Genomic DNA, 72,089 nt, shown 5'->3' with positions numbered 1-72,089 from the left:
AAGAGGCAAACTAATGCTGCAAAAGCACAAGATATCATATCATTTGTATCAGAAGCATGAATAATAGAAGTAGGAAAAGGTGTCAAGGGTCTGTGTGCGTGTTGGTGAAGGGGGGAATCAATGCTACAAAATACAGACCATATCCTCTGACCTTGGACCTCACCAAGATAACAACAGTGCATAACTCTGCTTCAGAAAAGTGCTGCAGGGCAACTTTATTGTACTAAAGTTTATTACCAAATTATGATAACATGAATGGCATGATTATCTGACTAGATGGGTTACTAATGGAGTTTTCAGACTGAGATGTATTGTTTTATAATGGATGTTTGTCTTATCATTTGGAGTTATACCATTAACTCTGTGCTGGGGGAAAAACAATCATGAATGCTAGTCTTTCTTTTTAAGGGTTATTCTGTATTCCTAATAGATCTTTGGATAAATCCATACAGTTGAATCATACTTTAGTGACTGATGCACTGTTTGCCACTAGTATATGGGACATGCGCAACCCAGTTAGCCTCTCTTATGCCTGCCAGTTGGAGGCCAGACACTAGAGGGGGCTTTCCCATTTAGCAGAATACCCCATCCTGTGACTGCACTTTTTCTCTGCGTGCGTATGATTCCTGCACATTGTCCCAGTCGAGTGAACATTGGTGTTGCATAGACCACAGCTCTCTCAGCTGAGCCAACTGGGAGTTACCCTGTGGGAAAGCCTGTACGCTGAGAGCTAGGATAATCTCAGCTGGAAGTCATACTGCATATTTTAGAGCATCCACTTCAAAGACAGTTTTGCAACAAGTCTCATACTGAGTGGGTTCCGGTATATTTGTACCATCTTGGGATTGGGGATATACCCCAAGGGACCAAAGGTAGCTGTATAGTGTCTTTGCCAGCCCCTAGGATTATCAGGATGGATAATTCATGCTCATCTGATTATGGCTCCAAGGGGCCATTTGACAGCTAAAAATAGTTAAACCTACAACCCTTTCTCTTGGCTAGTCTCTCTATGTTGGGGAAAATAACCAGGTCGTGCTGCGCTGCTGTGATGGCTCAACTCCTTAATCAAGGGGAAATCTCAGCTGGCTGGATCTATCAGGTTCCTGGTTGCTGTGCTCAACTACAAATTGGGGACATGAGAAGACTTTTCAAACCACTCCATAGCCACGTGGCTGATCTGGGTAACACATTTTAGAATCAGGGCTAGCATGTCCAGATTTTGCATAAAATCATCTCCGTATTGTACCAAGTAGCTATGGGGTAGGCTGGTCCATTTATTCTCCTATATACTGTCATAAAGCTTCTTGTACTCAAAGACAAGATGTGTTCTAGGAGGTTGCACTGTTTCCATCCGCTTTTTAAATGGCATAAAGAAACTCTTATCTCTGTTGGCAGTTCTTATGGACAGCAATAAGAGTTCTACCAAAGTCTTTGAGAAATATATAGCACATATTCTGTGTGTATGTGTGTGTTTATATATATATCTCCAAATATTTGTGAGTGATAGGAACTGGATGGAATATAAATCAGTGTAGGATTTTGTTCATTATGTTTTTAATAATAGGGTGAGCCTGCTACCATAAAACTAAAGGAGAGTTTTACCACTCTGTCAATTAATTAAACCCTCTTCTCACAAATATTTAGCTGAATTCACTTTCAGGCTGTCTACAGTTCCACTACTGCAGCTCCACTGGTGGTAGCACTGGTAAAAGTGGTGGTGTAGACCAGCTGCTTGGGTTTTGATCACCATGCTGGCTAAGCCTGCTCGGAGCAGGTCTAGCCAACACCAAAGAGTCAGGGATTGCTGTCTTTCACAAACGTTTCCAGTTCTACCTGTGTATTTTATGTCATTAGATGAATCTCTTCCAAACAATATATTTCAATAGCTTCTGCTCTGCTAATTACCCTATCGTTTACACACTTCTTCCATGTAAATAGACCGGAGAATGGTCAGGCTTATGGGGAGGTTTGGAGGACAATCAAGATCATAACTGATTATATTCCCTCAGCAACAGCCACAAAAATTAATTACAGGAACTGGAATTACAGTATCAGTTGCTTCTGGTCACAGCTCCCTCCAATGAGCTCCCTCCCATCCATTGTCCCCCACTTCTCTGTAGTACTGATTTCAAGTTACATTGAAGTACTAAGAGTCACCCCCTACTAAAGTACTAATTACAACATCTGGGCCTTATCCTCCTCTCACACTGGTGTAAAGCAGGTGTAATTCCACTGAAGTCTTAAGTCTCTCATCACAGAGTAGGAATGGCCAGCTAGTTACAGTACTCGGGTGCAAAACCAGCGTAAGGCAAAGTAATAGAGTTTCTCCAAATTTGCACAGATATACTCGAAACCAGAGCCCAGTTTGAAAGCTAATTCTTTTGGCAAGGCGCTTGAGCAAAAGCTAACGTATTTTATATGTTTTCCTGACATTCTTATTGAAAGTGGGAAGTTGCATTCATGAGATTTATTTCATGCTCACAATTTCTCCTTCTCTCCTTAGCTGCCAAATCTGGCCATGCTTCTAATGCTTTGGAGCAGATGTCTCTCACAGACTTATCCTAGAAAAGCTTGTTATTGTTTCCTTGACAGTGCTTCACCATCCTGCTTCTGCTGGCATCTTGCTTGGGGAGAGCAGATTGCGGCTTGCTTTCCCAGCAGACAATCAAACTGTAAGGCACAGGCTGAAGTCTCTAGCTGCAAATAGTTCTCCAACTGCTTTTATGCTGCTGCGTGTTTCAGCTGCTTTTGTTAGCCCTAGGTGATTGACATGAAATAGAAATGACTGTGTGCACCAGCTGAATGGGAAAGAGTTCCTGAGCGGAGGACATGTTGATTAAAAATATTATTACCACCTTGCCAAAGATGACTTTCCCTAAGAGAATTCAAAATGTTGTTTATTTAAGTCCCGGTGAGAGTTCAAAAGGTGGTTTATTCAAAACGTTTGCTCGACACGTTTATTTCAAATGACTAATTTGGAATCTGAGAGCTGACTTTGTTCTGGGCACCATGCCTCACTTTTACAATCTAAACACTTTAAAAAAGTTACTTGGGCAATGATAATCTAAATATAAATTATACATTCTGGGCTGCCTACGTTCTGCCAACTCCTGCTCTTAGATAGATGAGTGCTAAATTCTGGGCTAAATTCTGGGCTAAATTGGACTAAATTCTGCTTTCAGTTACATTGGTGGCAAATCTAGGATAGCTGCTTTGAAGTAAGTGGGTTCAATTCTTCCCTTATTGAATGGGGAGTTTGCCCAGTCATTCCATGCAGGCAGGATTGGGCCCGATCAGAGTAACCAAAAGAAAAGAATTTGACCTAGAGTTCACATTGGAGTAACTGAGAACAGTCAGTGGTTTGAAGAGAGAGAAATCTACTGCACCATGACATATTGAAGCATCTTTCTAAGTTTAAGTAAATTTGGTAACATTAACTGGTAAGGAACAAATGCTACAAGATATTCAATGCCTCGCCTTTTTGCTGAAGATCTGATCAACACCTAATACAACCTCTCTTGGAGGACATTCTTCTTTCGTTGCAGAGTAACAGAATCAATAGCAGAATAGGTTTTTTCAGCTATTCTCACCCTATGGTTCTTATGCAGGCATGTAACCTGTTTGTGTTTTGTGCAAAACGTTTAAAAAAATTTTACAATATACAAAACCGGATACATTAACGCCCCCTCAAATGCCATTGTTTCAAAACCATAATACATCCACTAATCTAATCTTCAGAGCTTCCTTTGGTTTTAGCTTATCAGTTGAGGTTTCATTCCAGCATTGGTCAATGCATGGCTTTTTTGCTTATACAGATAGTGACATTTTTCTTATAAAATTCTACTTTCAGTTACAACCCATGCAACCCCACCGAAGTCAGGGGAATTGTACGAATGTAACTGAGACAAAATTTTGACCCAATGAATTTGGATGATTCTTCATTACTTGAAACTGTTGTGGACCCAATTCTGTTCTCATTTGTTACTCCCCATGTAAATCCAGGGTAACCTTTGCTTAGCATTTTGGATTTACATCTGTGCAGTTGAGAGTACAATTTGACCCTGTTATTTGTTAAGCTAATAATTACTCTCACAGGCGATACTCTTCTTTAGATATTTATAGGATTAAGCAGATTCTACTATACTGAAATACTACAGATGGGATTTGTTCACGTAGCTACATATTTTATTGTGCCTAACATATTGGAAATTAGTATATCAGGAAATTATGAAAAACAACCCACACAGAAAGAGGTTGCAATACAGAGAGATGCAGTTCAATTGGTACATTGAAACATAGTGGAAAGCATACATGAACACTTACATGATCATTTTTTCCTTACAGTATGGATACTTTGGTTTGATTTCCAGCTTCTGAACAGCAGAGAATCTTATTTTAGGACCCTTTCTTGAGCATTTGCACTTTGATCCTATAAGAGAAAGTATTTACCCATTTGTGTACAAAGTTTACTGTGTACGAACTGCAGTGAAATTTTACCCGCCCTGTTAGCTTATGTAAATGTATGGGCTAGTCATGTTTTAAAAACCTATAGAAAAAGTTACACTTTTTAGAGTTGCTGAGCTGAAAAAGACAATATTTTCCTTCTGATTTCCTACGGAAAGGTGTAATAACTCCCTGAGAAATATATTTTAAAGTACTGGAAATACAGTGGTAAATATATTGCAGTGTGGTCAGTGCAGACTTTTTAAAGTGCACCTGCTGTGGTTAAACTAAGCTTTAACAAATGCAAAAGAAAAGACTCAAAAGTCTGTTGCAAAGTTGAATAAGCTTACACAGTGCTCTGTCTTTGTCTTCACTCTAATTTCACAAGTAGAATTTGGGGGGGGGGGACTCTAAGCTGTGCTTCTGAATTTCTTAACTTGCACAAATTCTAAAGTTACATTCCAAGCCTGACAAAAATCAGAATTTTGTAACCATCATTTTCATGGAAAACTAAAACACATCTCTGTCCAGATTTCACCCTCCCTTAAATCCGCACTACCACATCAAGCTAAATTCTGCACACTTTCCCCAGCACAAATCTGGAGTAACTCCATTATTTCAGAGCATTTACTCCAGATATATACCAGAATAAATGACAGCAGAATTTGGCCGACTGGGTGAAATGAAGTTGGAATGTAAAACTATAACTGAGAGCACAACGTTGTCCCTGGTATTTTACCACCAATTACACCTTAAAAAACCAACAGTTTGGGGCTACCTCACACTACTATCAGATTTGTCATATCGATTCTTCCCAATACAGACTGAGCACACCAATAAATCTCATGATTGTCTTTCAAGGAGCAAACACAGAGTACTGAGGGGGGAAAAAATCACTGGAAAGAAGTTTAAATAGGTGATAGGTACAAACTTACCTTCTGCAGTGGCTAAGCACATTGCAACGAGCAGCAGAAGTAAAACTGCTGTCAGGGGCTTCATGGTAAAACCTCAGGTATCGAAATCGATGTGTCAAAGATCTCGCTTATATAATCGGACTTCTCTTCTCGCGGATTCACTGAGAGTCTGGCTTGATCTTGCCAGGGAAGGAACTTTAGAGAACGCCTGGATTCCTTTCGCTTGCTGCTGCTGCCGCCCTGTCAGTTTCAGCTCCTGTCTGAGCTCTGCCTCTTTCCTCCTCTTGTCCTCTTTTAAAACAGCTCCTGCTGCCCTTGCTGCGAACTCATTAATATGCAGAGCGACTCAACTCCCCGCAATTTCTCAACACAAGGAAGGGAGGGGATGGAAGCCGATCCTGTCTAGGAGATCGGATGGGTTTATTATAGAGAAGAGAAAAGGAGAGGGAAAAATCACTAATTAACTCTAAGAGAGGGGGGGAGGAAGATGAGGAAATCTGGTTGCTTATACATTTGCAGGGTATTTTTGAGGGTTTCCTTTTTCAGGTGGCATGAGCAAACTTGTGCAGGGTTCTCCAGAATTGTGATGTTGGCTCCATTCTGTATGTGATGGATGCATTTGTCTGAATAGAGTTGGGTTGGTCTGAGCCATATTTTAAGATGGTTTATAAGCATTGAAGGAGCTATAGAAATGACAGCTTTCCTCTGAAATTCCCACTGGAAATGAAAATAAAGTTAAGAATAAAACGATTCTGGGAAATTTCACCTGATGAGAAACCTCTTTAGGTTGTTTTTTATTTAAAGTTCTTCAACTTTACCAGGTTTCCAAATTAAAGTGAACTTCTGTGAATTAAATGGACAAAATTATCCCTGAAGTGTAGCAGTTAGCACAGTTTGGGGGTTAGCACAGAGAATGTTCCTGGTGGTAAGGTTTATTTGAAGAGCAATTTATTGCTTTTAAGGTGTATTTGAGCAATTTGTTCTCTCTCTTTCTCTCTCTCCTCTATATTTCTATTTCAGGATCAGTTTCTGATCTCAGTTTCACCTCTCTAAATCTGGAATAATTCCTTAAAAATCAACAGGATAACTCCAGATTTATGCCTGTGTAAATAAAATGTAGACGATCAGAGTCAGGACCACATTCTCTCTATTAGTAATATATTTTAAATAAATAGTATTGGGAGTTGTAATGAATGCCTTTGTTAATCTTGGTCATTCATATCAGACTTCCTTTGACTACACACAAACCAAGCACACACCTTTCCCTCATTATTTTATATATGTTTATTCACCCGTTTATAGGGCGCCTCTCACAAGATCACTGAGTGCTGTACAATGAAAATGTTAATATTAATCATAGCCTTTAACCATAACCATTATTAGTAAAACCGAACCAAACCCGCTGAAATCCCTATTCATGGAGTCACTTGTGAGTAACAACTGTGATTTCAAACCCACATAGTCCTGAATCTGATGCTTTCTCATTCTGTATTAAGTTTTCTACAGAGTTGTTATTCTTGTGTCCTTTATTCTCAGCCTCCATTCTGCCCTGTGTTCCATGCTCGGGTATTGGCAGATTGAGAAGTACATGCATACCACACGTGCACAGTACGTTGAGCACAAGCTTACGATGCAGTTGTTTTGTTCTGCATGTTGCCTTTCATGTGAGATGTGCTGACATGCCAGGAACATTCTGAGTCTCCTGCAGGCTTGCTCATGCAAATGTGTGCTTATATTTCCTTTCTGAGACGTGCTGCTCGTGTACAATGGACAGCGTATGTGTGTGCTAGAGAAAGAAAGAGAGCTGAGGAACATGGCAATGGATTTGCAAGATGAAGCACGCAAGCTTTGGTGGGCTTGTTTGCTACAGCTCACACAACTATTCAATGCTTTGCTGCAGCTTTAATAATGAGGGCTTTGACAAGCCCCAAACAAGGAAGCTTTTGCAGGAGATGGATAGAATTTGAGGTAAACTCTTGAGCTCCCTCCAGATTAGGGGATCTCCTGATCTTGTATGACTTCTGGTGACATTGTTGTTGAGACAACTGTGGGTTCCCATCCTGGGGAGAAATTGGGCTCCTGTTGATTGCCACAAGCCAAGCAGTGCCTTACCAATCGGCATATGGCCAGCTTTGCTAATATCTATTTGAGGTAATTCTAAGGTGCCTCTTGCCTTGTGTAACAGAGTGGGCCGGCCATTTTTAACTGGCAAGGGAAGACCTAGGGCCAGAACCTCTCTATTCTGGAGGTTCGTGATACAGGCGTACTTGTAGGACGAAGAAGGAAGCCTCTGAGAAGGAAGATGTCTTGGGAAGGAAGTTTGGGAAGCAAACCTGATCTGTTGCCTCTCTTCAGAGCCTCAGATCAGAGTAGGCCGCCACAGAAAGGGGGCAAGGTGTATAACCAGCTTCCTTTTCTTATAACAGGAAGAGATTGGGAAGCAAATTGTTTCTCCAGGGGAAACGGAGAAGCTGGATTCCCCAAAGAGTCATCACAGATCTCTGGGGAGAATGTGTGATTGCAGAGAGCTTGTGAATTACAACTGGAGGAAGGGGAGAACCTTTTTATTCCTCTTTCAGTGGACTTTGACAGTGATTGTCTGGGGGAGGTCTGTGACTGCAGAGAGCCTGAGGGAAAGTGACTTGGGAAGGGCAACTTGTTCTTTATTGGGCTTTGCCAAAGGAAAAAAAAAGGGGGACCTGCGTCACCCCCTAGGGATTATTTTTGAAAAGATTCAATGTGTGTGGCATTGAGTGGATGGTGACCTGCCATGCTTTGCATCCTAACCAAGAGGAGAAGAGAGCTCCAGAAATATTCCTTTAAATTTGGTTGCTTTGTGCAAGCAAATCCCAAACTGATTACGAAAGCATGCTTGTTTTCTGTTTTACTGTATCTGCAGTATGTGTCTCTGAAAGAGCTGTTAAGACTCAGTGAATATATCCATTTTAATGCACAGTTGGTGACAAACACTTTGTTATATAGGTTATGATGATCCCTTTTAGAGATCCAGGGAGGAAGTCTGCCACCAGCCACTCCACAAGGAAAGGGCTCTGTCCTGTGGGAGCCAGAACCAGTCACTTGTTGATGCAGTGGTTCCTCGACCATGTATCAAGATGTGTTTCCTAGAACTTTTTGGTAGCTCTAATATAGAGAAGCAGGGAGAGCGGCTCTCCACAGGAGAGAAATCTGAATTGGGAGCACAAATAGTGAGTGTGCTTCCCATAACTCAAAACCTGCAGAGAATTCTCCTGCCGCCTTGCGTATCTTCTTCCCTGATGTCTGCTGTCCTGGAGGCTGAGGAAGGCTCAAAAGCATACCTTTCATCACTCAAGAGCATCACAAAATGGCCTGATCAAGGATAAAGGTTTTTTTTTGGCACCCTAAGCAGGGAACATCACATAACAACTGACATCATAATTAACAAGGGCTATCTGGTGCCTTCGATTCCACATATGTGGCTTCTGTTAACATCTGTGAGACATGTTAGACAGCACTACATGTCCCCAAGGGAGCACAGCAATATCTTTACTGGTAGCATATTACAGTCTCCGACTAGCTAATTAGAGGGACATTGTCATTGATGACAGGTCCGACATTTCATCTAATTAAATATTCTTTTCAGTTATTCTTTCCGGTGCCCTAGCCCAGCATAAAGCGGCCTGGCAAACTGCAGAGGGGCTGGCTCAGTGCCTGATGGTAAAATGGAGCCATTTAACAAGCCCACCACAGCTTGCCAATGGAGGCTTGGCGAATGACATCAGGCAGCTCCCAGCAGCAATTGCCCAGTAGGTTGGATCCGCAGACTGGCCGGAGGGCTGCTTTGCTCCCATTCCTGAAGCAGGTGCATTCATTGATGCACTGAGCAGGAATGCACAGAAGCAGCCTGGGAAGCAGCTAGCAGGCTAACGGTGCTTTCAGAGAAGAGAGCACCTAACAATTAATGCAATAAACCAGCTGGCACCAAAGAGGAGCTGTTTAAAGAAAATCCTTAGGAGAGAAAAAAGACCCAGCCCCCTATAAGGACTTGAGGGTTCCCCACTGCGAATAGCCTACGTCCCCTGCATGCTGGGCCAAATTTTGCTCAGAGCGATGAAGCTAAATTCATTTGAGTCCGTGTAGTTGGTTGAGTGAAGCAAGGCTCTACACTCACCTTGATGGCACGTCTCGGTTTGTCTGTCTATAGCGTGATAACTTCTGAAAACTGCATCCCATCCATCCATTCAGGGGATATTCTCGGCACCAGTGGGCAGAACTTTCTTGATCCTGACGAAAACCAGGGAAGCTGGATTGACACTCAACTCACTATTTGGTCACTGAGGGTCCATCTACACTGCAGTTAAAAACCCCTGGCTGACTCGGGCTTGCGGGGGTTGGGCTGTGAGGCTGTTTCACTGCTGTGTAGACTTCTGGACTCAGGCTGGAGCCTGGGCTCTGGGACCCTGTGAGGTGGGAGGGCTCCAGCCTGACCCTGGAAGCCTACCACAGCCTCGCAGCCTGATCTTCGAGAGTCAGCTGGCATGGGCCAGCTGCAGGTGTCTAATTGCAGTGTAGATGTACCCGCTGCATACAGGGTGAGGCAGTGACCTGGGGCAGGGGAGCTGAATCACTCTGGATACAGGGGTGAAGCAGTGATCTCTGGGTTTAGGGTTAGGATGAGGATTAGTGAACTCCTCACCCTTCTCTGGCCAGGGTTCTCACCCCCTCCTAGCTAGATCCCTTGCCTGCCAACTCTGGCCAGGTCCCCTCAGACGGGCAGCCTGGAGTGGGGGTGAGGGGGCCCAGCTGTGTGTACAGTTTGTCCTACGGAAGTGTGCAGCCTTCTAGTTACTCTAGGCTTACACCAGTAGAACTGAGAGCAGAATCTGGGCCAGTGGCTGAGAATATTTCCTTTCTCTGGAAATCTGACAATTGCTGTTTAGTGACATTGGTTTAAAGATACTAACACCAATACTGCGTGGGACGCTTTCTGCTTGCTAGTGTGGCTTTGCAGTCACACACACACGTGTGTGCATGCACACACTCACACACACGAGTCTACCTGTGATGTAGTCCATTTGCTTTACAACTGAGGCAAGGGTATATTTTTTACCCTCATGATTGCTACGCACCATAATTTAGCCAGAAGGATCTAACTGGGCAAAGCCCACCCCATTCTCCATCTCCAACTGTGACCTCCCCCTTTCCCTAACTACCCCCTGGGTAGACACTTGGTGAGGGGATAGCAGACATAATGTCTAGATATGTACTCTGGGACTGGCTAGGTAACACTAGCAGATCTGCTTGTAAATAGACAGACAACTTAAGTGCTTGGGGGGTACTTAATCGCTTTGCTAAGTGACTCAGGTTAGATGTAAGCCTGAGCAGGATTTGGCCCCATCTGCCCTGTGAAAATTTAGCCTATTTTTAACTGAGGCCTGTTCTTCAAAGCTTGTTAGGGTGAGTGGCCCTTATTTACACGATGAGTCCCATACACTGCATTGGGAGTAGTGAGCATAGTCTACGTGCGTGAGTTGTTTCAGGATCATTCGCTAAGCGCTTAAGGCTCAGTTCTTTCTCTGCAGAGGCAAATCTGTGCTGGGGAGAAGGGGAAGAGGGTCACACCTAGGACTTTGTAAGAGACTCAGCCTCTGAATAAATTTAACTAATATTCAAGAAGATCAGTCCAGAGTTTCTTTTGCTTTTGGCATGGCCCTTTAGAAGCTGCTGCAGAGCGGGAGGGGAGGGCCTCGTGGGCCCAGGATTTCTAAGGGACATTGGTGACATCAAGCAAACTAGAGTATTATTTATTATTATTAAATTTTTATTTTACAGTAGTGCCTAGAGGCTCCAACAGGAATCAGGGCACCTGGTACTAGGCACGCCACACACACACACATACACGAACTGAGAGACAGTCCCTGGCCCAAGAACTTACAGCTGAACCAGGCGAAGGGGTAGAAGGGAAAACAGAGGAGCAGAGAGAGGAAATGACATAACTAAGGTCACAAAGCAGGTCAGTGTCAGGAATAGAACCTAGGTCTCCTGACTCCGAGCCCAGAATACTATTCACTAGAGGAACAGCAGGAATATGTGGGCTTTTGGTGCTGCATGGACTCTGAGCTAGTAGGGCTTAAACATTTTCTTGTGTCTCAATGGTCAGAAAATATGCTATTGACGTAACACTGGGTTCATACATTTGCTTTATCTTGGTTTTTAGATTAAGACACTATTTGGGTTAAGGCTAACCACCCTTTTAGATTAATATGCAGTTAGCTGAGAGAAAGGTACAGTGCATGCAATGCGTATCAGGTGCCAGTCAACATGTGAGTAATAGTTATAAAAATGGCTCAAAACTGGAGCTTATTCGCTGCCATGGAAGCAAAATATTGGGAACAGCTAATCCTTGTTTAATGCTTACGTATGTCCAGATCATCATACTAAGAAGTAAATTAGTCATTGGAAGTTACTTGACTAAATTCCTGTGTATTGTGTCAGAAATTTTGGAGAGGAATCTGACTGAATCAAACAATAGGAAATTCAGAAGTACTCATGATTTATTTCTGGGTATTGCACTTTAAATTTCTGTGAGCTATCTGTCAGAGGCAGTGCCATTTTGTATTCGGCTTCAGATGCAATCGGTGACAAAGGAGTCATGTCGTGTACTCTCTCACAGAGACTTTACTTTTATTCTTTCATGTTTTGTCGTTTTCCCTTATAAAAGCCATTGGATTGAAAGTACGCACTCTGTGTGTCCGAGAAAATGAACTGTACGAAACACCATCCTGAACTCTGCGTGTTTAGGGAATTGCTTTAGATCAGCAGAGGACATTGCAAACAGAGACAGGTGTGCTGTGATAGCTAGTGACGGTAGGGTGTGTCAAGATTGTGTCACGCCCACCTTGTCAGCTTTAACTTTGAAAGGCCTTGTTTTTCCCATTCTGAATAGTTTCTGGTGTTTGACTATTATAGGTTGAAGGTCTGAGTTTTGGATTTCAACTCTCTGACTCTGGAAACTAGAAACATATTTCAACAAAAACGTCTGTGTCCCCCTCAGTAAATATTTCACAATGGATGGATTTTGCAATATGTATTTTTATTGTTTTTTTCAGCCACTGCTTTCTTCTGATTTTTTTTTGCCATTATGTATTTAAATTCTAGACACTGTTCTCTTCCCTTGCGTCAGTTAAAGACAACTCTCCTTATTGCCCTAAATTATTCAGCACCAGGATTTTCTGTTACACTTCAAATGAGTAGCTCCCAAATCAGAGAATTGCAAGGTATCTGTATCCTCTCTTTGAAGCTGTTCCTTATGAATGATTAAATAAGACTGGTAATAACATGGCAGAGCAGTGTGTTGACACTCTACAATTGATCTGAGAGACATCTCAGGATATACACATCAGGATTAAGAGTAAATTCTGCCAACTGCTGATGAACTGGAAAAAACACGTTTTCAGTTGTGCCTAACTTTCTGTTGACTCACTTCTTTGCGTTTTCTAATTTTGTCTTGAATTTTCACCCGGGTATGTAGTCGATAGTTTACAAGACATTCCTAGAAATAAATATTTAGTTTTGGGAATGGCCATAAGGTTTCATTTTGTATTTCATACCGAAAGAAGTTGGATTGGTATTGAAAGGTTAATCTAGGATGCTAAACCTTCTCTCTCTATTTCAAGTTCCCTTTAAAACACATTAAGTCCCCTGAAAGATGTTGGACTGTAAGTCTTCTTTTTATCCACAGCACATGCAACAGCTGTGAGGCTCCCCTGTCTAATTCTTCCAATGTATGTCACACCTGTTCTGGAGAGACCAGCTTAAAGGAAGAAAGTAGTTCAGTCTCCATGGCCCATTTAGTCCTTGGCTTCTCTGCTGATGTTGCCAATAAAGGTCCCAAATAGTGTCAGCTGTGTTGGTATTCTATGTGATTTGGACGCTGGCCTTGCAAAGGTGAATTGAAATCATGAGGGTATCTCAGCTACTGTAGCACAAACAACAGCTCCTTAATGAGGAAAGGAATGGACATGACATGCAGCTAATCCTTGCTCTGCCTAGTGTAGACCTGCATCCTCCTACAGGAGACAAGCTTACAAGGCCTTCTGCAGAAACAGAACCTCAATTTTGGGTGCTCCTCCAAACCAAACAGAGCCTCTGAGCCTTCTCAAACCTCACTCCTCACTGCACCGTAGAGTTTGATTCTGTGCAGCAGCCCCAGAAGGCATGGTCTGGGAGAAAAGGGCAAAAGCGTTCTGAAGCCACCATGTGGCCACATGGGTTCTGGCCCAGCTGGGAACTGCGGCGGCTCGTGGCATAAATTAGAGCAGTCAAGAGCGGCTCTAATTTAAAATAGCCTCTTGGGAGCTGTCTGTAGGCTGTGCCACTCTCTTGAATCTGCACTGCTGTACACTGCTTCTGCAATGGACATATAGATGGGGCAGGAAGCTTCGTAAATGCCTCCATGCACCAGAGTTTGAGGAAAGTAGCAAAGGGCCAATGTAACTGGTCGTACACTGCTCCTACACTGAGGGAATTCTTCCCCGGCCTAACGCCCCACCTCTACGTCTCCTGTAAACTGCTGGAGCCTGGGTAATGAGGAGACTCTTTCCTTCTTCTTCTTCCCCTACTTTCCTCTCTGAATCTTTTTAGATGATGCCCTTCCCATGCTTGGGATAATATCTCACGTTCCGTCAGCCATTTACCTTCCTCCCTTCAAATCCTCCTTGCAGCTCCATTTCTTCTATACGTTTATCTCCTTCCCCATGTCTTCTTTGCAACCTCCCTTTCCTGGATGTTTGATCTTCTCTCTGTTTGACTGTGAGTTCTCAGGGGCCAGGATACTGCCTTATTCCAGTCTTTAAAACAGTGCGTACATTCGCAACACTATATAAAGGCTAACTAATATAAGGGTGATAAATGGGAAACTTTTCCTATGATACCGGGGTTCAAAACAGGCTGTGTCTTAATGTTTTGCTGGTCAGTGTTTTGAGGATTGTGTAACCTTCCTGTGAACTTTTAAAATTAATTGTCTTTGGGACTTCGATCTAGAATGGAGCAGTCTTATGTCTAATAAACAATGGACAGCCTCTTCCGATACTGAATAATACAACTTCCCTCTTAAAAGGAAGTGGATCCTCAGCCGATCCATCTACATTCTAAAGCCCAAGAAATTTTAAAAGCAACCTATATTTTTGTAAGAAAATAACACCAAATGAGATCAGCATACAAGGTGTTTATAGTCCAATATCCAGGTGGGCTCACATGGCGATAGAGATCTGTAACAGCAGGACATGTGATGTGTCAGACACAATAAAATCAACTCCCAACATTTATTGTTTTACTAACTAAGCAGATCAGAGCAGAATTTAAAAAATGATATAGTGGAGGGAGAGTTCGTTAGTAGTAACAGAAGGGATTCAGCACTCGTATGTTCTGATCCTGACCCTGACTTCCTGTATAGCCATGAGCAAATCATGTGAAAATCTTGGATTACCTGATGGTGAAATGAGAATGACTTTGGAACACCTATAGAGAGCAGATCTGCTACATGTATCAATGTAGGAGGCTTTCATTGGGCTTGATAGATGTAAAGCACTCTGAGGTCTTACAAGTGCAAAATATTTTAAGTCTTTTGGTAATTCAAAGAACTGGACACAGGACAGAAGATGTTTCCTGGAGTTTGCAGTTGGTAAACACGATTTTGATTTGGGTTCAGGGAAAGAGGTTCCTGAATGTCGAATTTGATTAATGGGGGAGTTCCCGTTGGGTTGGATAATTCCACCCTTTCTCACAGTGACTAGTACCTTATTCCACTAGTAGGTCATTGAAACCAGTAGAATTATTTGTGGCATGAGACACCACTCAACATGAGTAACAATAGCAGAATAAGGCCTGGTCTACACTCAAAAATGTAGGCAGCTTAACTATGTCACTCGGGGACATGAAAAATCAACACCCCTGAGCTGTGTAGTTAAGCCAATTTAACACCCGGCTCAGCTGCCCAGGGTTTCTTGCCCTGCTCTCAGCCTGGAGCTGGGTCCAGTCGCTCAACTGGGCTATGACAGCCAATAGCTGATATAAGGAACGCAGTGTCTACACTGACACTGCGTCGCCTAACCACACCGACATAAGCCCTGCATCTCTCATTGAGGTGGTTTTATTATATTGACATAGCAGGTGAGTTACATCAGTGGGAGGAGCATTTCAATGTGTGCGCCTTCACTGTTTTGTCGACAAAAGCTGTACTGTAGACCAGGCCTCAGAGAGGTGGATTATCTGTGCCAACTGGAGAACTCCTCCATCAACATAGGTAATGTCTACACTGAAGCTCTACAGTGGTGCAGTTACTGTGGTGCTGCTGTAACATTTCAAGTGTAGACAAGCCCTAAGAACTTATGTGATCTGTTTGCATTTTGGGATTCTATGCTTGTGCATTAAAAAAATATTAGATAGTCAATGTCTAATCCTCTTCCATCTGTAACTGTAGCAGTAGCATTTATTTACCTTTTCTAGTCTCCTGTGATTCGTTGTGTTCTAAATGGTATTCCATGTTGCTTTCCCCACTCCTTTGTATCCATTATTTACTCTACAAATTTATTCCCGAATAGCAAATCAAAATTTGGAATAAAACTGTGAGGGGGCTTTTGTAGGCTTCCTTATAATCCATATTTGTCTCTTCCTGCTATTGATCAGCTCCAGGAGTCAGTTAAAATGATACATGATGCTGCATGAATTAGGGCCTAGAAAACATTTGTTGATGCATGTTCTCAGCTGGATAGTTAGCTGGTTGTTTACACATGCAGTTTCCATGACTATGCATGCAGTCACTGTACTTTCATGTGAATTTACCTGAAAAATCTGACTTCTTGCCTTCACTTTCTATAATATTCCTGGGTCCAGTTCTACTACCTGACCCACGTGGCATAGTACCTTACTCCAGGAATAGTCCCATTGATTTCAAGAAGAGAAAGGCACTATTCAACGTGAGAAAGAGTGGCAAAATTGGTCCCAGAGTGCATATATTTGATATTACACACTCTCACCAGTTGGTTCTGCTGTCTTGTTTTAGATCTACGGTCTCACATTACAAAAATATGATTTTTTGGTTCAAATGCAATGTACATCTGGGTCCCTCCTTTATAACCTTTGAGGGTTTTTTTTAAAGCATATTCTGTTTGAGAGATAATTGATAACTGTTTACACATGACTAGTTACCATGGCGACGAAACACCCACAGAAGAAAGTATTAAAGCAATTAGGAACAATTACTATAATTTAGAGTGGTTAAGTACAGAGATAAATCACTTCACTTCATCTCATGTGATGTTAGGCAGCTGAAAGGAGCAAAAGCATTCATGATAAATTTTTAGGTCGCGTGTGCTCAACATACGTGCGTGCACACACACACTCACACTCACACACACTGGATGAAATTCAGTGCTATGCAGACAGCTAGTACAAGGACCATTTAAGGCAAGCTTGCTCCAGCCCTCTGCACTGGCAGGAATTCCACACTTGGTGAATGATATGGGTAGAGCTTTAAAAGGATACAGATGGGATTTTCCATTATTTATAATACATGCTTTCCCTGCCCTTCTTTGATTATTTGTCACAAACCTTTGGAAGTTGGTTAATTAAATTCTCTTTCCCCTTGACTTCATAGATGTGCCACATACATGCCGTTCTATTATTGCCGTATTAGTTATTGATAAATGCTGCGTTTTGTGCACTAATTATCTTTCCTTAGAAAGAAAAGCATGTGTAAGCCTTTTAAAAAAATGCATTCTAATCAAAGATAGAGAGAGTGAATATGGATGAAAGAGAAGGAGGTGGTAATTTGAGACCAGCAATTGTGAAATGTGGTTATATCCTGAATAATGACATTGTTAAAAAATAGCAGTATTCATTGTGCCTGATTTCCATATCAAGTTGGCTCAGTATACAAGTAAAACACAACTACCAGCCCCGCTAATTCACTCTGGGCTTTGGCAATCTGAATGGGCTCTTTCCATCTTGCACATCTGTGACACTCCCCTACCCAGGGTTGGAAGGCACCTCCCCACCACCTGCCCTTGGTGTGAAGCAGCCTTGTTTCCGTCTGCTATGGATCAACTCCCTGAAACCGACACCATCTGGCAGCACAAGCACGATCTTCTACGCCTCCACAGGCCTCGCTCTCTCTGGACAGGTAGTGATAGGCACGCAGTAACCCCTGAGTTTTCAGAACATCCCCTGCAGTGTCTAGCCCCTTCTCCAGTGAACTCTCACAGAATTACCAGGTCTGCTTTTCCCGAAGGAACAGTGTACATACTAGCCTGCAAGATTCAGCTCAGGCCCAGCATTTTACTTAACACCACAGCACTGAGACATATTTATAGTGAAAACTAGAATATGTTATCAAAGATTAGGGGCCCATGTGATAGTGAGTAAGATTATTGGAAATAAATGGTTACCTATAAAACATAACACCCCTTCTAGAGACTAAACTTCATTAAGAAGTTACTCTCTTGTCTACAGAAGTTTATCTCACCCAAAGTTCTCTTCAGTGCTTTCAACCCAGCCTGGTTGAGACCTCTTTTTCAAGAAGCAAAAGCCCGGTCCTTTTATTCCTTCAGTGAAGGGTGCCAGAGCGTCTCCTTTGTGCCCAAATATAGTGGAACAAACCTTTGATGTATACCTGCAGATAGGATTCTTCCCTCTTGCCCCCTTGTCCGTGGCTCTTTTTCTCTTCCCGTTAGATTTTTTTTCTCTGAAGTCCTCACCATCCTTCATTTACATTCAGTTCAGACTGGTGATAGAAAACCCACTGTGAATGAGACAATTCTCACTTTAGATCATAGAATCTTAGAAGATTAGGGTTGGAAGAGGCCTCAGGAGGTCATCTAGTCCAACCACCTGCTCAAAGCAGGACCAACCCCAACAAAACCATCCCAGCCAGGGCTTTGTCAAGCAAAGATGTAAACAGATGGCTGAAGACACATATCTTGTCTGACAGAAAACATGTTTTTCACCTTTGCTGGTGACCAGCCGCCACACCCAGACTTTAAGAACGTATTTTTAGTATATAAATAACTCCTTAGAGAGTATCTGTGCATACATTTCACAGTGATATTGATGACCATTGTTACACCAGCTTTCGTTTGAGACCTCACATGACATTCTTTGGTGAACTAGAATGTACACACCAGAACTAGGAGATTCCTTTAATTCCCTTGCACTCTCTTGCCACTTTTCCTTAAGAGGTTCTTGGGTCACAATATCACCACCAGCGATAACAATTCTGCAGACCTTTATATGCCCTTGATTGAACCTGAGCACCCCATTAGCTTTCAATGGATTTGCACAAGTGTTACCGAGGGCATAATTTGATTGCAATTAGGTTACAGAGGAGAAACTAACGGGTTGTTTTATCATCTAAAATAAATGCACCAAACTGGACTGTAAATGTATTGGAGATGGGCAGATCACACTGAATGCTCTGTGGATACTAACCAGCTATAGAAAAAGGCTGCACAAATAAATATAATGCAAATAGACTAGTACTATAAAAGGCAGAAATACTATAATGTGCTGGGTCCTTTGTGTCAGCAGCAGGGACTGGGGTTTGCAAAGGTTGTGCTGAGAGTTCTGGCTGAATCTTCCATGCTCTGCAAGCTCCCTAGCTGGATCTCCCAAACTTCAGTGCTCTCCTACTCCTTTTACTCTTCATCCTTCTTTGCATCCAACTGGCTTCTGATACATTCCAAAGATCTTCGGTGACCTTTCCCAGCGAATGGTTACTTTCTGAAGGGGGGAGCAGTCGTTGCTATTGCAAGTTGGAAACAAAAGCAGTGCTCCACAATCCAAAGGCTTTGGGAGAAGTTTTGGTTCAGGTGTCACTGGTACAAATGGGACTGTTTATACTAGTCCTCTGGCTCTGGAGGGAAGGGCTGTCAGGCCTCACGGACATATGCTAAACCCCACAGCAGCTAGACATGTCCCTGTGTGCTTTTGCAGAACGCACAAAGTGGAACCCAGAATTAGCAGCAGTATCTTTTCCCCACACCTTCTCTATGCAGTATAGAGAATAACAATATAGAGCCCCTGTGGCAGCTCAACTTCCCCAGCAGTTATAATCCAGTTAAACGACATATAGGTTTTACACAAACTTGACAGGACAAAATGTACAAAGTGTTACATGAAAGCTCAGCAGACAGCACAGCTCTGGTTATGGGGATAGTATCTTTCTCTGGGTGTCTGTCATCACACCCAAGAACACTTCCGTTCTCAGTAGCCTCTAGGCTTATTGGTGTTGGGAGAGTGCCAATTTCAATAACATTTAGTTTTACAAAAGTAGATCTGGATTTATGGACACTCATTAAGTTTAGTGTTCCTGGGAAGGAAGAGAATCAGTGAGGATTTCTATGAGGGAGGGGTTCAGAGTTAACAAGTGCAGAGGGAAAACAGATTAGTCCCTCTTTTACCCTGTCCCACAGCATGAGGTCAGATGAACACTTGGTGGAATTAACATAAAAAAAGTTAACGACAAATCAAAGGAAACACTTCTTCCCGCAGTTTACTGATACAGTTAGTCTGAAATCAGTTCCTGCAGGACAGCATCTAGACAAATATTGCAGTTGCATTGTTAAAAGGGCTGGATAATTTGACGATCACTAGGAATATTTGTATTGAAACAAGTCAAGATAAAGCACATTCTGGAAGGGCTGAAACTGATACCTGAAAGTGTGCAAAAGGAATCCGTCTTTCCCTAACACCCCACAAGTCACATTGTCGGTACATGTTACATTATTAGTTTTGCCTACTCTTTTTCGAGCATCAGTAGTTGGACACTGTTGGAGACAGGATGCTCCAATTTCAGGTGGTAACGCTTTGTTTCTATATTTGTTCTTTCTTTCTGCTTAAAAATGATTGTCCTCACATAATTGTATTTTCCTGCTAGAGATTTGGAAAGCTTTGAACTGTTTAGAATACTGATCTGCCTTAGACTGTACCTAGGCAAGGACAACCTTTCAGGTAAATTGGTCATGCCAGTCCTAAACAGCTTCATGTGATAATCCACTAGGATCATGTGGCTTTACGAAAGAGACATTGGCTAGTTCTTCAAAGGTCTGTAATGATTCCTAATGTGCAATCACTGCAGCAGGTCAACAAAAAGAAAATCACCTAAGAAGTATAGAACAGATGTCAAAATTGATTTCTGAAATACTAACCCCCATTAAATATCAAGACACAATTCGGAACTGATTAAAATCACACAGCTCTTAGAGATACACTTGCCCAGAAAACCATTTCCTTTTTATGTAAGAGGTGGGAAATGAAAACTATCTGGAACACTGAGTGCTGTAGGAAAAGTAAGATACTATATATCTCCTTTTGCTATGACAATGTCCTAGCCTTACATCAACAGTCTCTGCTATTTAGTCTAAAAGGCCTTAAGAGACAAGATCACAGTTACTGATTTGGCTCATCTTAAGAGTGAGAGAAAATGATTCTTGTGCATCAGGATAGATACCCAATCGGACAATTTGCTGAGGAAGCAATTAAAATAGCCAAACTTAATCCGAGCAAGTTTTTCTGATTACCCTTAATTACAGTGTCAATCATGTTTAATTTCTCAGACATTTCCTCCTTGTTTCTTTTCAGAACTCCTGACACTTCAGAAGCAGATGGCTATTGATTTGATGCATTAATATTGCTCCTAAGACCTCTTTTATTAATTACTTCATATATTACCATCCAGCTGACACACTGGGGCATCCTCATTCTGAACCTTTGTTTCTTTAATTGTTTAATTAGCATTTTTAAAAATCATTTTGGCAGATCATGAAGAACCATGCAACTTTTTTCCCATTGTTTGTGTTCGAGGACTGAATATGTTAAAGAATTACATATATTACTGACATACATTAACTGAAGAAGCTCATTGGAGGTTCCTTACGGGAGCTAAGATTCACAAAAGGCCTGATCCACAAAAGGACTTAGATGTCTAATTCCCATCTTCAAAGCCTTAGTCCAAAATTTGGGTGACATAAATCCTCAAGCTAGGGTGACCATACATCTGGGTTTTCCTGGACATTGCCTCTTTTTTGAGGCTCCATCCTCTGTCCAGGAGGATTTTTCAAATAACAGGAAATGTCCCGGATTTTCTCAGAGCAGATGCTGCAGCTCAGAAAGAGCCCCGATTGGTCCATTTCCTGATTGGCCCCTCTCTTGCATCCACAGCTGATTTGGATTTCAGCTGCTGGATTCTGCCCACTCAGGCCCCAGCTCCCAGCCTTGGGGAGAAGGTCCTGCAGGGAGGCACTGATTGATGGCTGTCGCTGCGTCCTGGGCTTGCACCAGCTGGCTTTCTACTGTGACAGAGAGCGACACTGCCCCCTCCAGTAAGTTCCCCCGCTGCAGGTACCTTCCCAACTACTCCCACTCCAGTTCCTCCTGCCCCTTCCCCCATCCAGCTCTCTCCACCGCAATGTCCTGTTTTTGAGAACCAGAAATATAGTAACCCTATCAACACCTGACAAGCTGCTGCCTAATGCTGGAGGTGCATAACATCCCTTCCTTGCCTCAGTTTCCACCGTTAAATTTTTGCCTCCGGCCATGTGCTCTCCTATCTCCGTCCAGGCGCCCAGGCACCTACCTCATGCCTAGACCTCAGCAAGCTCATCAAACCAGGTGAAACTAGACATTTCCCCTGCAATCTTACCTGCAGGTCCTGACTGGGTAGGCGTTCTCAGAGCATGCCTAACTCAGCACAAACCAGCCTGGGGTGCATGGGGGGGAGGGGGAGTCATTCTCATTCTCTCTCTCTCTGATCCAAGGCATACTGAATTATTTATACACAATGGAACAGGTTCAAAAGGAGAGAGTGTGAAAGACCCACATCAGAATAGCCCATAGTCCAGTGGCTAGGACATGCACCTGGGAGGTAGAAAACCCACGCTCATATCCCTTCTCTTCATCAGACAGAGAGAGCTGAACCAGGCTTTTCCACATGAGCTCCCTAACCACTTGGCTAGAAGTTTTTTCTCTCCTTTTCTTCTTCTCCACTGCTCACCTCCATTTTGTGTGGAGTTACGTTCCTTGTAAGAAATAGCTTAGGTGCCTGACTCCAGGTAAGGGTCTTCGGCTTTGGATCCCAAGCAGAGAGGAAGCTCCTCCAGCCTGGGCTTAGGTGCCTTTCTCTCTGAGAAGGGCAGGGCTTAGGACACACTCCTTTTTGTTGGGGTTTCCCCGAGACCTCTTCCACTCGGGCCCCCAAGAACTCAGTTTGATCCTGTCTCATCACTCAGGTTCCTTTATTTGGCATACAGCAAAGCTGTGCTGAGTTGATCAGACTCAAGCAAAGGGGTGGGCAGAGGTACACAGCAAAGCTTTTCTTTATGTACATTTTGACCAACACTCATAACACAGGCATTGTAACTATACGTTGCATTGCACACTTCCAGATCGGCTGGGCTAATTTGCAGGAACCAATCTGTACAGCATGCTCTGTCCACACACTGTGCATGAACGACCTACTCTTTACCTCACTTACATTCCAGGTTTAACTTGTCCAGTGTAAATGGTCCCCGGGTCTTCCTCCGTTTCTTAGCCAGTACAGGCATCTTGTCTCTCGCCTATTGATCCATTTACCTTCCCAATCATCCCCACTAAGAAATGAGGCAAGTTACTTATGTCAAGTTTCTTATGTTCAGACCTACACTCTCCTCAGCATTTGCTATTAGTTAGCCTAACTGGCTCCCTGCCTAGATGCTGGCTTCTGTCGATTGGATTCTTAGGTACCTTTTTCTCCCCATACATTGTATAGGGAGCCTGGGTGCATAACCCAGGGTTTGTGGATGCTAGTGATTTTCAAGTTATGTGTTGCAACACTCAGCATTGAAATACCTAAGTCCCTGTATGGATTTGGGGCTAAGGGCCTGATTCCAAGCCTTTCTATTGACTCAAATGGGCTTTGGATCAGGCCCGAAAGGGGAAGAAATAAAGTGTAAATAATTTCACTAAGTCACAGACATTTTGGCATTACCAAGCCTCCTGACAACTTCTCAGAATAACAGATTAGCAAGTTTAATATCTTCTAACACTGATCAAATCATAAAGAGCTATTTATGACAGACATAGGATTACTCATTATTTCATCTGACTTTTCTTCTTACTACGAAGTTAGATATACAGGGTGAAATACTGGCCCCAGCTACCCCATGGAAGACACTCCAGAATTCCGTCTTGAATTTTTTCAGCTGACCAAATGATATTACTCTATGATCAGTTGCAAATGCAAATGTTGCGATAAAGGAGTGGCACACAGGAATGTGGGTAAGTCAGTGGTTTCCAGCCCATGGCCCAAAGGTGGCCCATGGGGTCTTTCAAAGTGGTCACTGCTCCCCTCCCACTGGGTGCAGAAGGGAGCCACTGTGTAGGATGCGTCCCAGGTGGAGGGTGTTGGCACAAGACTGGTTCAGGCTCCTTGCTGCAGCCAATGGGATGGGAGATCAGCGCTCCCCTCACCTAGCTCCAGCAGAGAGCAAAGTGCTTTGCCTGGGGCCCTCGGCGCTGGGGTCCCTGCTGGAGCCAGAGGGAGGGGAGCACTGATATCCCATCCCCCTGGCTGCAGAAGGGAGCCACTGCCTAGGGACCCAGGTGGATTGCACTGGGCTACGAGAAGTATGCCATTTCCCTGCTGCAGCTGGGGGGACGGGAGAGCAGCAAGGAGGGAGGCAGCCTTCTTGCTGAACTCCTTCCATCTGGCTGCAATGAGAGGGGGGCTTTTGGTGGAGACTGGTGGCCGTTCAGGGTTGTAAAAATGATATCTGTGGCTTTCAAGCCGAAAAGGTTGGGAACCAGTGGGGTAAGTCCTTGTCTTTGATTCCTGCCCCTAACAGAATGACATGGGCTGAGGTTTCATAGCCTATCATCTGACTGGGGTCAGGATCCATTGACTCCACCGGCTATAGGGACTGACATATCTCTGATCATTGGGCTCACGGTAGGAGTGTACTTGATGTGCTCTACAGTTTCCTAGATGAAGTTTGAATAACCGCCATACAAACTGGAAATATACTGTGGACTGGCAGAAATCTCTAGTGGCAGCAAAACCTGCAACCACATGAAAGATCCAGCTTCAGGTCTTGATTTCAACCTGCGTTATGCAGTCAGGTGGGAGCTGGGATTACCATGGATAACGTGCGTCAGCCCCAATGGGTAGTGGACACCTCTCCTCACCCAGTAGTGACTCTCTCAAGCTGTCTGAAGAAACAGCACTGAGGGACTTCAATGGTTAGCCTAGATGGGAACTGCCTCCATTATTTTACAATGAATGCTGCCATCATTCAGGGCAGTAATATGGGGGAAATTGAGGAATTTTCCTTCTGACTTCCCCTCTCCAGCTCATGAAAAGGGACTATGAAATCAGCGTGAATACTCTTAGATACAGGGGAATGCATTCTCCCATGTTGGTGCTTGTGTTTCACTTAAGCATTAACACAGGTGTCACAGAAATGGGAATCTGGCCCCTACAGAACAGATGGGAGAAGAGATGCCTTAATTTGTTTTCTGAAATACCATTACTTTAAGGTATAATTTATGCCCCTGTCTGCACAACTCATCAGGAACTGAAGCAAGATAAGACAAGTAGGTCTTTAACATTCTTTATGTTCTATTTTCTGCTGCTCGGAGACAATTTCGAGGGTGAGGCAGCAGTTATTTGCACGTAGTTCTCCCTTCCCTAATGCAATCAACATAGGTTTCAGGGGTAAAATTCTAAGGACTATATTTATGAGATTCACTGTTGCTGGCTGTTTTAATGAGAAAACAGAACAAAAGATTTGTAAGGGATTGCACCAGCATTGCTTACCTGTCCTTAGCAGAACTTACTGCAGTGTCCCTTCAGTCTCATAAGAAGGGGAATAGCAGGTGTTTTAGGAATATGTTTGTGTTTGCTACAACAATGCAAATCTGTATACATTAAATATTCTACATGATTTGTAACATTACTTAACGGTAAATAATTTGTAGCTATTCTTCAATGCAGACATATGTTGAGAGAGGTCCCACTTCAATGGAAGGAGGGCCAGAATGACAACTGGGACCCAGATGGAAACAATATATATCCATTCACAGAAGGATAATAATTCTCTTTTAATTGCATGTAGGTGTAGGTGGAAAATTCATACTGTGTCATTTATGTGATTACTCTAACTTCTGCTTCTCTTTTGTGAGAGATTTAAGATATTCTCAAATGTATTTATTTATTCAGAATTATTTGCCAAATATGTTGAATCACCAATTCTTCATTTGTGTATTGTTCATGGCCACTACGCTATCCAGAACTCAATATCCAAAATTCCAGCAGTGCTGGATAGTTGTAATTGGCCAGTTAGATCACATGGTATTGTTTCTTTTCCTGTATTGGATAAGAAGAAGTCTTAGAATCAGTTTAACAGTGTATATGCGAGTGTTCATTAATTCAAACTTCATTTTCTATGACTATTGTCCACTATACCATCAACATTCCTGTTAGTGAAACTGTTTGCTAGAATGTTGATGGAAATAAGGTGGGAACATAGCTAAAGCAAAACCCATTTTTAATTCAACTAATCAGGTTTTTTATACTATGGGATTTACTTGAGATCATGCAACATCTACATTGTTAAATAATTTTGCATATATTCTGGATTCTTTAGATAGCATTAGACAAAGTGCCAGATCCTGAGCTGGTATAAATCAGCTTAGCTTCATCAGCAGAGGATCTGGCCTGGATTTGTCTGGGTCTTTTAAATGTGTGACTTTATTGAGTTCTGTAGGCCAAATTCCCTGCTGATTTCCATCATATGTAACTCCATTAAATTCAGTAGAGTTGCACAAAGTGTAAGGCAGTGCAGAATTTGGCCTGTGACTGGAAACTAACTTGATAAAGTAATTATGTTTCTTTTTCTATTGTCTCTGATCAAAACATTACTTATGGAAATGGGTGAATTGCTAATAGTTTTGGCATCAACTCGCCAATACCTCTAGGGATTAATATGTGTTCAGTTTGAGTCCTCAGGGATGCCTGTTCAGGATTGCTTAGTTTGTCACGTTAAGGCTTGTGTCTTAGGGTGGAGTTATTTGATTTATTAAAAATGTGTTATAAAGTAGTAAGACAAATGCCTCCATAAATTATGTTTCTGCTGATCAGCTCAAACACGTAATTATTTGAGATATTTTGAAGGCATCGTGCATCAAGGAAGTGTTACAGTAACCTGATAATACAGATTGTTTTAGTTATGTTTGTATACTGTGTATTTCATAGTAGTGGGATTTTTCTATAGGAAATCTGCCAGTCCCATGATGTCTCTTTAGCTTCCTCACTTGTGTTTTCTGTTCATTAGGAGAATAGATCAGTTGCCATGATGTTGATGAGGAGAATCCTTGACCATGATGCAATCAACTTACTGGTCAGCTTCTGGGTAATTTTGTAGCTGGAGTCTTTCTTTCCTGCCTGAACTCCAGGATAACTGTTACACCTCCCAGACTTCTGAAGAGAGTCTAAGAGTCTCACCGTGTAGCTTGGTGCTGTAAATACAGAAAAACAGGAAGCATACCTGAGTATCTGTCATTTGTAACTCACTCGGTGCTGATTCTCTATTCTTTGCGCACCTTGGACAAATTGGTACTTCCTTGAGCAGGAGTTTGGAATGCAGGAATGTGACTGGCGGCTACACCTGGATTTGTGTGACTTGTAGTCAGTTAGGAGTATGGGCAGCTTAATGGGCTACAAGTTACGGGGTTTCGTTTCTGACCACAGAGCTGTTTTTCTGCTGTGTTTTCATGTCCACGCCAAGCACTCTCCCTTGCTGAGTTGTGAAGAGAACATTCTGGACAGCTCTCTCACATTCCCTCAGCAGCAACTGTCTGTGCAAAGCACTGTGGATATGTTTCCAGAGAGACCTCTTTCTTTTGCCCCTCCACAGAAGCCAGCATTGTATTGCCCTTGTACTCTGTCATATCCTGCATGGATTCCTTGATCATCTACTTTTAAATTTTAAATTTTAAATATACAGGGCCACCAGCTGATGTAAATCAACATTGCAGCATGGAAAGTGTAGCTCCATTGATTTCAATGGAACTACGCCAGTTTGCCCCAGCTGAGGGTCTGGCTTGTATGCAATATACTTTTGTGATCCAAAGCCAATCCAAGTGAAGAGGAGCCTTTCCATGGACTTCAGTTGACTTTGGATCAGGCCCTAATGATTAAGCACCTCAGCCTATTTAAATTAGTTATTTCATTTCAGGCTTTTGCATGCAGAGTTAGAAGGCTGCTTTCACCATTATGCATCTCATTTACTGTACATCAGCAACATGTAGTGCTGTGAAACTCCAGTAGTTTAGTTTCCCCCTCCCCATTTGTTTTAAATACATTAATATTGCATTGCGGTGCTATTTTTCTCACACCTCTGACTCTGTGTTCTAATGTTTTGCTCACTGACTCGAGCAGCACATATTTTCAGGGTGTACCATAGAAAGTAAAATACATTTCAGATTGTTTCTTGAGAGTGAAGAGAGTGAGGGAAACCTTTCAGTCAGCTGTGGGCTGGCACGAGTTGAGAATGAGACTGTAATTGGCCTTTTCATGTTCATCAGTCTCCTTCCAGGAATAAGAGAACTTCAGTAGAGTTGATCACTATGGGCATGATTTTCAGAGTGTCTGATTTAGTAGCACAAGTTGCAATGGCTCTCAATGGGACCTTACATGCTTAAACCACTTAGGTGCTTTTGAAAATCCCACTTTATATTATTAAGGGTAAAAAAAATATGGTGAAATCGGCATTGATAACATAACACCCCAATCCCACGAAGATATAGGGTATGATTGTCAACACTTTGAGCTGGGGGCATGATTCCCAGCTCGAGGAGACGTACCTGCACCAGCTTTCAGGGAGATAGTGCGCTAGAAACAGAGTATATCCAGGGAAGCACAAATGGCAGGAGTGCCTGCCTAGCCCCTCTGGCTGCCCTTGCTGCCCTGGCTACTCTCTATTTTTAGTGCACTCGCTCAATGAGAGCTGGTGCGGGTATGTCTCCTCCCTCTGGGAATCACGCCCCCCGCTCGGAGTGTAGGCATACTCAGTGATGCACGTCCCCGCTCCTCCTGTAAAGATGAGTCTATGCCCCTAAGCAAGGTTTTATAAATTCTTTAAGTACTGCTAGAATTAAATCCATTCCAGAGTCTATGGTGGTAGAGGCTGCCCTTGGTGGAAAGCCTGCTATGGGGGAGTGTCTAGTGAGACAAAGACGCCGCAACCTCTCATCTGCCGGGGGCTCATAGAAGTGGCTAGAAAAGTGGCTAGTGAGGGAGGGGGTTTGACCAAGGTAATCAGCAGATACACTGATCCAAGGGCCTGGCTGGCACAGAAAGGAATAATTTACACCAGGCTGGGTTACTCTGACACTGTGCCTCTATTTTCATGTTGATAGCACAAGCTCAACTTGTATTTGCATTTTGTCCTCCTGCCAAACATGCAAATCGTTTTAATGTCTTACCCCCATCAATCACAAAAGTCTTTTCCTGCTCTGCACTGTGCTTCCTTATAGGCTACAACCTGATTATTATTCGCTTATCTGCCAATAAATCTTAACTTATTCAAATTGTGTGCTGTTTCCTGCTACTCTTTTCTCAAAGATATTTAAAACAAACAAACAGTCTCAGTACCAACCCTTGTGGTCTCCATTATTATAATTTCCTAACCAGGATTATTACTTATTCTTTTCTCTTTCAGTAGTTCTCTGTAAAACAATGGATCGATTTTCTTGGAATATGACTTGATTTTTAATTGCATCTTCAAAATCAGCTAACTTTGCATAAGACATTCCAGCTTGTACTGTACTAAATATTGTATTATTTGATAAGTAATGTATAATGGTATCAGGACAAATCTTGAAAGCCTAACATAGGTAAAAATCCAATTGACTTCAGTGGGAGTTTTGCTTGAGTAAGAACTTGAAGATTCAGCCCACAGAGAGAAGACATACTTAAAGGCTTCACCTAAAAGGTATATATAGAAGGAGGAAAAGCTAGGACTGAGAACATTCAATCTGAACTTTGTAGCACTTCCTGAATTTTAAGAATCTTCATTTCTTGTTTTTAATATTTCATTAATGCTCTTTTCTCCATTGGAAAATATATACTGCTGTGAGAGATTAATGATGGAAAAGCTTAATTTCAGAGGCCAAATTACGGCTGTCTTCCTGGTCAGTGCGTTGAACTGAGACTGCAGGGAGCCTTTTCTAACCAGGAGAACAACCTTATGCCTCTTTATAGGGATCGCAAGATTGTGCTGCTTAGCATGCTACCCAAACACACCTGGAGGTATTGGGTGGAATCCCAGTGTTTTTGGAACCAGTGACAAAACTCCCATTAACTTCTAAAAGGGCCAGATTCGGTCCTATTTCCTTTACCACTGCTGCTGCCCACCTTCCTTCCCCCTGCCTTCCTTCTACAATCTGCGGCCTAATGCCTTTTCATCATAAAGCCTGATAAATCAGATATATGGCTTTACGATATAATTCCAGGCTGTATACTAAAATAATGTGACCAGGCAGGTTTAATGGGGAGGCTGTCCAGAGATGTCAAGTACTAAATTGCAAGACAAAGACAAAGAGAGATCTCTCAGAGTTGTTGTAAATGAATTTGTCACTGGCTGTGCTATTTATTCCCTCCGCTCATCCTTCTGCACTCAGATTCTTACGGCAGGAGATTTGAGTGCACTTAGAAAATACTGGGTGCTAAATAAAGATTCCCTAATCTTTTTTTCAGGCTCCAAACTACAGAGATTTTAGCTATTTCTGGGTTTCTCTGGATTAGTATCAAGAGGTTGAAGTTTAAGCAGACTATTAGTTTCTTTAAGCATAACATCTCCAGCAATTGCTGATGAGTTTCATGTTGTTTCCCATTAGAGTTATGAACCAGAAATAGATCAGGCATTATCACTTCTGTAACAATGTCAGTTTAAAACTTTCCACTTTATGGGTATGAATAACAAAGGACAGTATGCAAATACTTTAAGTACATGCATATGTGATCCACCTTGAACATAAGAGGCAGAAGGGTTTGTTTCTGAATTACAGAAACAGGCAGGACAGGATTCTCTAGTCTGCTAATGCCACATGGTGCAAAGTGGCTTTAAACCAGCTAGAAATTTCCAGCCAAGAATTCACCCTGTACTGGAGGAATCTCCACTCGTGCAAAGCTGGCAGAGGTATTGTAGCCACCTTCTCACCAGGTGCCCCCACCTTGATGTAAGCAGGAAGAAGGGTGGGACAGGGCATGTCAGAGCTGAGCTCCATGACCGCTATGTCCGCACTGCAGCCCAGGGTATGAATGGCAGCTCATGTAGATGTACCTGTGCTTGCTTTAGTCTAAGTCGCTCACCAAAAATAGTAATGAGGATGTGTCATTACTGCACAATGGCTGCACAAGTGAGTAGGTTCCCAGGGGGGCCAGGCAGCCAAAATCTGCACCGCTGCATCCTCGTTGCTACTTTCAGCGAGCGAGCTGGATTAAAGCTAGCACAGATACGTTTACATGAGCTGCAAATCACCTCCCTGGCTGCAGTATAGAGGTAACCTATGCTGCCTGCCCCTCCACGGGCCTAAAGGACTGACATAGTGCAGTCCCATCTGGTGTGCCCTCCTGTGGCCGGCCAGCCCATGACACCCCTTTCAGAGTCCCCGATAACTCCATGCAAGCGCACGCTCTGGTCCATCAGCATGATGTGCTACAAAAACATACTCTGAAATGATCCATAATAAAAGTCCCAGACATCTAATCCATTTCTCACCCCAGGGCACACAGTCATCACAATCACCCTATGTCTTGTCCCGTGGTGCCCCACATATCACACACGGGCGCCTTCGACCTCTGTCAATCCTCCTCTGTCCTTGTATCAGGACAGTCACTGCAGCCGTTCCAACCAGAATGCTACCCCCGTCTTCCTGGGTAATCATCAGTGCCTCTGTGCTGGGGAGCCCCCTGCCAGACGAACACCCCTCACTCCCCCGGCCCTCTCCTGGCTCCTCCAGCTCGCCAGGCCTGGAGATGTCAGTGGTTAGGTTCTTCTGCTGCCCCCCTGCCTTTGGCCCTCACCCGCTCTTGGCTGTGGCTCCCCAGCTTGGTGACAACAGGCAACTCCCTCTGTTGCTGCTGCTGCTGCTTCTCCTGCCTTTAGTCCTCTCCAGCCCTCTGGCCCTGACTCCTCCTGCTGTTCTCCTAGCGTTCAGCCCTCTCCCAGGTCCCAAATGTACAGCCTCTCACCTAATCCCGGCTCCCAGGCAGCTCTCACCTGCCCTTTCCTCACTGGTTCTGTTTCACTCAGTCTCTCTCTCTGACTGGGTCTCCCTCTGATCCTTTATAACCCGCAAGTGCTGCCCACCTTCTTCACTGCCCAAATGGGAGCCCCTTCTCTGGCACAGGTGAGCAGGACCTTCCTTTACTGGCCCCAGCCAGCCTGGACAGAGACCTTAAGCCAGCACTACTAGTGAGAACAGGACCCCTCAAGCTGCAGTTTATACTGGGGCTAGACCGGGCTGAATCAGGAGCCACCGCCAGCTCCTAGCGACTGCCACAGTCCACAACATCTGAATGTAGCTAGGACACAGTGGAAGATCGAGGCCATTGATGTCCATGGAGTGACTCCAGATTTACACTGGCAGAAGTGAATCGAGAATCAGGCCCAAGGAAGCTGTCTGCCTGCTCACTGAGAATGTGATCATTAGGGGATTCAAGACAGAAGATCTTACAGAGTCAGAGACACCCATTACTTTGTTTCTCGTTAAGACGTGACGTTCCTCCTTTCGAAACCATCCAGTCTGAGAAAGTATGACTAGCTCTTGGTTTACGGGAAACTACACAGAGAGTATAATTAGGGATGTAGGGTTCGAGTCAACACTGCAACACCTGAGCTCTGTTGAAATCAGCAGGGTTGCACCAGTGTTAAACTAGCATAATGCAAGGGCAGATTAGACCTATTATTATTTTTTACAACTATTTGTTACATAAAACCACTTTTGTTGCGTATTAGAGATTCCATACGGCACATGCAGCAGAGTGGAGGAAGGGAAGGGGTCACTCAGAGAGCAGGGACATCAAGCAGTCTCCACTGTTGGCTGTTATATTGTACAATGACACAGATTTTCTGTTTCTGAGCTACACTTTTTAAAAAGATGTCCTCACGGTTGTGGAATTTGGAGTTAATAATCAAGTATTTAATAAGCAAGGGAAGAATACATCTGAAGGGCTTGGCTGCTAGAGAGCTGTCTTCTCCTGAGAAAGCTATAAATAAGAGCTAAACGTCCTGCTTTTCTGCGAACAATGGGCTAAATTCTACTCTCAGTTTCATTGATATAAATCCAGAATAACTTCATTGCCTGTAATGGAGTAACTCCAGTTTCACACCAGCGTCACTGAGAGTACAATTTGGCTTGATATGTCTTACACCTTAGGAAAACCAGTATATGAATTGTGGTGGCTCCTTTTTCTCCCCACACCGAGTGCTTGCAGCATCTGGTTTGTAAGTGTGAGATTAATTCCTTGTGGGTTTTATGCTGGTGGTAGGGAAAATATTGTATTTTCGGAGGGGTCCGTAGCTGACACCTGCGCTACAGCAGCTTAAATACCCTTAGACAATTTGTTCCTCATGATTTGCTTAACTCTTTCCGTGATGACTGTTGTTGCAACCCTTATATGCTGGCAGCCTTTGAGATGTCCATTGAACGGTACCAAGTAGGCGAGACGGTATAGTTTGGGCATTTTGTACCATGTATCCAGCATGGCATACAGCTGGAAGGAGATAAGGGGATACTGTGAACAATTGCTTTAAATTGTATTCTCCGTTGTTTGGAAGCTTAAATATAACCCCAGTTTATTTATTAGTTTTTCTATTTGTCAAACATTGATTCGTCCTCTGTAAAGCCCAGGCCAGTTTGGCTTTTCCTCGTTTTACCTCCTTATTGGCAAACCAGCTTTACCCGTGAAGTCTGCTCGAGCAATAGGATTGGTTATTGTGTTCTCTGTCTGTTGATGAGGTCTGAAGCAGCAGAATAAAATAATACTGTGGGCCCAATGCAAAGAGAAGGCTTTATCACCCCAGGCTGTGCTGTAATGTGAATGACTACCCAAGGGGCAAGGCAGTGGAGAGTCAAGCTCAGTCCTATGTTAAAACTCCTTCTGCTTGTAACCTACCATTTTATTTAACCTTCTTAGTGTTCCTCCATGTGTTGAAACACTTATATCCTAGTACTTAAGGGTCTGATCTTGTATTCCTTGCAAATCCAAAACTCCTTTACAAGTCACTAGGAGGGTAAGGTGCTAATCAGCATGAGTAAGGGCTGGACTTATTAGCAATCTTCTGGTAGGAAAAACCTACCAGATTCTCAGACAAAAACATTTTCACAATCACTATGAATCCGCCAAACTAAACGTTTTGCTGACCATAAGCCAAGAGGAAGGAAATAAAATGAATAACATATGCAAAAGCAAAGGCGTGCAATCATGTAGCCATTTGTCTTTTGCAATGACTAAGTCCAAAATCAATAAGTCTCTGCTAATCTACATATTACATTGAAATTGGTTTTATCTACATTTTCTTCTGCTTTCCGAGTTTCTAATTCAAAATGTGCCTTTGGATTTTACATTTAGCTTTGTCTTTATCAATATTCCTCAGTCTGCTTACCATTTAGCTGGATATGTTTCCAGGATTTATCTGACACGTTTAAATGAGCAGAATCCTGTGGATACCACACCCCTCCAAGCGTTTAAGAAAAATAGAAGTTTATTAATATTGTCCTTTATTTCTATTGTGATAACACCCAAAGACTCCAGTCAGGAGCAGGACCCCAGTGCGCTAGGCTAGAAGGAACATAGGAAGCCTATGCCCTGTTTTGAAAGGAAAATTGCAATTTAATTTCAGAAAAGATAGAAAACTAGCTGTGACAGACAAGAGGAGGAAAAGGGGAGGGAAGATCAAGAGAACAATAATAAGTGGAGCTGGTCGGGATTTTTTTAACAAAATGTTTTGTCAGAAAATGCTGATTTGTCAAAATTAGGCCCAGGATGAAATTTCTGGTCAAAATGAGAGAGAGAACCAACCCAGAGTCTAGAGCACTCAATGGGGAGCTAGGAGACTCAAGTGAAAATTTAGACAAGGGACTTAAACCTGGGTCTCCTATATCCCAAGGGGGCACCCTAACCCCTCAACTATAGAATCAGTTTCTCACAAATACACCTGTTGGAGGGGTTTCACTTTGTATAAATAATTGTATAAATAGACAAACTGAATAAATATTCATTGGCCCCGAGAGCGAGAAACTGACAGAAAATACATTTTATTTTCTAAGATGTCATACTCCTGGACTTTAACAGAGATATAATTGATGCAAGAGGTAAGGCTACACTAAGTCCGTAGGCTGCCATCATTTTTCTACTATGTGAGTCAAACAAATTCAACAGGAGGCTGCCAGTGTTGGTGGTAGTTCTCCTCCCTCTGCTTGAGGACTAATTTTCAGTCATCTTGGGGCAGTATGAGGATGTTAGGGGCTGTACGGTGGCAATTGATGTCAGAATTCCCAGTGCTATAATACTGTAGCATTTTAGAGATAGCAATTCTGGAATGCAACGAAGACTGGCTATTGCCCACCTGTGGACCTATTAGGGTTTTTTTGTTTTTAAATTTATACACAGACCTTCAGGGAAAGGCATATACAAAGCTGAAGATATTGTTACGATTCATGACTCATTTATACTTTTCAGTTAAAAATGGTTTGATCCCTTTAAGTCTCTTTAAAATTAATTTGCATGTTTCACTGGTTCCAATAATACATATTATTACATCTGTTCCATTGTTTCTTGCAGAATGTTGTTTTGATTTCAATTTGTTTCTGATGGGTCTATCCAACCTCCATTTGGGGAAATCATTCAGTTTCAATTCATTTCTTTTGGAGTCCCATTCTACCAACAGTGTTTCCTCTAGCTTTCTGGCTGCAGATGTCTTGGCAACAGCTGGTGTTCAGCGACCAGAATTTCTTGCAGACTTTGTGTGGCGTGCGTGTGTGTGTGTATGTCTATGTAAAAATTGGTAAATTGAATTGCATACAGATAGTTTGGACTCTATAGACCTGACATTACCTAGCCATTTCTCATGTAAAGTAACAACTGAAAAAAATCCAAGTACATAATGCAACACAACCAGATAAGATTTAGGACTTGTCTACAAGGTGCTTTAATCCGCACTACAGGAGTGTAAATTTCAGCATGTTGCACGCTAACTGGCCCATGTGGATCCTGCTGGCATACACTGAAAATTCCCTACTGCACATCACTGTAGTGCTGTGTGAAACAGATCTACATTAACATGCACTATGGAGCTTTTTATGTGCTACAGGGTCCACTCAGGCTTGTGAGTGCATGACATGCTAGTGTGGATGAAAGTTTACACCCCTCTGGTGGGGACTACAGCACCATTAGACAAGCACTTAGGCTGAAAACTCACTGAGGTAGGGACTGCCTTTTTGTTCTGTGTTTGTACTGCAACCTAGCACAATGGGGTTCTGGTTCATGATGGGTCTCCTAGGTGCTACTTCAACACAAATAATAAAAACAATACTAACATAAGGTTATTTTATGAACTGGGACTTTTATATATCTCAGCTATTCTATATAGGTTCTTATACTGCTCTCATCACCATGGTATCTGAGCACTTTCCAGTGGCACATTAAGTGATGTGACAAACATTGTGCTTGCTGCTTGAAAAATTGCTACATCTGTTGCACAATATTTAATGGTTTTCTGTAAAGGATTACTGTAATATATTACTTCATGTTTTCACTGCTGAAATGCGATAAGGATCAAACATAAGTGTAGGAGTCCCGTTTGCCTTTGTTTATGGGTGCCACACATCATCACAAAGCCTCTTAAAAGAGAAAAACAAATGATAGGTATGACGTGCCTACTCTGCACCTTTGCTACAGTGGGTGGGAATTTCATGGTCTTAACCACATTAGAAAGATACAGGGCCACATTATGCCACCCTTCCCAAGTTGAGTACTTCAGTCTGATCCTCAGAGATATTTAGATCCCTAACTCCAATTGATTTCAATGGGAATTAGGTACCTAAAATACCATTGAAGATCTGGGCCTTCCTTATACACACATAGTAGTCATGTAATGTAGAAATTCAGTTAATTTACCATTTCACTACATTGACTGAAAGTTAGGGGTGCAGTCTCATCTGAGGGTTTACTCTTATAAATCTGCACATATCAGTTTCAGTTTATCCTGATGCAGGTCGTCTATAGATGGAAAACACTCTTGATCAGAACCTCTGAAAATGAGGCCATTTATTTGTGTGTCTAACTGTAGGCAGTGAAGTCTGAAAATTATTGTGGCCCTTGCTCTAGGTCATACAGGGAGTCCCTAGCAGAACAAGGAGCTGCCCAACGTGAGCAGGATTAGCGGAGTCTGGTTCATAATTGTATTTGTATTACAGTAGTGCTTTGAAGCCCAGACCAAACTTGGGCCCCCATTGTGCTAGGCACTGTACAAATACACAGTGAGTAGAGATGCGGGGGATGGGGACGGTATTCCTGTCCTACAACATTTTTCAGGATTTCAAAAAAGATTTTCCCATTCTGCATCAGGATGAAACTGAGACTTTTCTAAATCTTTTTTGCAAAACAAAGAGAGTGGGAGCAAGAACCCCCTAGAATAGCCAAGTGGTTAGGGCACTCAGCTGGGATGTAGGTGACCAGGGTTCAAGCTTCAGATTTGCCTGAGTTAGTAAAGGAACTTGAACCCAAGTGTTCCATCTCCCCCTCCATGAGTGAGAGCACTTGGCTGTTCCAGGGTCACTATTTCTCTCCCTCTCTGGTTTTGATCAGGAGGTCTATCCCGGACCTCCTCAACCAAAACTTTGTTGAAACCAAATCTTTCCTGTGAAAAGTTTTGGTTTCCACAAATCGGCATGTTCTGTCAAAAAACTCACCGGCTCTAAGAGTGATAGACGGTCCCTGCCCTGAGGAGCTTACAATCTCAATAGCCAATACAGACAAAAGGTGGGAGCAGAAAAAAAAGTACAAAAAGATTAAATGACTCGCCCAAAATCACATAGCCAAGGTCAGTGGCAGATCTGGGAATCAAATTCAGGTCTCCTCTGTCTCATTCACGTGCCCTGTTCATTGAACCACCATACAGCCTCTCCTGTTTATGTAGTAAATATAAGGAGATAGAATAATGATAATTAGATTCTTGCCAGTTCAAAAGAGAATTAGAGATCTCAACAGTGCACTGAAGTTCAAGCTCTTGATTTAGTTACTTTTCTGTGAAAATTATAAACATGGGTGGCACCTGAACCAGGCGTAAAGCCTGGGGTGGATTTTCAAGGGGCAGTCTGAGATCTGATTTCCATGGGCATGCAAATTCTTTTTTTATCTTGCTTGCTATGAGTGAGTGGTTGAGTCACGGGGTCAGAGTCAAACCTGGTATAAACAGTTGTACTTTCTCTGATCACTAGTAGCTGCTTTTGATTAATTACTTTACTTTCATTCCTTTTAGTGCATGGCAATTGACTTTAAGTGACTTGTAAGCGTAATATAATAAACAGGGTCCTAAAGGGAATGTTTTTTCATTGGAGCTATGCATTGATTTGTTGCTGTTCCGGTTTACTTTTAGACATAGGACTGGCACATAGATCTGAGTGTGACTTAAATGGATTCTGTTTGTAGTTTGGTTCTTGGAACCTGGTCTTAGTTTTGACCCTACAATCCGTACTATAGCTCAGGGTGCTGGGATAATTTTTATAGTGGGGGGTGCTGAGAGTCATTGAAGCAAACGATAAACCCTGTATATGATGGAAACCACTTCAAGTCAAGGAGTGTGGCAGCACCACCAGCATTCTGAGGTCCAGCGCCTGTGACATAGCTCAAAATACTGGTACTGCAAAAAGGGCATTTAATGAAACTCTTCACCATTTTCTTCTGTAGTCAGAATAATAGTGGGATTGCTAAATGTGTGGCTACAGGCTAGAACAAATTAGAACACAAGATATTTCATATGAAATAATCATGTGCACCATATACTTATATATGTATGCATGAACATTCAGTAAAAATAGCACGACTCAAATCTAGCTGGAAATATACAGAAGAATGCTTGATTTTCGTACCGCACTGGGGTAATGAGCACTAGAAAGAACTGTGAACAGAAGCAGGTTCTGTCTATTAGTATATTACCCCCTAAAAACAGGTTTTTCAATACTCCTAGAAGCCCAGAGGCCTTCTAATCAAGCAGGTGTCCTCCTGGAAACATGCTGATATATGCTCCACACCTAAAAATGTTAGTGGTTATATACACAGGCACACCCACCTAAACAATTTTAAGCTGTTCCCACACTCTTGGGAGAAATCTATGATCCATGTACAACTTTTATTACAATCTATTGAGTTTTTCTACAGTCCTCATCTTTTCTTTGTAGGAATACGGAAGGTGATGAGGACTTCCTGCGTGGCATTCTCAACTCCCATTGAATCTAATGGAATGGGTCCTAACTGTCTAAGAATAATCCCCCTTGAATTTTGACTTACAAAACCACAAAGTAATATTTGGTGCCTGTTGAGTGTTTTGATTATTATTTTTATTTGTATTGTGTTAGCATGTAGTCCTGGACAAGGACTCTGTTGGGCTAGGCACTACACAAACACAGAACATGTTTTGAGCATTGTCACATAATAACACTCCATGGAGTTTACAGATTTAAAAATGTGAAGTGACTGAGAGAATCCCTTAAGCAATCTGAGTTACTTGAACATCTGAGAAGTCAGAGGCTAGGTTGCTTAGCATGATCACTGGAAGGTCAGAAAGTTTTCGCAGCCCACAGCTTTTGAAAAAAAGTAATTTTGACTGTATTTATAACATTTCAACAAAACAACAAAGGAGCCCCTGATTTTGGGTGCCTCAACTCTTGGGTGCCCAACCTGAAAAATCTTGGGCTTCAATTCCCAGAACTGCTGTGCATAGTTAGGTGTTTAAATATGTAACCTGATTTTCAGAAGCGTTGAGCAGCAGCTCTTTCTACCATCAGATGCCCCATACCAGGGTAAAAAGAGCCCAAAGAGTGGGGCTTTATGAGAGTCAGCTCTGAGCTGGGACTCTACCACTATCTCTGCAATGATCTGACTCAGTTAAATTAAAATGTTACATGTATGAAGTTTGTTATATTGTTGCATTTAGCAACATCCCCCTAAAGGTCTAGTAATTTCCATTATAATTGTTTATTTCTTAGCTTCAAACTTGAAAGACCAAATCTCTGCTCAACAGGGATTTATTTTTATAATGTGTAAAGAAAATAAAAGTCTATTAGAGGTGAATGAAATATTTATTGAATTCTAGTTTCAGACCAATATCTAGTCACATCAGACCAAACATAGCCAATATTTTAAAGTGAACATTTTGCAGGGACTTATCTCTTGGAGTAGAAAAGTACAATATTGCCTTTGGTATCTTACAAATAAAGACAGAAAATACAGACAGAAAAATATTATGGCATCTGTGAGTGATATTATTCAGTCTATGAAAAGTTAATATATTTTCTCTTTTGGAGTCCGCTCCTGCTACTAGTATGGGGAAAATATGGCAGAACTTCAGTTCATGCCAGTGGGGGCAAGATTTGCAATGATCTACCCAATCTTTAGCTTAATTTATGATTAAAGTAAGCAGAGGGCACAGACGTTTTGTCTAAAATGAAAGGGATTTAAAAAAAAATCCCAACTATAAAACTGAAGGAGAGATGTAGATGAAAATGATCAGGAAACAACAATAAAAATATTATCTGCATGCTTACTTTATTTACATTTAAACATTTCCTCTCTCACAGAGCCAAAACTGAAAGATTTGTTCAGTTCTATGACTTTGTGTTCTCTACACATAAAGCTAAGCCTGGAACAGAAAAGATTAATGCTTGAACATTGCTCCCAGCTTGTGTTTTAAATACACACAATATCTTTCTAAGAATACATGTATTTAAATAATGAAATACAGATCTAATAAAATAAAATCCATTTAGATTGATATTGACTAAGAACTCTTTTGTGATGTCTTGGGTGTATTTAATACACAGTGGGCAACGTAAGAGTCTTTCACTTCTGCCTGATTTCTCCCTCACTTGCCTGATTTGTTGGGGAACAATTTATGACATCAGTCTTGCTTCAGAAGGTCTCTTACATCTTACAGAGATCTTCAGGGTTACAGTAACTTGACTTGGCAGCAGCATGGCAGAGGCCGGACTTCTGTCCATTCTAGGAAGCAAACTGAAGAGGTATAGTAGAAAGAAGGTGGTTTTCTTGGTCTTTGAAAACTGAAGCAATCCATTATTTCATGAAACCCATCTTCCATGAGTTAAATTATTCACCTTCAGAGCCACTTAAATGGATGCTTGAGTCAAAAAAATTTAAATCGTGATTCTGTTTAAGGTCCATCAATTGCCTTTGGTTAGGGTCCCGAACCAAAGCCCAGTGAAGTCACTGGAAATCTTTACATTGACTTCACTGGGATTCGGATCAGGCTCTATGGGAACATGCACATAGCAATGGGAGGTGTAATTCTCATCTTCCACGGACATCCATGCATGAGTCCTGCTCAGGCTAGCACTTAAAAAATAGCAGTGTGGCCACAGGGACACAGGTGGCAAGTTGGGCCAGCCACCTCAGTCTATAACCAGGGACCTAGGTGGGAACACACTTGGGCTGCTATCCCAACCACTGCCTATGCTGCCGGGGCCGCCCTGCTATATTTAGCATGCTAGCTGAAGGAGGGCTAGTGATTGTATGCTACTCAGACTGGGAATTACAATTCCCAGCTGCTGTGCAAATGTACCCTTAGTGAGAAGGACACATACTAAGCCAAAGCCAATATAACTTATGGGTAGGTAATATATGTGAAAATAATGGATTTAACTGAAAGCCATGGTGAATTCCTATTTAATCGAGGGTTGAACGACATTGCCTTCACTAGATGCTTTTTATTATCCTCACAGTTCAGGTTCAGATCTCCAATACTGTGCGGCAGTAGGGCACCATTCATCTTTCCACAGAACATCTGTGCCCTATTTGCTGTTACCAAGCCCCTGATCCAGGTCTTTGCTAACCTTCGGAAATATTGAAAAGCACTCCCTATGGTGCAGAAAGGATTAGGTGCTTTTTATTTCAGCAGATCGATGAATAAAATACTCACTAATAGAGCAGTGGAATTGCACCAATGTATGGCATGTATCTCAGTGAAAATAAATCATTTAAAATGAACGGTGATTGGAAATCAGACACTTTGAATGTGTGCAGATGTATATCTGCCTATTTACAAAAGAAACAAAGGTATCCTATTAACACAAACAAGCAAAGCCAGGTTTTTGGAACGACTGATGTACTTTGTGAGCAGAGAAGAAATATGCAGCGGAATATTAAATTCAGATGAAGAGAAAATGACTAACATCTGTTAAGACGTGTGAAAGACCCATTTGTGTACACAGAGTTTTGAAGTGTTTCTAGAATAGCTACCGAGTGTGTTTGCCATGCTAGCTTTCTTCTGGCTACATATGCTCTGCTGTGTAGGTAATCGTTAGTGAATGATTTATAACCTCGTTACAAGTACACAGCAACACCGTAAACAGATGCTTAACTCCTGACATGCATTTTTGGTTGCTCTGATGCAATGAGTCTAAGTCCAAACAGAGGCTGTCATTTCAGGTTGTTTCAAGTCCTGTACAACCGAGTTCTACATTTCCTGAGCTCGGTAGGAGTTTAGATCACGGGGCTGTCACTCTCTATTCATTCTGGACTGCTATATTTTCCTTTATATTCCTCTTTCATAAACAACAGACCCTCGTCAGTCTCTCGGCTTCAGTGTCTGAGAAGGGTCTGAAGACCAGCTCATAGGATGACAACAGTGTGAGTTGTGTTGACTGTGGATGAAACTGCCCTGTGCAGAGGGGCTCAGCTTGAGACTCAGGCCCCATTAAGTCTCACTTAAGCCCTGTTTGAGAGACAGAAGCCCTGTCTACATAACAGAGCCGTAGCCAGCATGGCTATACTGGAATAGCTATGCTGGCAGAGCCCCCTGGCATAGATGCAGCATAAACTGACAGGAGTTGTTCTGCCAATATAACAACACCTCCCCATACAACATTAGCTATCTTGACAGAAGCCTTCATCTGTCAGTATAGTTGTGTTTCAACGGGGGTTCTACCGGCATAGCTACATCGCCTGGGGTGCGTGATTTTTCAAACTCCTAGCTGACATAGCTATGCTGGCAAAACTAGAGTAGACCAGGCCTCTGCACACACAGCTTTATCCACCTTAACTACACTGGTAACCCCCCCTAGTGTGGATGCAGTTAAATGTATAAATATGTTTATGCTGGCTTAATTTATTTCTGCATGGGAAGGGGAAGAAGCTATGCTAGTGCAACCCAGACCGGCTTTGTGTGGAATTCTGTCCCCTCTGGGGTTGGCTAGGTCACATAGTGGTTGAGTGGTAGGAGTATGCTGGGTGATCCTCTGGCACTCAGAATAACTTCCCCTGGTTTGGGGGAGTGTTTAATCCACACCAAGTGACTGTGGGCTACCCCAACTTTTGGCACCGTTAGCCCAGCGTAATGCCAGCCACACAAGGCGTTGTACTGGTATAATTAATTTGGTAAAAGAATCACACCCCTAACCTATCCTCCAGGAATTTCTCTAGTTCTTTTTCAAACCTCGTTATAGTCTTGGCCTTCACAACACACACACACACACACACACACACACACACACGAAATTACAATTTCACAACTGCACTAATGACCTCAAATACAAAGAATCAAATCAAAACAAAGCCTCTTTAGATCAAAGAAACTTAATCTTCATATTTAAACTACAGAATAGTAAAGTTACTCTTCCCCCAAATGATAACATAATCTTGAGAAACCTAGTTGGCATGTTATTCTGTAATTATGTTTTGTGAATGAATTACAGTTTATCTCTCCAAGCATAATAACTACAAACCCAGGAACAGTAATAGATATATTATATTTAGAACAAAATTTGGCCCTGGTATATTGTTTTCATACTGGAGTGCTGCCAAGGTTAATCCGCTGTAATTGTGTCTATCAACAGATTTTAGTATAAACAAAGCAGACAGCCCTGGAATTGTTGATATAATTCTTTCATTAACATCTTGGTGCCACCATAGACCATGGTTCCTGCTATACTATACCAGATCTCATTTTGCATGGATTAGGTTAGCAGTTACTAAATTATTCTGCAATTGTAATTCTGTTTTGAAGAAGTCAGTGAATGTTTTTCCTTAACCCAAATTCTGTTACTGCTAAAAAAGTTTTGGGGATAGAATTGATACAAGTTCAATTTATTGCTTCTCTTACCCACAAGAACCATGGGTTCTGTAAACCACAATGTATAGTAAAGAAAAAGAGAAGATTGAACAAAGGAAGAAAGCTTTTGCAAAGTGAGACTAATCACTGAAGGCCTGAATTCCAGCATTGCTGAGCACCCCAACTGATGTTAATGGGAGCTACAGGTGCTTAGCGTCTCTGAAAATCCAGGTATAATCTAACAAAAAGTAATACTATAGTGTCCTGGGTTTGTGTTTGGGTTCTGGATTAGCCATGTTAAATCACAATGTGAAATAGTGCTTTTCCAATGGCCTGAAGAGCTTCTGGCATTCAGTACTTACTTCATTCTCAAATTGTTTAATGTTGCATGAAGACTCAGCACACCGATGCATTTTGGGACCTGATGCCTGGCCAGAGTAGCCAGGACAAGTGTTGAGTAAATGAGCAGGATGAGGAGTCTTTGACAGAACAGAATTTCAGGGATTTCTGTCTGGGGGGAATGTGGTGATGGAGTTTTGAGAGAGGCCACAGGTGTTTGCTGTTGGCTGTGAGATCTGTTTTGGGTTATCTGGAGAGGGATGATTGGTAAGAACCTATTAGGGGGTGGGGCTAAGGGACTACAAAACTGGCCTTTAGGTGCATGGTGCTCACTCTAGGTAGGGAGCTCAGTTTACTAACAAATCAATTGCAGACTTGAGGAGTGCATTTTAGTTGGGAAGTTTAACATAGTTCAGGTGCTCACTGCAGCTGGGGAGGGTGGCATAGTTGAGATGCTCACTCTGCTTTAGAACTTTGATTTAGCTCTGAAGCTTAACTCTAGCCTGGGAGTTTAGTTATCATTATTAAATAAATATGATAGTAGGGCCTACGGGAAAACCAGGAATGAGAGCCCCATAGTACAAACAGAGCCTGGAGTATGCTCTAGTTGTGAGAACTTCTCTTAGAGCACTTAATATGGGAATTTTTAAAGGATGTCTATTGCTTATGAAGCTAGGATTTTGTAATTTAAATTAAACATGTTTCCTATGGGATAGCAAATTTTAAAAAAAAACAACCAAACCTTTACTTAAATATATTCCTGACTTTCTGTTTCTTTCCCCCTGACTGCCCTTTTGAGTTGATGGTCCCCCAGATGTCATGTTGATGAGCAAACTATTCAGAGTACTCTTCCTTTTGAACCCTATCAAGTTTTTTTCCATCATAATGGTATTAAATAAGAATAATTTAAAATCACAAGCTCTCTAGACATTGCTGTACATTCCCATGATAAGAAATGGATAAATGAGTTCTGTAGCTAATAAAGTTGTTATTTATATGACATCTTTATCTCAAAGAACTTTACAAAACATTTATTTAGTGGAGGCTGGCCACACCTCAGTAAGGAAATGATCCCTGTTTTGCAGGTAAAGAAATTGCCCCATGATCATACAGCAATTCATTGGTAAGATAAGAGCAAAAATCAGGGTTCTGATTCTCAGCCTAACCACTAGACCACATTCTGTCTCTCTCTTCTCAGGCCTGCTAACTGACTTAGGTGGAACCTTACACTGGAAGTGTTTTTAAGAGTGGATCCGGCTATGAAATTATTAATATCATGCTTTTGCCACCCAATGTGGAGGGAGCCAAATGCAGGACCCGATCTTACCTAGGATGTGCTAGTGCAGACTTCAGTGCAACTCTGCAATGCAGGAGTTAAAACAGCATTTCTAAATAGTGTTATAATTGCATCCCAGCTTGGCTCCAACCCCCCTGGCTGGCCAAAGTGTACTGGAAACCAAGTTATTTTGAATATAGCTGAAAGATAGTTCTGGCTAAAACTGCTAAAACCCAGTGTGGACAGGACCTCCATCTCATGGGCAATGCATGCAACGCTTTAACTAATAGAATTATTTAATAAGAGAACACAGATTTATGACAATAGTTGTGTATCAATATAGTAATGAATAGCACATGGAGGAAACAATAAAACTAAGGTCAAGCCTGAAGCACAAATGAGGCTCCTTGACTCTTTCAATATGATTAACTTACTTCTCATGAGCTTGGATTTAAGCATAAAGGAAAAAATCATATTTTCAGGCCTTAGTCCCCTTCTGAAAACATCTGCACGCCTGGAGCAGTTGAATCAGGGAGATTATGATGTAGGAAGTTTTTAAAACAAGCTCTAACCAGAAGAATTTTTAGTGTGGTTGTACTGGTGTAACGTACATTCTCAAGCTATTAGACTGAAAGTCAGTGAGGAAGAACATGTTTTTTAAAAGACATTTGAGAACAGGCCATCCTGATTTTTAACTCTTAGCTTCACCACCTCATAGTAATGTCTCTACACACCATGTCCATATATAGAATAGCAGTAGTAAAATTGTGGCTTATCACTGTATGATCCCAGTCACAGGGCCTCCACATGGACGGTGGGGAAAGGGTACACTTTACCAGGGCCTGGAGGCCCTGGGGGGCCCGGCCCAACATTACCATGAGGAAAAAATTGAGGCTAAATTGTAGCTCATGCCTGAGGACATTTAAAGAAACTTATTTCCCTGTATCTATGTATCTATTGTCCAGATCTTGTGAGATTTGCTGGAGCCAAGCAGAAGCAGTTTAGAGCAGTCTCAAGTGACATTCTGAACAGTGAGTTGCTGGGCCTGATGGTCTAGCCCAAGCCCTTCTCTAGAACAGAGTGTGTGTGCTTGTGCAGTTCAACTAGGACTTGTAGTCTGAGACTGACAGACACAGATTTGTGCTCCTCTCTGTGATGTGACATGGTCTAACAGTCCTAGACTTCCTTGTACATAGGCAGGAGGGAGGGACAGCTGGCGGGAGGGGCAAAGCAAAGCCCCATAAGACAGTGGGAGCCAGTGCTGCTGCTTCTTCTGGTAGGATTTGCAGGCCCAAAATATATGAGAGTAAGTGTCTAATTCACTCACAGTCACACACTCCCCGCATACTGCCATGTCTGATGGTGGCTGTAAATACAAATCAGGCAGCCGGAAACATAAGGTGGTAAAAGAAAGGGAACTAAAAGAAGCTAAAGGACACCAATCTATCCTCCAGTTTTTCAAAGCAGATAAGGCCTTTCTGCAGTCAGGCAATATACTAACTGGGGAAGCAGATGAACAAAATCAAGATGAAAATGATTTCAATGTAGAGACCGTGTCTGTGGCACATGAAATTCAATTGCAAGTAGAAGCACTGAAAAGGTACTTCAGCTCATTTTTATGCCTTTGATGGCTAGCTTCTGGTACAAAGTTCTTTCAAGTATTGAGGACAGAAACAAGAATTTTGCAAGCCAGAGGAATCTCTCTTGAATCAGAGGTAGCTCTCATTGCTGATAATATTGAAGAAATAAATAATAAAAGTAGAAAAAATTAATGAGTAGAACTCAAAGTCTTAAGATTATTAGGCAGTGCATGAAAAATCCATTTCATGTGTTTATCTGCAAGACTATAACTTCTTATCTGAAAGGGAAGATTGTGAAGATGATGAAATCCTAATGAAATATAGAAAAATGAATTGATAGGCAAAGGGGACTGGGAAAAGGTTAAATCCTTTATCAAATTAAGTCTGCTAATACCATATGTGAAACGTTTCAGGTTTGATCTTCTGCTTCTTAATTTGAGACACTAGTGTTTAAAATACTCACTATAAATATAGTTCGTTGCTTGGTACTGTTTGAAACTGGTTTGATTCCTCTGGCCTCTGCCTGCAAGAATTGAAATGTTTGTGAGTTTTCACGTCAGGTTACAAAACCAAAGGGGTACCTTTGGCTAGTTGAGGCAAGTGGTATTAAGGCTGCTGCTGAGAACTGTAATGCACACGTGGTGTCTCACTGACATTTATGAGGCTACTTATGTAAATAAGGATGAATATTACCTTAATATGAGGATCAGGCAGGCAGGGCAAATACCAGTCTTGGTATTATGCTTGGGATGATGCTGATGGCATCACTAATCACTGTTAGCACATCACTGTGTGGTGTTACCCCTCCCACCCCCATTGCACTCCTCCATTACTTCTTACTCTCCACCTCTCATCCTCCTCTCTCGCCATTCCAGTTTTTGAACTAAGTCATTTGCAAAGTGCATCTGGATAAGGCAAAATGATAGTGGTGAGGGGAACAAATCCCTCATAGTGCATCTGGAGTTATCCTTCCCTGGGAAAGTTTGTTGATCCATATCCTGCCCAGTGGGCAAAAAATGGTCATTCGTGGATGGTGGTTCAGTGGCCTCTGTGAAATAAATTGGTGGTCCCAATTTGTGTCACACTGGAGAGGTGACTACAACACAAAACCAACTGCCACAAGTGGCAATGACTGGCCATTCCTCTTAGCCCTACCATTGGGAGTCCTACCAAAGAGACTATGGATTTAGTGGACATAGTGTCTGGACTCCCCCCTCACCCTTAGATGAGGTCACTCGAGGTCAGAAGCAAAACCTACTAGTGGAGGCAGAGTGATTGGAGCTGTCTGTCACTGCTCCTATTGTCTGTGTTCTGTGATTTTTGAGGCAAGGATGAGTGACTGACTTTATAGAGAAAATCTGGGGGAAGAAAGGGGACGTGAGAACAGCTTTCAAGTACATAAAAGGTTGTTACAAGGAGGAGGGAGACAAATTGTTCTTCTTAACCTCTGAGGACAGGACAAGAAGCAATGGGCTTAAACTGCAGCTAGGGAGGTTTAGGTTGGACATTAGGAAAAACTTCCTAACTGTCAGGGTGGTAAATCACTGGAATAAATTGTCTAAGGAGGTTGCGGAATCTCCATCATTTAAGAGCAGGTTAGACAAACACCTGTGGGGGATGGTCTAGATATTACTTAGTCCTGCCACGAGTGCAGGGGACTGGACTAGATGACCTCTTGAGGTCCCTTCCAGCCTTATGATTCTAAGATTAGAAATGTTGCCTTACTATTTTTTTCCAGGAAAATTCTATTGTTTTGAGCTTTAAAAGAACTTTAAAAACCTTTATTGTTTGTTTTTTTCTCCAGTTTTTTTACTGGTAAAAACTGCCTCATGTTGCCCAAAACAGGAAACTATTACAGGTAAAATCCCAAACCACGTATCTTCTGCAAATTTGATGAAAATGGCCGATAGTATGAAGAATTGTATTAGAACTCTTCCATCCCTTTACTCTCCACATTAGGCATGTCTCCTATCAAGTTATCATCAGGAAGGCACTGTCAGTACAATCCACTCGCTTTGCCATGTACCCATATATACCTGATGGGAAAGTTCATCTGGGAAAGCACAATACCATCTATCTGTAGAAAAGATCCTAGAGATGAAAGGAAAAATATGTATTCTGCTGCAAGCAATTAAATAGCAGTGGAATTGATCTCTAAACCTCATTCTGTCTAGATGCTTACTTGGCTGACTGATAATATGCTATTCAGATCTGCCTCCCACCCCTATCTCTCCTCGTGTACTTCAAATGGAAGAATTTGTGAAGTTTCTGAATTTTGTACATCCTGTCAACTTCTAGATAGGATGGGAGAGCAAATAACACAGCCCATGCACATCAGTATGCATTTATTCTAGGAACTTCAGATCTGACAACATACCTGTTTACACTGTTACAAAAAATGGATATTAAGATCATTTACTGATCTGGAATCATGGGGTGTGACGGTGGAAACCATTTGGCCTGATTATACAATGGAGGGGATCTTCTGCACGAGATATCGCCTCTTCCACATGGAGACGGGTCAAGAGCCTGAGCAGAACTATTCACTGGAATGCCCTCTGCTGATCTGGAGCTCCTTACATGAAGAAAGGAGGCACATTGTCCCCCATGTCAACCAATGGGAGTACAGGCAAAAGGACTGATATATTTTTAGGTCCTGATCCAAATTCCACTGAAACCACCCTCCCTTCGGCCCTAGGTCAATCTGACATCTGTTGGGTATCCCACAGCCAGCCAGTGCAACCCCAAAAGAGGACAGTGCAGATCGACAAAGGGAAGTGGCCAGGGTACCTGCTGATTCTGTGTATTCCCTTGGTATCCACAGCAGGTATTTTCTATCAATATTTAACAATAACTATTTATTGTATGGAATAGTTTTACAGCACCCAAAGTTGTGCTAGGTGCCCCACAGAGGCATGTTAAAAGCATAAGGTCCATCTCATAGGTCCATCATAGTCTTATTTTAGACACAGTGCAATAAAAATTTGACAAACAGTAAAGGCAAAATACGCAGATGGACAAGGGTTACAGTAACAAGATCCCGTGGTGATCTAGTATTGGCTCCTTCGGAAAGAACTCTGTGGGTATCAGCTACACATGTGGCAGACTAGAGCAGAGGTGTGGGTTTGGGTAGGTCATGGCCTCACCCAATTAGCACCCAAGCCCATCTAAATCTGAGCCTGTGTGAATGTCAAGATTAAGTACATTTATAAATAGTGTTTTGAGGGGTTTTTTTTAACCCTGCACGCTGAAGGTGCGATCTTGGGTATTGGACATTGCCCATCCAACATAAGTTGAGGCCCATGCAAATTTCCATTCCTAGCTACAACATCAGACTAGAGTGACTGCATTGACTCGAGTCAAGCCGATTGATAGCTGTGTAACTAATCATCTAATGTGGCCCTCAAAATTCCAAATACAGATCTTGAGCTAATGAACATTGATTATACATGCATCTTTAATTATGAGTGTTCTAGTTTACAATAAACAAGGTTCTGTGTCTATTTTCATACCTAAATATTTATAGCCGCGTTCGTGGCTACTGGTTAAATGTCAAAGTTTGTTATTCTCAGCATTTCTAGACGTAGTCTACCATAGATCTGCATGTGTTTTTAATAAATGATGACTTTCTACTGCTGGAAGATTTTGGACTAAGGTCAACTGTCTGAAATGCTTTTAGAAAAAGAGAGTTTCATATTTAGCTAGTTCCAAAATGATTGATAATGAGAGGTAATTTTGACAGAGATTCCTGAGAGCGGATACAGTTCATGCAAAAAATAATGCTGGGAATAATTTGAGATAATCTTGTGGCTAGTCCCTCTGAAGAAGACATTGAGAACTATGTATACACATGACTCCCTGCAGATTTTAAAACATTCAGTTTCAGATGCTACTAAAAAAGGAGCGTGCAGAAATGTATTGGATTTTATCAATTGTAAAAACAATCATGAATGAAAAATAGAAAATACATGGTACCATCTGCCTGACTATAGGGGCCTCACTCTAAAAAGACTAAAGGGGAAGTTTTCAAAGGCACAAAGAGCACTTAGGCATTCCCACTGAATGCCAACAGGAATTAGATGCCGAACTCCCATTTGTGCCTTTGGAAATTTCCCTTTTAGTCTATGGGACTACTCCCATGAGTAGAGATACTCGTGGAAATCTTTGCAGGATTTGGCCATTTAAATTATAAACTGTTTTGATCAAGGAACATGTCCATTTGTTTGTTTTGTAATGCTGTCCGACAAATAAATAGTAATTATCCTTGTAAATATCTTGAAAGACAACCTTATGTCACAAGATTGCCTGCCTGTTATCTATACCAAGAGCTTCATATGAACGTCAATGTTTATATGAACTGAGTCACCTATGCTATTATAGTGTCTCTTCCCTTCCACACCCTCTGAAAAAACCACCTATACTGACGACACTCATAGACCTGCACAACACACAAAGCTCTCATCAACTGGAGAATAGTTTGTGCCTATGGGCTTGATCCTAAGCATTCTGTGCATGACACTACAAAATGGGATAAAAATGTACTGTTATATGTCTGTGATCTAGGAGTCATTAAGAAAATCTATTCAGAGGCTTTGGAGTCAGACACAATCAGTGGCACTGAGCAGTGTGTGAAGGTGGGCCTCCATGCTGAAATCCTGACCTCATCAAAGTCCTTTGGAGGTTCGCCATTGATTTCAGTTGAAGCTAGGATTTTACCTATATTTTTATGTAATGACAAAGCCAAGGCTTTCTAAATTATGCTCAGTTAGAAAGATACTGAAAGACCAGAAAGATCCGAAAATTGCAAGTTTCCCATGAAAGACCATTTTAATTAAATTTTGAACATTTTAAGTTGATATTGCATGATTACAAAATATATTCGTTAGCACAGATATAAAGTTGTCTTTTGATTTTCTAAGTAGTAAATTGTTGGAATTATTTTAATCTGAAGCAGATTTTCCAACTTTGAAAACAGGAAACCATACCCATTCTGGGCAAAAACCACTGGGAGTGATTTGGGAGGGTAAACCACAAGCAGTTCCCTTCTCATCTGGACCCTTTATTTACAATTGGATTCAGATGCACTGTGTTCAAAGTGCAAGTGGTTTTGTACTTGGGGTTCTCTTGTTATGCTAAATGTCATTAATGTCAGTTAGAATCCCACGAGGAGCAAGAGATAAAGCTGAGCAGAAGTGCTGGCAACAAACATAACATTCAATTGTTTTTTAAGTAGAAAAATTACAGCTTTAGATTATTTAATTGTTAACCCTCTTTTTGGCATTTGAGAGCATAATAATCACAGTTAATAATATTAATGTCTAGCTTTTTAAACTAGGGATTTGAATCCAAGGACCAGGAAAATCTCTGTTTTTAGCCTTCAACATTTCATTTATGAAAAATAGCTTGCCTGGAATGACAGATATATTTACACTGAAGGTCAAATAATATGATTCTCAATCAGAAGATGCCATAAAAATGATTGTTTATGTTATAATGCAAAACATGGCCCTGCTCCCATTAATGTCAAAAATAAGCCCCCACTGAATTCCAGTGGAACAGGGTTGGGTCTGATTTTTGTTCCAACCCAACATGTCCAATATCGGAACAAAATTACAAGAATTTTATTTCACACACACTATTCATGTTGCTTTTATCTTCAGAACACTTTCATCTGCACGGTAATCCTTGACTTATTTTGCACAGTTTGGTGCATCGTTGTTCCTTCTTTTAGCTTGAAAGCAGACAGACACAGTCCTGTCATGAACAGAATGCAACAGGTAATAAATTATGTTGAGCATGGAAACAAATTTCTACAGCTTTCCATAACTTGTTTGGACTTGTTCAGCTTGCACTTGGCTTCTTTATTAGCACCAGAGCCAAATTCCTGTTGCGTTTTACAAGTAATCGCTAAAGAAAAGAGAGTTTCATGACAGCAGAAATTAACAGCAACAGAGAGTAGAAGTAACAAATTATGTATTATTTGCCATTTTGGTTTGTTTGTTTTGTTGTTTGCTAATTGGCCAAAGAGATATCAGTTGGATGATCAGTTGGCTGATCAGTTGGCAAGATCACATGGGACAAATGCCCAGTTTTGCCAAAAAAATACAGTGCAACCCCTAGCTGGGAGCACAGGAATGTGCAGGGTGGTGAGCAGTGGCACCAGCCCTGCCTGGAGCGAGGTGGATGGACAGGCAGGCAGGGCAAGTGGTGACACCAGCCCTGTGCAGGAAAGGCAGGGCTTGGGCGAGCGGCTTGGGCCAGTTCTCTGTGGTGTCCCATTTTCTCTTCAGGTAATATGGTCACCTTACTGCGAAGGCCTACCCTTTCAATGATGGGTCAGGGAAAGATGATTCAACTCTGGCAGTGTGCAGGCTCTTCATTGTGACACTACACATTTGTAATTCATTCAGTGCTATAACGTAGGAGGAAGATCTTCAGAGCAGTTACTAGAGTCGGTTGGAACATGTGTGCGCCCAGCGGGGGAAGGAAGGGTTCTGCAGAAAATTTTGACATGTCGATGAGAAATTAAACCCCAAAACATGTAACTTCAGAAATGTTGCTGCAGTGTCTCCTGGGAGTTGTAGTTTGGATGTCTCATGTTTCCATTTTTTTCTACATCTCCCATGATGCACTAGGATCTCCCTTCTTGGTGAGGGGAGGCAGTGCGTCATGGGAATTCCATGGCTGCAGTACATCAAAGGAGACGAAGTTTGGCTGGGGAATTTAGCTCCTATGGGAGAATGGGAACATTTGGCAACTCCCAGTACAATTCCCATGAGTCACCATAGCAGCATATCTGAATATTTCAGGTTTTGGCCAAAATATTTTAGTTTTTGGGTGTTCGGTTCAAAATTTTCTGTGGAAAGCAAACACTTGTTCAATCAAACACCGAATTTTCCATCAAAAACAATTTTAATGAAAGTTTTCTACCAGCCCTAGCAGTTACCCAATAAATAATAATAGTAAAAATAAAAGAAAGACACTTCAGAACCTTTCTCAGTCTATGCAGCCTAGTGCAAACTTGCTGATTAGCAAAGGGGAATATAAACCTTCAGGATCAAAGCAGCTGTTGTTGTGAGGGGCAATCAGGAGTGAAATACCGTGTTAGGGGTATTAGATAATAAGAATTAAAAGGGAAAGAAAACCTTGCACAATGTTTTGTTCTGTTTTTTTTTAATTGTCTTAATGCCATCACATTGTATTAATTTTCTTTACATGGGTCCCAACAATATAAATATTTAATGGTCTTAGATTACAGAGCAGTAACAGTAGATTTGCTCCAGCCAATAGGATTTGAATTGGCCAGGTTCTTTGCATTTAGATGACTGCTACTGTGAAATGAATATCTTTTCACATGGCATACATTTAAAAAATCTGTCTTTATTTCTTTCTAGGTCTCGCTCAGGACACAGAAAACATAAACACCTTTCCTACTCCCAGGGTTTCTGTCAGTATTTTAAAGTGATATGTTGTGACAAACAGGATAATAGCTTCAGGTTGTGTGGGTAGATGACAGCATTTAGACTTGTGATTATCACTACTGTTTAGTAGCTTTGGCAAACAGTTGCATTGATTTGAAAAAGTACAGATCTTTCTGGATATGAATTATCTTTGTAAGCATGTTAAGAGAACATTACTTGTGCTGCTTTTTGTTTTATTATACAAATATACAGACATTTCCTTTCTCCATTATGTTCATTTTCAAATAAGATGAGAAAGGAAAACTAAAGGATTTAGCATAGCAATGAAACCTGAGGGCAAAATTTTCCAATTTGGATGTCTAAAGTTATAATCAATGGGAGTTACGGGTGCTAAGTATCTCTGAAAATGTAGATACAATATCTAAATATTCAATATCTAAATCTTCAAACCTTCAAGTTGGAAAATCTTGGCCTTAACTTATATTTACAATAAGTGAAATATCATGTGGTTCTGGAACAGACCCCTGTGGAGGTCAAATAGATCTGACCTTTATGGGGGAATGAGTGATGTTCCAAAATATGGATGCTGCAGAAAAGGTAAAATAGCCCAGGTTGAATTCTTCACTGGCAGCCAAAGTTCCTCTGCATACAACATATCTGTCTTCCATTCCTTTCTAATAACTAGATATACATGGGGCCTTCCATAGGTAAATGGATGTGAATGGTAGTGCTATTAAGAAAATAGGATAAAGGGCCAGCCACTTGATTGATGCATCCTTTGACACTTTTAACTGAGCCTGATTTTTCCTGGCCTTGCACCTCATGTAGTCATTTACACCTGTGTACAGCAGCTGAAAAAATTCCTTTTCCTAATTCAGGAGCCATCTACAAAACCCATTGTATACAGTTCTGTGCCACCCACAGCTAAGCTGTGATCTGTAACAAGCATACCAACGGTACAGGGATCAAGGAGGACTGTTCCACACTTATATAACAGCATTACACAGTTGGATAACTCTTTCTTTTCCCCACTTTTTCTGCACCATATGCTTATTGATCGCTGCTGAAGCCAGAATACCGAGTATGGCAAACCCTACTTTCCTATGTATTTTAAATTCAGCTTTCATTTCTCTCCCAATATCAAAGAGAATAATGGAAAAAATCCAAACTGAGGTACCCAAAGGAGCCATTTCATCCAACAGAACCAACTCTTTGTTAATAGAATTAGTTGCCTCATCTGCTGTTTATGGAAAGAACAATCTGACTCATCAAATCAAATACAGTGACAGAAGACCTTGATCTAATGGGAATCTAACAAGCACCTAGGGTGATAATTAATTAGCGGATAAAGAAATAGAACATGATAAGCATGGCAAGCAAAAAGGGAAGCAAAAAATGATCTGAATTAGTCATTTGAATTAACTCCAAAATGAATAGTACCAGCCCATAAAGGGTAACTGTTTGCACATCTTTTGAATATATTTAATCAAATTGTTTTGCTAAGTATGACAGTTCAAATGATGTCAGAAATCTTCAGTTTCCTAGACCTGTCTTTTAAATTCATCTCCACTTTAGGAGCAAGTACTGCAAATGTCAGAGAAGCTTAAAATATTCGTTACCAAAATTCATCATTCCAGTACAGAAATATTCATGGTGATTTTCTTGGTCAATTTCATTAGAGCTTTGGGTAATTGCCAACTGCATTATGACATAAACTAGAATGAGTCAGTTCTGAGAGATGTCAGGGTGAAATGTGCAGGACTGTATATTTTCCTCAACCTCAGCTGAAAGCATGATCTGAAAATTTTATGTTGTTGGCTTCAAAACCTGTGTTGTCCCATGTGACATTTGATGCTGCATATTACATATGTGACAACAGCATTAATGAGTCGCACAAACATAGAGGTTTCACCTATATATCCTTATCCTGTATTGAGCAAAAGCAGGCCAGCACCTCAGCTTCCGTAAATCAGCGCAGGTCCATTGGCTTCAGTGGTGCTACTCCATTTTACAGCAGTTGTGGATAAGACCCAAAATGTTGAATCCTCTCATCTAAATTTTACTATATTCTTTATTGTCTTTTCTAACTGATGAAATCAAAATACGTTTTCTAAATTGCCAGGTCTTTCTTTGCAGATGCATTTAAAAGATTATATTGTATTCACAATAACAGTATCTCTAGAAAAAACTTTAGTTAAGGTTGAACTGGATCTTCTAGTCAAACTTCAGATTTAGAAAGATCAATGTACTGGTCATTTCAGATTGCTTCAGGTTGATGTTTGGTATAAATTTTCACTTTGGATGGACTTTTAATTTTTTTTAAATTAAAAAAATAGCTAATACTATGTTTGAGATGTAATCTAATTAATATGCAGGAAAGTGTAATCTAAGCCTGTCTCAAATGACAAATGTAGCAACACATTTGATTAATTAAAATAAAAGAGGTACAGGGACTAAATATGCTCTCAGCCCTTTTGATATTTTAAAAATAAATTCATTACAATCTCCTTGCAGGCCTCAAGAAACCAAGCATTCCAATTCACTCTTCTTTTCTGTTCTTTGGACAATGAATCCCCATGATGGCATGGCTGCTGACCTTTGCCTAAAAAGAGAGAGGCATTTGGTGACAGTGCATGAATATCACCCAGCTGAGTGGGGATGCTGCATCTAATGAGAGAATTCAAAAAAACAGCTAGAGCATGAGTCTGTCAAATAGGTCAGAAAAGCGGTCCCGGGTTAACATCTCCCAAGCTTTTGTGCTTGCTCCAGGCATCCAGACACATTACATGATGTTGCTTCTAGTGTTCCACATAATAAAGCATCAAGATGAGATGTGATGATGATGATACCTGGCTCTCACATAGCTCTCTTCATCAGTAGCTATGTTCACAGTTGCCTGACTGAAGTCAGTGGAATTACTCCAATTTACTCCAGCTGAGGATGTGATCCATTTTCCAATAAAATATTACAATGCATAGTAGCATTCATTCTTCCTAATTCTACTGAATGAGTAGCTGTAATACCAAAATACACTCAACCAAATGGCTTGCATTGATGTCACTACTAATTAATCCCCTTAGGAAAATACATACATGGGCCAGATTCTGTTGGACAGATTCCATTACATCCGTATACTCTGCAGATTCTGAGATACTCACATTTGATGGTTTTGATCATTTTTAAAGGACAATTTAAAATAATTTTATTTAAAAGGCCATTTTAGATTAAAAGGATGTTTCTCTCTTTGTGGAGTACAATCATTTCTCTTTTTTGCACTCTGTAGTAATTTGACATGGTAAGGTTTAATAAATAATGATACTTAGAAGGGTTTTTTTGGTGGGAAAGTATTTTAATGTATTCAACCTTCAGGAAGTTCCTAATTTTGGAGACACGCAGAACATAGGTACTAGTTTTCCCCTTTCTCCCTCATATCTGCATTTTGTATTTCTCTAGGTTCCCCTTGTTATTGAAGTTGGCAGTGACTTTTTTTCCCACACTCCCCTAAAGTCAATTGCAAAATGCTCATTGATTTCAACAGGTGCAGGATCAAACCCTTAATTCAAGTTTCCTTAAAGCAAGAAATATTCAAGAAAAATGCCAAAATAAAGTTGAATGGAAATAACTCTGAGAAAGAAGAGCCGGCATAAAAGAGAGAAGGGGGGAAAGGAAGAGACGAACATGGGAAAACGTGAGAGACAAACAGATGAAAAAATTAACACATTTTGTTTCTGTAAGTTAAGAATAAAAATGTTAAAACCCCTTCAACAGAAATCAGGTTGCTTTAGAACATTAGCTGTTCTGTTTCATTTTTTTCTCCCAGCAGGCTGGGAAAGTTCAGAGTACAACTGCAGGGGTGGCCAGCTCTAGTATCAAAAGCAAATCAGAATCCAAATGTAAAGCTTTGATTGCAAGTTCAAAAATACAAATCCTTTAGAGGTTTGAGCAGCTTTCAAAGAGGGATCCAGTAAGTACAAAGTTATTGAACAGCTGCCGAAGTTTAACTTATCTTGCAGATACAGTGAATGACAGTCTTCTTTTAAATAAAATGATAATTTTATTTTTGGAAGAGACAGAAACCTTCCAAAATCCCATATTGGAAGGCTAGCATGGAGTCCAACAGCAACAGATTGTGTTCCATGTAGGGGATCCAGGAATAGGTTTAAAGTTCTCAAGGTTCTACAATGCTCTCAGTCCATGGCTGAAAGGAACATCTTATGTTACTTAAATGACCTTATCCAGTCAGGCTCAATAGTGGTATTAACAGGCTTTGAAGGGAGTGGTGTCCACTTGACGGTATTGTGAATGCAAATACAGGGGCACTTCCAGTTTTGCACTCAGCTTCTTTTCTTTTCCTTGTTTGTCTACTTACATTGCCTTCGTCACCATAGCATCTGACACTTCCCAGGTATTTATCCTCACAGTACTCCTGTGAGATAGGGAAGTATTATTATCCCCATTACAGATAGGGAACCGAGGCACAGAGAAACTAAGCTGATGCTGTTGAACTCCTGGGTCCCAATCCACCACCTCAACCACCAGACCATCCTTCCTCACCTCTGAATGTAATCTGTGCTTGATGAGAAGAATCATTTGCTCCTTTCACACAGCATGAGCGTCTGTATTACAGATGTTAAAACACTACAGCTGTTTACCCGTAAGTCATCTGAATTTTCCCCTGGTAGTTTTTTGAAAGTCTGTCTGCTGGCAACATTTTATAATTTTTTATTAACATAATTATTCCTGGCGCCTGAGAAAATAAAATGAAACACTCAAGCAAAAGACAGATGTCTCAGTCCTGGGTTCATTCTTATCACCATCACAGCTAGCATTTGTTTGAGCCTTCATATTTAAAAAAATTGGACTTTTCTAATGTTTGGCTCCATCACATACCAAGTTCTCTTAGCATCAAACCTTCATTCTTAGCACAGTCTTATCACAGACAAGTCTGAAGCCAGCACCAAATCCCAGACACTTTTCTTGACCTGATTGTTAAGATTCATCCCAGTGTTAAAAGAAAGTTGATATAAATTTTTAAGAGCTGATGCAGCTCGCATTGAAGTCAACGGGAGCTGAATCTTAAAATGTACTGTCATTTTCACAAGGACTTTAAGACCATGAGAGAAATGCTAGTACCAAGAGGAGTCAATGCTAATTCAATAGCAGCTCTCCAGCTACATCAGCTCCTTTCAACTTCAAGGCTGCGGGTAGCCTGTAAAAAAGAGGGAAATCAAGAATCTCAGAGCTGTGTGGAGAATTTAGTATCAAGCAAAAGGGTGAAGTAGCCTTTCTTCAGTGATGTTTTGCAGTTGATGTTCCAATTTACTGTAAAAGAGTTAACTGTAAAAAATTATATCTGGCAGCCTGGCCTTAATTCAGACATCAGGGATGCAGACTTGACTCTCTTGCTTTCCATGATAGGATAGAAAAGTCTTAGATTTTGATCCCATTTCCTTATGTCTTGCTCATGTATTGTGAAAGAGACAAGGATTTATTACCAGAGATGGGGCTGAACCAAAATGCCACAACTATACCTCCATTCGGGAGATGTTTACACCTAGATCTGACACTTTGTGGCTCTGTGGCCATTTTCACCAGTGATGCTGCAACTTGACAACTTTTCTTTTTTAGGTGTCACTCTCTATGGCCCAAATATTTTTGTAAATCTGCTGAAGATCCCTAGAAGATTGATTTTTTGTTTTCCCTCTGAAAATTCTCCTGGTAAAAAGCAATAAGGTCAACCGCTTCTTTATAATAGTTTCAATTAATTTGGGGGAGTTGGGTCTTGTAATGATCTTCTGTGTCCTTAATTTTATTTAAACAAAGACCTCACCATCATAAGGCCAATGGGAATTCACACCTGGTAGAAGTGAGGGTCTGTTTACAGCTTTTATATTTGGCCCTCCTGTCAATGAAAATGGAACCTGAGGTGAGGTTGGTAAGGAAATTTTTAACGATGTGTTTTTTTCACTAGAACAACATTTTAATTGAGAAGGTTTCTAGGTCCAGGATGAAATTGCTGGTCAAAATAAGATGAAGACAGACCCATGCCAGAACAACCAATAGCCCAGTGGTTAGGGTCCTCACCCTGTAGAAGAGCCAAATTTAAATCCCCGCTCTGTCTGATTTGGAGAAGTAACTTGAACTTAGATCCTGACATCCTCCATGAGTGCCATATCAACTGGAATATTCTGGAGAGGGCCTTTTTCTATTATTTTTCTGCAAAAAATTTCAAAGGGTTTTGGTTTCATTTCAGTGTAGAATGAAAACATATTCCAAAACTTCAAAGGAAAATTTATAAACCAGAATTCTTGTTTTCCAAACAGCCCTAGTCCAAAGTTTTAGTCCGGCTCATGTTTCCATATATTCAACATTTGCACAACTGTTAAAAAACCAAATCACTCCCAAATATATGTGTGTATATTTCCCCTCTCCTTATTTTTTAGTTTGCTTTGTTCTTGATTTGCTCTTTGCTCTATTACATAACATAGTGTAGTGTTTCAGCAATAATTCCACTTCTTTGCCTTCTATGCATGGCCACAAAAGACAAGAGCATGAAGCTGGCAGAGGGCTAGACAGTGGTAATTGGTCGAGGAAATTAACATTGGTTCCATTTATGGGGGAAGAAAGTTGAAACCAGCTGAGAGAGACATTAGATCTCCCAAGGTTCCTGGGCTGAAATCCTGACGCTACTGAAGGCAATGAGAGATTGCCCTGGACTTCAGTAAAACCAGGATTTCACCCACGGTATTTTGCTGTTTTCTTGCAGACCCTCAGAATCTGCACATTTGCCATGACAGGATTTTTGCCTCTTATGGTGCTCCATGGTCCCATGAAACAAGATATATATGGCACAACAGCAGCTGACCAAAGTGCGAAGAGTTGGCTGACCCAGGTTCCCCTTGCAGAGTTTTTACGTGGCAGGGGCTGGAGGCTGGGAATTTCGAAGTCATCTGTAGGGGTTAGGAACCCAATACTCATTAATGTTAAATCTGAGTTGGGCACCTAACTCCCTAAGGTTCCTTGGCCAATCTCAGCCTAGATCACTGAGCCCAGTGGTGGCCTACTTGCCTACTAGGAATTTAATTTTTTTAAGCTGCACTAAACTGAGGAGCAGATCAATTAATTGGCTCCATTCCCCGCCTCCCCCTCCCCCGCTGGCACAGGTGTGTGCAAGTGTATCGAGGGAGCTGGTGAACCCAGCCCCCAGAGGAGGGTAGGCAGTAATCACACCACCTTTCCACAGAGGCTCCGACAGGGGCAGCGGCCCAGTGGCAGAGGCTGTTCCGGGGAATCTGTGGTCAGTCAGTACAACTCTCGGTATCCATATCCTCTCTCCTGCCCCTTCCAGCACTGCCCGGTTTTGTGGTGGCTTTGGCTGGCTGTGAGCCCCTTACACAACCATTGTTGTGGTTGGCTTCTTGCTCTGTCACTATACCCCTCTGGCTGGGCTTTTCATGGCTGGCGACCTTCTGCCACATCGGTGGAGACAATAGAGTGAATTAGGCCCAATGAGCCAGAGCCGTGCTTGAGCGGAAAGTGGTCTAATAACTCCATTGGCTTCAATAATGCTTACATCACTTTATAGCAGCTTCTGTTACTATGTTTCTAGATTAGCTCTCCAATCTTACAGATCTCCAGCTCTTGCAATTTTACTGTCAGCCTCATGATGCTTGGTGCTTTTCTTAAAGCCCCAGCTGCTGGAGTCAGGTGATCACATAGGAATCTGTTTTCTTTTCTTTTTGTCTTTTTTTAAATGTCTAGCTTTCACGGTTATGGGGAAAAGCTTAAAACCATGACCCCCTAAAGGCTCAAATACCAGAAATCAAATACTGCCCCCCTATTTATTATTTTAAATAAATATAAAATCTCATGATTTTAAAGCCAACCTAAGGATTTTGAAGGTCTTATTAATGATTTTTGAATGCTCAGGGCTGGGTGATACTGGTTTAATGACACTTTTTACAAACCTGCAGAACTTCTCCAACACTTTATTGTTAGTCTGTGATCGTTTAATGCTTTTGGCAAATCAATAGGAATAATATACTCCAAAGGGGTTTGTTGTTAGGAAAGTTTCAAATAGTTCCATTGTGACCTTCAGGATGTTTGGTTTATTAATAAGAACAATGACTAATTTAACTCATGCTAATGATTCAAACTTTAGCAGCTCAACGAGGAATGTAATTAAATTATCGCTTTTTAAAAAGATTGCTGCCCACTTAGAAACAATACATATTTGTGTTTTATAGTTTTCTTTTTCAATGGCATTTCATAGAATAGACAACTGGAAACAACTCCTTCTCACAGAAAGATTGGAATTCATGCAGCGCAACCCCCAAAAAGTCAATGGCATTACTCTGGATGTACGTCAGAGTGACTGAGCACAGAATTCGGCTGCTAATCTAACCACGAGCAAGGTTTTGGTTTGGATGTTTTTTGTGGCGTGGGGGTTGTGTTCAGCAGAAGTACCTCTTCTCTTATATCCGTTAAGTGGGCAGGTCAGCAAATCTGGCAGTCAAACCAAACAAATCGCAAACTCTCTTTGGAAATCATCTCTCTCATACCTCAGGAAGGGCCTGAACTGCAATGATGATGATCTCCAGATCCGAGCTTCTCTAAAGGTTCATGGGCGTTTGATTCAACCCCACAGTCCAATCAGTTGTGGAGATAAAAGCCAATTGCAGAGCCTGGGTATAAATCTGGACCCAAGCTTCTCTAACATGTATGGGGTCGTTCAAATACAATATTTTAGTTCAGGTTTGGATCTCAAAATAGAAAGGCATTGCCAATGTTAAAGTATTAATGGTAGGAACCAATGACAGCTAAACAAATTGAGACCGGAAATAAGGTGTAAATTTTGAACAGAGGGTTATTAACCACTGGAGCCATTTACAAAGGGGTTAGGGTGGATTCTCCATCACGGGTAATTTTAAAATCAAGATTGGATGTTTTTTCTAAAAAATCTGCTCTAGTTCAAACAGGAATTATTTTGGGGGAAGTTTTATGAGGTCAGACTAAAATGGTTACAGTGGCCCCTTCTGGCTTTAGAATCTATGAATAACTATATTCAGTTGTCAACATCTAAACTGTCCCATCTCCATTTGTTGGAGGTATTTGTTAACAGCAGTTGCAGATGGGCCATATGCCATTGTAGGCAATCTCATCATACTATCCCCTCCATAAATTTTTCAAACTCAGTCTTAAAGCCAGTTAGCCTTTTGCCCCCACTACTCCCCTTGGAAGGCTGTTCCAGAACTCCACTCTGATGGTTAGAAACCTTCATCTAATGTTAAGCCTAAACTTATTGATGGCTAGTTTATATCCATTTGTTCTTGAGCCAACATTTGTCCCTTGACTTAAATAACTCCTGTTTCTCCCTGGTGTTTATCCCTCTGATATATGTATAGAGAGCAAGCATATGTCCTCTCATCCTTCATTTTGTTAGGCTAAACAAGCCAAGTTCCTTAAATCTCATCTCATAAAGTAGGTTCTCCATTCTTCCTATGATCTTAGTAGCCTTCTCTGCACCTGTTCCAGTTTGAATTAATCTTTCTTAAACATGGGAGACCAGAACTGCTCTCAGAATTCCAGATGAGGTCTCACCAGCACCTTGTATAATGGTACTAACACTTGCTTATCTTTATTGGGTAACAGTCCTTTAATAGGGTTTGTTATTAATATGCATTTTTGAGGTTTGTTCTTTGATAAACTTTATTTTTGTAAATAAAGTGGCTGAGGGTGATTCATTTGATTCCAAGTCCAAAAGCTTTTTGATACTACTTCTTCTAAGTTGCATGACTTTAAACAAATTGTTTCAAAGTATTAGGCTCTATTTATTTTTTTCAGAACAATGGCTATAAGTATAAAAATCTGATAATTTCACAACAGAGTCTTAAATATATCATCTAGAAATGAGAGTTATTCCATATGACCTCCTATGTAGTCCACTTTTCAGGCTCCACTTCACCAAAGCACTTAAACACATGTTGAAGTAGTTTGTTGAAGAGGGATGAATTTGAGCAAGGGCTTAACATTAAACATGTGCTAAAGTGTGTTGCTGAATTGGGACCTTGGTCCATATAATTAAAGGCATCCAAATATTTTTTTTAATGTTGCATCATTCTGTAAGGGTGGTTACACGTGGAATATCCTCAACAGTTATTGGAACCATGGAATAGACATTAATGTTATCTTTACTGAGCCCATAGACTAAAATTGGGTTGGGTCTGTGTTGTAAACTTCAGTGTGAATAATTTAGTATCCAATCATCTTCCCTACAATGTCTAAACTCCATTAATTTTAATACTGAGGTAAATTAAACTGTATCTACTCAGTGAAATTTCAATTAGAAAAATCAAGATTAAGGATATGATCTTGCTGGAGGCATTACCTCCTGTTTGAAAAAATTAGTTTGACCATTCTCTTCATATAAGGTATTCAGCATATGCTAACAATCAATGGTTCTGGATCTTTGGCTAGCATTAAAATGTCACCAGCATTTAGGAATTGCTTGTGGTCCAAGGTCATCATTTGCATCCATTATCAAAACTGCTGGGCAGGTGTTTTGTAGGGAATAGCAGAGGCAAGCAAGCTCACTCTTGCTGTGCTCTGTGTGGACTGAGCAATAAAATGAAAGCACCACACAAAGGCAGTTTTGTTCTTTCTCCTATTCATTTCACTGGGTTTCCTAGTTATGAACATTGTCTGGAATTAATAATACAAACTCACAAAATCAACAAAGCCGAATTAAGTATGTCCCCCAGCAGTGTTGTTTCTGTGCATAAGTCTTAAAATTTCATAGAGGCCAAGTCCTGTTCACCTTGCTCATGTAAAATTCTTATTGAAATCAAGTGGGAGTTTGGCAAAATAAGTCTGGCCTTCAGTGGGCTGGGATTTCATCCTGGAACTTCAAATGTCTCCTCAGTTCTAGCAAAGCACAAAGATTTCCAATAATACAGAAAATATTAATAAATCTCAGTTTGCTAGTTTGTAAAGAGAAAAGTTGTTATAAGTCAGTAAGTTTGGGATTTGAAGCACTGATTTAAACCATTCTGAATGATATAGAAGGTTTGAGTTTGATGTTACTTGGAGATAATTGATGTAGTAGTTTGATGTAGTAGTTATCCAACTGGAAGTTAATGACCCCAGAACATTGTAAACACATAAAGCCTGATTCTCTAATACCATGCACCTTGTGTAGCCATGTACACTCATGCAAAATGGAAATAAAAAGCTACTAAATGAGAATGGCAAGGGTTTTGCACAGGTGTAGATGTTGGCACAAGATACGAGGAGGCAGAAATTCAGGTTCATAAAGACAAATAATGTTCTCAGTACATGCTCATTGGGAACAACACTCATAACCAAAAGTAGAATTTGACCCAACAACGATTAAATAAGATACGGGCCCCACCCATGGAGTTCATATCTTGATCTAGGTCCAAACTCTGAATGGAGTCAGATATGGTTCTTGCCTATCTCTAATTTAAATAGAGGGGATTTCAAAGTTAGGACCCAATCCTGTAATATACTTACACACATACTTAAGTTTAAGCATGTGAGCAATGTCGTTTAAGTCAATTGTTAACTGTAGCCCTATTAAAAATTATGCAAATATTAAATATTTATGCTTAATTGACAGAATACCATTCTGCTCTAAGGTTTCCAGACTAATTTTTTGTTAGTAATTGGGCAGAACAACTGACGTAAGACAAACAGATGCTCTTCAGCTGTATTTTTTTCCATAAATGATTTTGTTTTGTTTTGTTGCTCTACTAGGCGTATCAAGTTCAAAAGAAATATTGGCTCTCGCGGATAAGAGGATTAATAGCATTCACATATGAAGCAGACTGTCAGTTCTGTTAAAAATGCGATGACCTTTAGGAGATAAAGTTTTAGTGTGCCCAAAATAAATAATTCATCTTTTGAAGATTTGCCCTTCCTATCTATCTGACTAAATCTGAAGTTTATTGGTTAGAATGTCTGAGCACTCTTATTTTATCTAATGGAGATAAAAATCTCTATTTTTCTCTTGTGTTTCAAAGCACAGTGACTCCTTCAGAGGTATTACTGAACCCATATACAGTAACAAGACCAATTTCTGCCCTGATTTGCACCTGGATGCCAGTGGTTAAGCAGTTAGGGTGACCAGATAGCAAGTGTGAAAAATGGGGACAGGGGATGAGGGGTAATAGGAAAAAGAAAAAACACCAAATATCGGGACTGTACCTATAAAATTGGGACATCTGGTCACACTAAGCAGAGTTGCTCTTGGCCAGTATTCTTCAAGAATCCTTCTAAATTTGGCTTTTACTGAAGAATTTGCATTTTTTCCAGCAATGCTCATATTTAGAATTAAAATTCCCCTCTGTAAAGTCACTACCTTCTCCGCCCTCAAATTCTGCCTTAAAACTCACTCCTGTTGTGATGCCTATAGCAAATTGTCATGTCATAATGACCACGCAGGTGGGAGTTGCAATGTACTGTGATTATTGCAACTGCTGCCTTTGACAGGCTTATTACACCTATGAATGCCACACACAGCTAGTCTATGCTAAAACATGTCACTCTGTTACATATGTCACTATAGAAAATGCAAAAATGGCAGGGGTGCTAAATGACTTCTTTGTTTCTGTTTTCACCAAGAAGGTTGGTGGCAATTGGACATCTAACATAGTGAATGCCAGTGAAAATGAGGCAGGATCAGAAGCTAAAATAGGGAAAGAACAAGTTAAAAATTACTTAGACAAGTAAGATGTCTTCAAGTCACCAGGGCCTGATGAAATGCATCCTAGAATACTCAAGGAGCTGACTGAGGAGATATCTGAGCCATTAGCGATTATCTTTGAAAAGTCTTGGAAGACAGGAGAGATTCCAGAAGTCTGGAAAAGGGCAAATATAGTGCCCATCTACAAAAAGGGAAATAAGGACAATCCTGGGGAATTACAGACCAGTCAGTTTAACTTCTGTACCTGGAAAGATAATGGAGCAAATAATTAAGCAATCAATTTGCAAACATCTAGAAGACAAGAAGGTAATAAGTAACAGTCAGCATGGATTTGTCAAGAATAAATCATGTCAAACCAACCTGATAGCTTTTTTTGACAGGGTAACAAGCCTTGTGGATGGGGGGAGATGGTAGATGTGGTATATCTTGACTTTAATAAGGCTTTTGATACTGTCCCGCATGACCTTCTCTTAAACAAACTAGGGAAATACAACCTTGATGGAGCTACTATAAGGTGGGTGCAAAACTGGTTGGAAAATTATTCCCAGAGAGAGTTATCAATGGTTCACAGTCATGCTGGAAGGGCATAATGAGTGGGGTTCCGCAGGGATCAGTTCTGGGTCCGGTTCTGTTCAATATTTTAATAAATGATTTAGCCAATGGCATAAAGAGTACACTTATTAAGTTTGCGGAGGGATTGCAAATGCTTTGGAGGATACGATTATAATTCAGAATGATCTGGACAAACTGGAGAATTGGTCTGAGGTAAATAGGATGAAATTCAATAAGGACAAATGCAAAGTACTCCACTTAGGAAGGAACAATCAGTTGCACACGTACAAAATGGGAAATGACTGCCTAGGAAGGAGTACTGCGGAAAGCGATCTGGGGATCATAGTGGACCACAAGCTAAATATGAATCAACGGTGTAATGCTGTTGCAAAAAAAACCAAACATGATTCTAGGATGTATTAGCAGGAGCGTTGTAAGTAAGACACGAGTAGTAATTCTTCCGCTCTACTCTGTGCTGATTAGGCCTCAACTGGAGTATTGTGTCCAGTTCTGGGCACCACATTTCAGGAAAGATGTGGACAAATTGGAGAAAGTCCAGAGAAGAGCAACAAAACTTATTAAAGGTCTAGCAAACATGACCTAAGAGGCAAGACTGAAAGAACTGGGTTTGTTTAGCCAGGAGAAGAGAAGCCTGAGGGGGGACATGATAACAACTTTCAAAAGGTTGTTACAAGGAGGAGGGAGAAAAAATTTTCTTCTTAACCTCTGAGGACAGGACAAGAAGCAATGGGCTTAAACTGCAGCAAGGGAGGTTTAGGTTGGACATTAGGAAAAACTTCCTAACTGTCAGGGTGGTTAATCACTGGAATAAATTGTCTAAGGAGGTAGTGGAATCTCCATCATTGGAGATTTTTAAGAGCAGGTTAGACAAACACCTGTGAGGGATGGTCTAGATATTACTTAGTCCTGCCATGAGTGCTGGGGACTGGACTAGATGATCTCTCGAGGTGCCTTCCAGCCCTATGATTCTCCACTTACCCTCCCCCAGTTTGTTTGTTTCACCCACCTGTTGCATTTTTTTCTTCTAGGCCCTGCTCCTGCAAAGAATTATGAATATTCTTAACTGTACACGCCCTGGAAGTTAATGGGACTACTCAGAGTGTTTAAAGTTAAGCACATAGACAGGTAGGGTTGGAAAGGACCTCAAGTCGCCATCTAGTCCATACCCCCGTGCTGAGGAAGGATGGGCTCAGGACTTTAACTTGGGGGCAAGGACTGGCATTTACTACATGCTTATACAGTTCTTAGCTTTACGGGTCTCAGACCTTTGAGGCCTCCTTGTGCTACTGCAATACAAATAAGCAAATAATACGAGTATAAAAACACAAAGAAGACGGTTGGCAATGGTGTGTACTGAGCTTCCAGCTACCTGAAATGAAGGGTTTTCTTTATTTTGTCCTCCTTAGTTTTCCACCTTTTCTCTCACTTTATATTATTTCCTATATTTCGAAAATGTTAAACAATCATTAACATAAGAAATAGTTTTGAAAAACAGAATTGTAGCATAAGTGTGCACACAACAAAGAACCAAGCTATTAATTAGCGCTCATAATATATAACTCATCCATATCCATAAGCACCAAATATATTTCATTCAGGGTCTGATCCTACATTCATGCTACACATGGCATTTGGACACGATTTGCCCACACTAACACTGATTCACACTGATATGCAGATTCTCTCACTCATACACGTAAAAGATAGTGTGTAAAGAACTGTCTGTAGAAAACGGTGTGTGCAAAATTAGAGGATGTGGTTTTTGTTCTGTTTTTAAAGTTAACTTGTGTTCTTTAAAATGTCAGCACCTCACTCTGCTGCTGTAAAACGGTGCTGGATGGAAATGACATTAGTTAATATCTCTTCTTGCACTAAGGTCTTGCTGCTGCTGGGGATTTGTTCCAGTTTCAGCAATCAGTGGCCAGTCATTGGGATTTCTGTTCTAATCCAAATGCCTAATATGCACAGTTGAGCCAGTCAGAAATGTCAATTATTTTTCATGGGAAATAAAAAAAAAAAAAAATCAAAATTTCCTGTGAAAGCCATAAACACAAAATAGCTTTTGAAAGCCATTTTTGAAAACCATAAAAAAATCAGTTTGGGGTAAAAAAAAAAAAAGATTTTAGAAAATAACTTTCTGTAAACATTTTTGGTTTTTAAAACCCAACATATTTACTGAATGCTGAAAATGTTTACCAAAAGACTTTCCATGCCCAGTTTTTGTCAACAAACCAAACCAAACCAAAACACAAACTAGAAAATTTCAGCCAAAAGGAAAAATGTCCTCCAAATTTTCATTTTGGTTGAGAATCCATTTTTCATCAAAGATTTAGATGAAAAAATGCCAACCAGCTCTAGTAGATAGACAAACCGCTAGAGCAGTTTCAAGCAAGGGTGTAAGCCACACTGGTGCAAATTCCCAATTTATAACTGTTTACTCCATCCACCCTAGTGGTTTCTAGTGGTTTGCCCTGGTGCTGCTGCACTGAATTGTAGTCACCAGCAGCTGAAATCTCCTGGTATACCAGGCCTCAGGTATGTTGTCCTTCTCCTCTAATGTTCCATTGGCCCTATATCATGACACTGGACTGCTGCCTTCAGGTCAAGTAAAGTGAAACTCAAGTCAAACTTCACTTGAAGAATGAGTAGTTCATTTCTTCTTTTCTCTTCATACTGGTAGGCCGCCAGGGGTCCGGTCTTCTGTCCGTGTATGCACTGAGCTCCTACAAATGTTAATGGGAGTTGAAAAGATGACAATGAAGGAAAAAGAACAGATCTCCTAAAAGCTAGAGCCTCTTTAGTAAAATCAGCCGCTCAGTGATGCATATTTCAAAAGGACCTTAGCATATTGTTTCTAGCCATTAATCGACTTTTGGATACTATATATGAGCTTTTCTTTTACTGCAAACTGAGAACAAAGCCAGTCCTCTCATTTTCCTGGGAGGAGGGAAATAGCACAGTGGAACCTCATACAGCTTTCACTAAATTGCTTAGGACAGAATCTCTGAAAGAAACATTAAATGAACATTACAGCCATTTAGAAAATCTCCCTCTCCCCGCCCACAACAAGTGAAATTAGATTGAACTGGCACCATGTCACCTTGTTATGACACTAGAGAGAACAAAGTTCTCTAAAGGAATAAGGCTCCAGAAAAATCCAACCTTCAGCTGGAAAGATTGTCAAACAGAAATTGGAGCAGGTCTTAAATAATTGCTCCCTGGATTTCATGTTGCTTATTATAGATGAAACAAGAGAATGAAAGAGGAAATAATAAAGGACAGCCAGGTTTTTAAAGGTGATTGACAGACAACAGGAAATCCCTGAGTTTAGGAATGTGTATGTATCCCAAAGACAGTCAAACCTGGAAAAATTCCAAGAAGAGATAAATAGAGAAAATGAGTGAATTGCAGAAGGGATATTAAAAATGCTAAAGGAGAGTAATGGTTTTTCCTGGAATTAAATGAAAAAGGTATTTGACAATGAAAAATAAAATATCTCTAAATAGACACCAACCACCTGTTTCTCTGCAGCAATCATCAGAAAGGAAGAGTCCAAATGCAAGACCGATTTTTTTTAAAACATCAGTAAATCACCATGTCTAAATAACAGGATGCTGGGAAGGAAACAATTTTCAAGTAATTAATATATCAGATATCATTCTTACAGGTTCTTCAGCCTCACTGTTTAGCAAGGGATTGATTTTTGTTCCAACACTGTGAGGGTAGATAGTTTGCCAATCTGAATAACATGCACACATTTGACTGGATTGTATAGTGTAAGTATTCATGCTATTTACACCTTGCTCTTGTTTATTATAGTAGCACAAATATTTGTAGAGAGGCAAAGGATAAATTGGCTTCAGATTAACTGCTTTGAGAAACTCTTCCTTTTAAAAACATATACTTTAAGATAAAAACAATTTATTTAAGATACTGTTTCAATGGTACCTCGCATCAGTCAAGATAAAAACTATATATAGATTGAATGGGGATAAATGTTGGAGAAATTGTGGTGAAAGAAGAGATTTTATGCATATGGTGGACATACCCAGTGATCAGAGAGCATTGGGATGCAATCCACAACCAAATATCACAAACTGTTGGAGATATATTACCGAATGAACCTTTGGTAATCCTCTTGGGTTTTCTAGTTGAAATGGTCACACAAAAGAAAATGAAGAATTAATCTTTTAGCTGTTCTGCTATTGGTAACCGGTCATTGGAAAAAAAAAATAGCCCAGGAATTTTTTAACATTAAGGAATGTTAAAGAAAATATAGGAGGTTGTGGTTTGGAATAATTAACACACCAATTACGCATCCAGCAAATAGCCAGAGGACAGACAGATATTTAGATATTTTGTTACCATTTACTCAGTACTCAAAGTACATTCACCTGCAAAAAAAACCCAGCACACCTATTCAGTTTTTTGAATACTAATATTTGATAGACATAGCTGGTCT

The 72,089-nt window shown here is 41.0% G+C and overlaps 1 protein-coding gene and 1 long non-coding RNA gene across 2 annotated transcripts in view; both read right to left on the bottom strand.

The window, feature by feature from the left end:
• Positions 1 to 5,647, bottom strand: part of CXCL14 (C-X-C motif chemokine ligand 14) — a 14,504-nt gene extending 8,857 nt beyond the window's left edge. Inside the window, exons 1-2 of the mRNA XM_067566449.1 lie at positions 5,379 to 5,647; positions 4,324 to 4,429 (exon numbers count right to left, since the gene is read on the bottom strand). Of these exons, the coding sequence (XP_067422550.1) occupies positions 4,324 to 4,429; positions 5,379 to 5,442 (170 nt within the window). The 5' untranslated portion in view covers positions 5,443 to 5,647. The remainder of the gene's footprint in view (positions 1 to 4,323; positions 4,430 to 5,378) is intronic.
• Positions 5,648 to 26,211: 20,564 nt separating this feature from the next.
• LOC137165504 (uncharacterized) lies at positions 26,212 to 44,217 on the bottom strand. The gene is made up of 2 exons (XR_010923390.1): positions 44,077 to 44,217; positions 26,212 to 26,882 (listed from the first exon to the last, which is right to left on the bottom strand). It is a non-coding gene; the product is annotated as an uncharacterized lncRNA (long non-coding RNA).
• Positions 44,218 to 72,089: the final 27,872 nt, after the last annotated feature.

The sequence above is a fragment of the Emydura macquarii genome, unplaced genomic scaffold (genome assembly GCF_026122565.2).
Source record: "Emydura macquarii macquarii isolate MOO-44397 ecotype Brisbane River unplaced genomic scaffold, CSIRO-AGI_Emac_v2 contig_2768, whole genome shotgun sequence".
Classification (NCBI taxonomy): Eukaryota; Metazoa; Chordata; order Testudines; family Chelidae; genus Emydura; species Emydura macquarii.
Note: the sequence above shows the minus strand (reverse complement) of the source record. Positions and strands in the feature narration are given on the sequence as shown.